The sequence below is a fragment of the Camellia sinensis genome, chromosome 8 (genome assembly GCF_055761805.1).
Source record: "Camellia sinensis isolate YWXY chromosome 8, ASM5576180v1, whole genome shotgun sequence".
Taxonomy (NCBI): Eukaryota; Viridiplantae; Streptophyta; class Magnoliopsida; order Ericales; family Theaceae; genus Camellia; species Camellia sinensis.
Window position 1 is genome coordinate 108226477 of NC_138968.1, and position 72089 is coordinate 108298565.

General features: G+C 41.2%; 2 pseudogenes; both read right to left on the reverse strand.

Moving 5' to 3' along the window:
• Nucleotides 1-32927: 32927 nt before the first annotated feature.
• On the reverse strand, nt 32928-33955 carry LOC145797957 (G-type lectin S-receptor-like serine/threonine-protein kinase SD2-5 pseudogene; annotated as a pseudogene).
• Nucleotides 33956-41915: 7960 nt separating this feature from the next.
• LOC145797958 (pentatricopeptide repeat-containing protein At2g41080 pseudogene) lies at nt 41916-43904 on the reverse strand (annotated as a pseudogene).
• Between the last annotated feature and the right edge of the window lie 28185 nt (nt 43905-72089).

Consider the following 72089-nt stretch of genomic DNA (forward strand, 5'->3'; position numbering starts at 1 on the left):
TCGGTTTTGAAAAGTGCTTTGGATTTGCTACTCGCAAGTAGGCTAAAATACGGATTTCAACGAGTTTTTTCAACTCAAACAATCCAACCTCCACCCACGGGCATTCAAACAGTTTATCACATAAGCATCTAGCCACATGGTAAACATACTGTCATGGTAGCATTCACACGCATGCGACATGCTAAAGCATTAGAATACTCACATAGTACTCCATGCCAAAACAAAGAACTCGTTAGCAAACATGCATGATCCAAGTCCATGTTAAGTGCCTAATGCATCGCATACAAAATGTCGCTAGAATAGGCTCGGCTATCCTAAACATGGCATGTGAAAATGCACAACTATCACATATTCAGTTTTTGAATTCGAAGTACAAATGCAGTTAGCGTGATGTACCGAGCCTAATGTATGCAATACAAATGCATGAATGCACGCATGCATAGCATAAGGTATGCTAAATTAAACGTGCCCTAATACTAACCATCAAAGCAGGTAAGTAAAAGGGAAGAAAGAAGTGGGGATTGGAAGACATACACACCACTCACACACACTTATTACAAATTTGCCCTCGCTCGGAGGGACCAAATAAATATTACAAATTAATTAACTACGCAAGCTAATTAATATTACAAATTGCCTAATTTAATTAACAAATTAAATAAGCTAAGAAAAGCAGTAAACCGTCTCGGGAAATGCGCCGCCATGCATAGGCTGCCTCTGCTTTCCTTCCTTCACTCCTCTGGAGGTTGTCAAAACCTCGGGACTGCTCCCTTGGACAGAGAGGATCACCACCGGCTAGATGGAATTGCCACCGGCAATGAAATGTGGCCACCGGCACAAAATGAAGCTGTCGGCAGAGAAATTGTTGCCGGTCGGCACTTGACACTGCCGGTCGGCAGAGTGTGCCTGCAGAACCTGCAATTGACAGCAACAGAGGGCAAGGCAAAGCATGGCAGCACAATTCAAGGCATATATGCACCAATCATGTCCCTTATCATGGTAATGACTCAAAGGGGCATGTGTCTCGATTCTCGGACCACCAATCACGCATTTCCACGCATGATGGCCCAAAGAACCAAGTATGCAACTTTGATTTCAAATGCATGCAAACCAATCAAACAAACTAGGCCCAATTCCTATCACCAATTCAAGGAACAAGGCATGCATGCAAGATGCAATGCAACCTAGGCATACAAGTTAAGGATGCAACATGGCATGGCAACAAACTTATGCAAGCATGCAAACAAACACGAAGCAATGCTAACCAATGCTAAGGTGGTCTAAAGCATGAATTAGGCAGCCCTAAATGGTCCTAAAACAGTGACCAAAATGCCCAAAAATGGAGGCTAAACACACATGCACACATACACATGTTAAGGCCAACACTTAGGGACCAATTGAACAACCCTAAAACACATTTGAAGGGGGGATGACATGGGCAATTAATATGTAACATAAGCTCTGAAAATGCATGTTAGGATGGTGCCAAACCAAGCAACAAAATCAAGTCAAACATGCAACAAATAGTCCAAGTGTTCAAAGCAAACCAATGGGGCATTTAACTACACTTAGCAAGACCAAACATGGCATGGACTAAATGACTAAAAACAGAATTTTAGTACATAAAATGAGGCCCCAAAGACCACTTAGATGGCGTCTAAATGGCTCAAATTCAAAGGCATGCACAAGTGCCAAAACATGGAGTATGCAACACATGCTTTCAAAGCATTAAATAGGCATGCAAGGCAGTCAAGCAAGCATGAAAATGGGACTGAAATAGCATGTAGGGTGGTCCCAAATCACCAAAACAATGCAAAGATGCCATGTTATACATTCACATGCTCAAGGCCAACAAGCCTAAATACAAAGTGGCTATATCAAGCATGCCAAAATCAACCCAAACACTTATGGATAGACCTAAAACATGTCAAGATAAGCACAAAATCTTCACAAATGTAAGCCTAAAACATGCTAGAAACAAAGGCACACAACCTAAGACATGTTAAGGCATAACAAGGCATTACATGGCAACTATGCTAAGCATGCATGGAGTACAAAAACCAAGCAAAAACAGAGGCATAACATGACATATTAAGCATAAAAAGCAGCCAAGTCATGGTCAATACACACTCTAACATGGTGCTCCCTCAAGAGGCCAAAACATGCCCTTTTCAAGGACAACAAGGAGAGGGGGTAGCCCTCTCCTTCTAGGGACTTCAAGGAACCATCTCCACCACTGAAATCCCTCAAGATTTCAGTGGTGAAGAGGCCCAAATACCAAAGTCCCGAAACTAGCACAAAATGGCTCAAAATGAGGCCTTTCAAGGCCTAAGAGGGGTCAACCACCCCCAAACCATAAAACACCCTTAATAAACAATAAAGAGGGTCTAAAAACAGAACTTTTTTGTATTATATACCAAGCTCAAAAACGAATTTAAGGTAGGTAAAAATAAGGTGCAAAAATGGGGTAAAAAGGGGGGAAGTTCTTACCCATGAAGCCTTCTTCAACAATGGTGCTCCAATGGCCCTCTTTTGCTTGAATCCAACACCAAAACTTCAAAATCAGTCCCTTAGAAACTCAAAAGCAAGACAAGGGTGAAACACTAGGTGTTTGTGTGCAATAGTATGACACAAAACACCTAGAGCACAAAAGAGAGGGAAAGAGAGATAGGATGTGTATGCAACTCAAACCCTAAAACCAGAGCTTAACAATGGCTGTCTAAGCTCTCAAAATATCTTAAGTGTCTCACCCTCTCAGCCAAGAGAGAGGCCCCTTCCTATATAGAAGCTTTTGTCTTGTAAAGCTTACAAGACAAGCTTCATAAGAGGGAGATCCCTCCATACACGTGTATGGAGGGATGCAAAAGGTAAGACAGCTGTCTTAAAATATCTACAAAAGCAGATGCACAGTAATCGGCCGGCCAAAAATGCCATCTTGGCCAAAAGGAGTGCCGGCCGGCACGAAGTAGTGCTGGCCGGCAACAAATAGTGCCGGCCGGCAATATACATTGCCGGTGGCAGCAAAAACCAGCCGGTGGCCTCTAGCCACTACCGGTGGTGGGTGGGGATGGTCTACAAGCCCTACCCTGCCTCTCAAAGGCAAGATGCAAGTGTTTGGTGTGAAACTAGACACTAAACAGTCAAGTTCGGAGATCCTGAGGCAAGGTGCACGAGCCGAGGCCTCCGGGAACTCCAAACGAACACAAACATGGATAATCACCGAGTGTTCAAACGGTGACGTCCAAGTCTTGAGGATGGTCAAAAATGGGGTGTCTACAGTTGCCCCTCTTTGACAGAACTCGAAAGTCATAACAATGACGGGAGTGAATGTCAAAGCCCAGAGACGACCCATTTTTGACAAGGCCGAAGACTCAGACAAACATGCAAGACAAACAAGATATGCGCCCGAAGGCAGGGGCAAAATGCAAGACAATGCACAGAGCCGGACATAACTTATGATCATGCAAAGAAAGCTGTAACGAAGCAAACATGCGACAGTTTTAAGCAAGCATACACCAAACTACACTACAATGCAGAAAGGATGTAAGAGAATTATGCAATTCTCAATACGTCTCACTCGGGAGATACAATACCTGTGCGGCTCGTCTGGTTGCACCAGCCTCAAATGAACCATACATACAATATCGTGCCTGAAAAGAAAACAAACTTAACAGGTACAATATCGTTAGCAACATGCAAAGTAGTATACTCGAAATGCGTGACAGCGCAAAGCAAGCGGGGAGCATAACAATGCTGTGGAAATACAAACATGTAAGTGGAGCATGCGGTCTATGCCGGCAACAAAATTGATCATAAGCATGCGGTCTACGCAGGTAATGAAATCAACAAACATGCGGTCTACGCAAGCAATACATGCGGTCTACGCAAGTAAAGAAATTAATACGGGTTCTACCCAAACAAAACATGCGGTCTACGCAGGTAATGAAATAATGCGGTCTACGCAAGCAAAACATGCGGTCTACGCAAGTAATGGATTTGAACAATGATGCGGTCTACGCAAGCAATACATGCGGTCTACGCAGGTAAAGAAATTAATAAAGATGCGGTCTACGCAATCAAAACATGCGGTCTACGCAGGTAATGAAATTAATAAAGATGCGGTCTACGCAATCAAAACATGCGGTCTACGCAGGTAATGAAATCAATAAGGATGCGGTCTACGCAATCAAAACATGCGGTCTATGCAGGTAATGAATTTAATAAAGATGCGGTCTACGCAGGTAATGAAATTAATAAAGATGCGGTCTACGCAATCAAAACATGTGGTCTACGCAGGTAGTGAAATTAAATAAGGATGCGGTCTACGCAGTCAAAACATGCGGTCTACGCAAGTAATGGAATTGAACAATTATGCGTTCTACGCAAGCAATACATGCGGTCTACGCAGGTAAAGAAATTGAACAATAAATATGCGGTCTACGCGAGTAATGAAATTGAACAATTATGCGGTCTACGCAAGCAATACATGCGGTCTACGCAGGTCTACGCAAGCAATACATGCGGTCTACGCAGGTAAAGAAATTGAACAATAAATATGCGGTCTATGCAAGTAATGAAATTGAACAATTATGCGGTCTACGCAAGCAATACATGCGGTCTACGCAGGTAAAGAAATTGAACAATAAATATGCAGTCTACGCAAGTAATGAAATTGAACAATTATGCGGTCTACGCAAGCAATACATGCGGTCTACGCAGGTAAAGAAATTGAACAATAAATATGCGGTCTACGCAAGTAATGAAATTGAACAATTATGCGGTCTACGCAAGCAATACATGCGGTCTACACAGGTAAAGAAATTGAACAATAAATATGCGGTCTACGCAAGTAATGAAATTGAACAATTATGCGGTCTACGCAAGCAATACATGCGGTCTACGCAGGTAAAGAAATTGAACAATAAATATGCGGTCTACGCAAGTAATGAAATTGAACAATTATGCGGTCTACGCAAGCAATACATGCGGTCTACGCAGGTAAAGAAATTGAACAATAAACATGCGGTCTACGCAAGTAAAGAAATGATTACAAACATGCGGTCTACGCAGGTAATGTAATTAACATGCGGTCTACGCAAGTAAAGAAATGATTACAAACATGCGGTCCACGCAGGTAATGTAATTAATATGAGGTCTACGCAGGTAAAGAAATGATTACAAATATGCGGTCTACGCAGGTAATGTAATTTATATGCGGTCTACGCAAGTAAAGAAATGATTACAAACATGCGGTCTACGCAGGTAATGTAATTAACATGCGGTCTACGCAAGTAAAGAAATGATTACAAACATGCGGTCTACGCAGGTAATATAATTAATATGCGGTCTACGCAGGTAAAGAAATGATTACAAACATGCGGTCTACGCAGGTAATGTAATTAACATGCGGTCTACGCAAGTAAAGAAATGATTACAAACATGCGGTCTACGCAGGTAATGTAATTAATATGCACAAAACCACGCAACGGAATGCAATGCACAAAACAACGCGACGGTTTGAAATGCACAAAACAGTGCGATGATTTGAAATGCACAAAACAGTGCGACGGTTCGAAATGCACAAAACAGTGCGACGGTTTGAAATGCACAAAACAGTGCGACGATTCGAAATGCACAAAACAGCGCGACGATTCGAAATGCACAAAACAGTGCGACGGTTTGAAATGCACAAAATAGTGCGACGATTCGAAATGCACAAAACAGTGCGACGGCTCGAAATGCACAAAACAGTGCGACGGTTTGAAATGCACAAAACAGTGCGATTGATATGCGATACACATGGGGCAACTTTTGGATCTTGTAAAAAGTCAAAAGGATACGAAAAGGATACACCTTGTATGAATTGGAGTGCCGCGCACAGAAGACACGACCAGAGGTCAAAACGGAGGCCGGTTGAGCATCGGAGATGCACTTTCTTGCACTTTCTTGAGCTATGAAGACCAAAAACTTCTCATATGGCCTAAACAAGGTTGTGGGAACACCACCGGCCGGAAGAGGAGGCCACCGGCTGGCCACCGGCTGCAGAAGAAGTCCATCGGCACAAAATACTGCCGGCCGGCACAAAATATTGCCGACCGGCAAACAATTCCTGAGTCGGGGCAGTTTCGGCAATTCACTTTGGGTGTTTTAAAATAGGGCTTCAAACCCTATTTCCTCACTTCCCCCCCCGCCGAAAACTCTCACTCTCTCTCTCTAGAGTGTTTTTCTTTCATTTTTCGCCCGTTTCTTTGCGTTCTACGCCCGTTTCGTCGTCGGATTCGCGATTTTCTTCGCGTTTCGGACATTTTCAACCGATCACATTTTTGTTTCGGTGCCTCGTTTGGCGTTCCCGCCTTTTCGGGGTTTGTTCCCCTCATTTTCCTTTTCATTCCCGTGCCTTTTCACATTCCGGCCTTTCCGGCCATTTCCGACCCTCTCGGGAGTTGACTTTCCGGTTGACTCTTCGTATTCCGGCCCGGTTTCCCTTCCTTCGGCCATTTTCACATCATTCCCGACATGGCTGACGACATTCCACGTGGCGGGACTCCTCCAGACCACGAGATGGATCCCGGGGTCGAGCTTCTACCGTTGGGCGAGCACCCGTTCGACCCGGCGACCTACCGACCGGCGATCCATGTTCTGTCCCCCGACGGCCTGCGTCAGTTCCGGAGCTTCGAGAGGCACGTGGCGCCTGAGCTACTACTGTGCGAGCCTACCTCCCACCTTTCCTTCAGCGTTTCTGAGGTAACTCTCTTTCTTCTGCTTTACTTTCCGCAATGTAGGATACAAAACTGTTATAGTTAGTTGTACTCTTTAACTGCTTGAATCTGATATACCGTAGACTGTAGTTGACTGTAAACATACATACAACTGACATCTGTCTGAGATTGGCACATGCACACACACTGCACTAGTCGTGAATCACTTAAACACACTGCACTCACTGTATTTCACTGCATACACACTGGCACCCAGTATTTGTCTGAATCTGTTAAATTTGCACACATGCTATATCTGTTCTGAAACACCCAAACATGCTGACACATTACACGTATTATTTCACTGTAAGCACACCAGCACCCGGTATTCGTCTGAATCTGTCCAACTTGCACACATGCTTTATCTACTTTTTAAAAACTGTATTTTGAATGTTGTCTTGCAATTGTTATTTTCTGTTTGCAGGGGGATTCCCATACCATCCGCGGGTATGGGAATACTGGCGCACGGGAGTGGTACGATGAGCTCCCTGACGCGGTCCGACGCATCGTGGATCGAGCGGGTTTCGGCGCCTTCTGCCGAGGACTCTCCAGGATCTCCACATGCAGACCTCTCCTTGCCGCTCTGGCGGAGAGACGGTGGGACACCATCGATTCGTTTCACTTTTCCGCTGCAGGGGACATGACGATGACCCCTTACGACTTCTCGATGCTCACAGGCATCGGGGTAGGGGGTGATCCGATCCCCTTTGATATAGCGATGGATGAGTGGACCGCCGCTCAGGTTTATCTGTTGGGGGAGGCTCCACCTCTTGCTCGTCCAGGCTTCGTGCGGTACTCCTGGTTCGAGGTACAGTTTCGGGTTCAGCCCGTGTTGGAGGAGGAGGCGCAGATGACCCAGGAGGACGTGGAGAGGTATGCTCGCGGCTTCCTCATGTTCCTGTTCGGGACTACCATCTTCGCCGACCGGGCGAACACCGTGCCTCTCTGTCTTCTCAGCGCACTGGTGGACGTCCGGGACATTTTGCACTACGACTAGGGTGGCGCCGCTCTGGCCACTCTCTACGGGTACATGAGCTCGGCTTCGCGCGGCAGCGGCTAGCTCCTTGGTGGCTACTGGCGAGCTTGGGAGGTACATTTCTTCTCCACTTTTCATTTCTGTCTGATATTTTCTGTACTCTATACACTGCACACATTGTAGTCTGCTCTATACTTGCTGTATATTGTACACACGGTACACACATACTCTGCTTTATACTGACTGTACATTGCTCACACTGTACACTCTGCACAATACACTGCACAACACACGTCTCTGCCATTTCTGCTTTATTTTGTATTATGCTTTATCTGATAATCATACTGACATCTGTTTTGCAGTTGTGGGTTTACGCCTACTTTCCTAGGCTTGCCCCCGTACCAGTCACAGAGACTCCTTTGGTCGTCCCCTTCTCACAGCGCTTTGACGGGAGGTGCACCCGGCGACCACGAGAGACTTTCGGCTTTTTCCGCCGATACTTTGACACCATTACCCCGGCCGAGGTATGTTTTACTTGTAGTCAATTCAAGCTTCGCTTTTTCGCTGCATTTTTCAAAAACAGTAGATAACAAACTGTATGGCACTTTCAGATCACTTGGCGGCCGTGGGCTCCATTGCCGGCGGCGATACGGGATCGGTTTGCTGGTGCGGAGGAGACTTTGCGTTTCCGGATCCTACTAGAGGGCCCAGTCTGTCGGGCTTGGTACCTGGGGGAGCGTTTTCTATGCTAGACCCTAGGGTTACCTGAGCAGATAGTCCCGGTTCACCCTTCTGCGGATATGAGGGAGACCGAGGGGCTCACCAGCGAGCAGATGGACGACTACACCATTGGCTGGGAGGAGGCCGGCTTCCGAGGCACCGGCGACTACGGGGAGTATGTGCAGACATACCTGATGCGACCCCTGAGCGGTGGCCGTCGAGCAGAGGGGTCGAGGCCTGTGGCATCAGCGGCTGGGGCCGGAGTGGGAGTTGGAGTAGGGGCTGCGAGGAGGGCCCGAGTCCGTGGCAGGGGCGGAGCTCAGGGAGGACGGGGGGCTGGTTGGCCCGCCCTGCCTGCTGTACTGACTTTTCAGGGGCAGGGTGGGGCGACCTATCAGATCCCCTTCGCCCCTCCGCCAACTGATCACGAGTTTGTCGGTGTCCCCGACTTACCTCCGGTATGTATTACTGCACTTCGTACAGTCATTTCATTTCAGTTTATTTGATATTCCTCAGAATACTAATGCATCTGACACTTTTGCAGGCTTCTTCTGAGTACACCCGTCAGTCGTTGGCGATGAATGCCTCGATGATGGGGATGCTTCAGCGGATATTTGACCTCCTAGCCCTTTACAGCATACCGGTATGTTCTTCTGACATTGGCCTCAAACCATTCATACACTGCTTCACATAATCTGATGCACGGCACAACACCTGATACACTGATCTCACAGCACATGACACACTGCATACACTGCATTCTGTACCTTACTCTGCATTCTGGACTGATAGACTACTCACGGCATCCACACACTGTACTCATACATCGCATTTTGCATTGATAAACTGCTCACGGTATTCTCACACTGTACTCATACACTGCATTCTGCACTGATAAACTGCTCACGGCATACTGATGCATTTTCCTTTTTTTATGTACTTTTTCAGCCTCCTTTCCAGATTCCCATTGCAGGAGGTGCTTCAGCTGGACCTTCCGTCCCTGCTCGGGGGAGAGATGAGGAGGGCAGGATATTTCCCCGTACCAGGAGAGGGCGTACTCATGTCGGGAGTAGCTCGCGAGCTCCAGTCCCGGACGATGATGATGACGAGGAGTCAGAGGCGGAGGCAGAGGCGGAGTCCGAGTCATCGGAGGAGGAGACCAGTTGCAAAAGGTAAGACAGCTGTCTTAAAATATCTGCAAAAGCAGATGCACAGTAATCAGCCGGCCAGCAAAAACCAACCGGTGGCGTCTAGCCACTGCCGGTGGTGGGTGGGAATGGTCTACAAGCCCTACCCTGCCTCTCAAAGGCAAGATGCAAGTGTTTGGTGTGAAACCAGACACTAAACAGTCAAGTTCGGAGATCCTGAGGCAAGGTGCACGAGCCGAGGCCTCCGGGAACTCCAAACGAACACAAACATGGATAATCACCGAGTGTTCAAACGGTGACGTCCAAGTGTTGAGGACGGTCAAAAATGGGGTGTCTACAATCGCGCAAAACATTTTTTGAAATCTTTTAAGAAAGCGACTAATCGTTTGTGCTAAAAACGGTGTGGGACCAATCTGGATCAAGCCAAGATCCTTCTCAGTACTCACATGAACAAACATGATTTCATTCGTTAAGGGCTTAGCATGCTTTTTTATCTCTCAATTGATCAAATTTTTACAAATCCCGAGGAATTCTTTCCTCTTCGTTTTTATCACAGTGTTTCGAAAAAGGTTTTGGAAAACTTAGGTCGATGCAATGAATTCAAGGCACAGAAAAGACACAGCTTCTAGTCAAATACTGCCATCCCATTTAGAATTTCTAGCACAACTGGCACACGGCAGAAGCAAACGCAAGAGTGTGAAAATCACTGCTGTTCCATTCAGATCTATTGGCGTAACTGGCTCCAAGGCAGAAACAGACTCAAGAGAAATCAAAAAAAAAAACACAAAACAAGCAAGTGATGTCCGAGATAACACCCCCGAAATCACCCGACTCTAACAAAACAGGACTGACTCGACACAACAAGACAGACCCGACTGACTCAGTATGAAAAGACTGACTCTAAACAAAGAGACAGACTCAAAACAAAACAACGGAACTGACTCAATACCCAAGCTAGAACGTACAAAACCCAGCATTCACAAATGCTCAAAACAGTGCATGCTATACGCCACATCCGGAGTAAACTGAGCGCCGCCCGCAGGTGGTTCATCCCTCGATCACATCATATTATCCCCCACAAGTTCACTGATCAAGTGCCGATAGACTTTGTAGGACCCGGTGCGGGGATGACCCTGTTGTCAATCAAATTTTGTATCTCGTGGCGAAGACGGACGCAACTGTCAGTGTCATGACCGGTTTGTTAATGAAAAGCACAGTACTTGGTCGAGTCATGCTTTGGAGGGAGAGGATCGGGTAGAGGCCGTTGTTCCAACGGTTTCAGATGTCCTTTCCTGAGTAGGACCCCTAAAGCTTTAGACAAAGGCATAAAGAGTGGGGTGAAAACCCTCTTGCCTCGGGGTAGATAGTCCGAAGTTCGGGGGTTTGAAGTGGATGCTTCAACAAAGGGGGTGGCTGCTCTTGGTGTGGTGGTGGCGACCATGCCCACGTCTGAAGTCTTAGCAGCTGCATCACCGCTGGTGGTCGCACTTGAATTTCGGGAAAACGCCCTCCTAGGCTGCTCCTTCTCCTGGTCAATGAGGTCCTGCTTCATAGCGTCCTCGATCTGTACTCCCATCTCATGCAAATCTGAAAAGGTAGGGATGGGGAGCATGATCATTTTCTGCATTAGTTTGGGCTGGAGGTTGCGTACAACCATCCGTATTTGATCCTTATCTGTTGGCCTAATAGTCATCATTGAGGCCTTAGCCCTCCAGCGGGCCACAAATTCTGAGAAGCTCTCCTTTGGCTCTTGGCGGGTGACTTCAAGATCACGAGTTGTGACCTCAATCTGTGCGTTGTAGGAGTATTGATCACTGAAGGCCTCAGCCATCTCTTCCCAATTCTGTTTCACTGAGTTCTCTAATTTTGCATACCAGATTGCGGCTATCCCAGACAGGGTCCGGCCAAACAATGATAGCTTCTGTAATCTGGTGAGGTCCATCGTCCTTAGTATGTCTGAAAACAGTCTCAGGTGCACCATGGGGTCCCCGGACCCATCGAAACCGTCAATATGCGGCATTTTGAAACTGTCAGACAGCGTCACAGCCGAGTCTGTATACCCGTCTTCAATGTCAGGAATGAAGTGGGCCCCCTGAGACTTCTTGAACAATTTCTCAAGCTTGCTCACTTTCAATGCTGTGGGGTTTGTCTCGATATCAAAGAGGGGGTCTGGTAGGTTAGTGGGTGTTTTAGATAGCTGGGGTAGAACTGGGGGCGGAGCTGGCCCTGTCGGAATGTCCGTATCTTCCTGGACATTAGCTGTCTCCCCGAGTGTTGGAACTCTTGGTGGGGGAGGAGCCTGGTGTGAAGTACATACTCCAGTTTGCTGCTCTAACCTGGCAATTGTCTCTACCTGTTGGGCTATGACCACAACCTGTTGCTTGGCGAATTCTGCTTGACGGACAATGTCTTGCTGTATGGCTTTCATACTATCCTGGAGTTGGCGCACCATCTCTTTCAGACTCGACATATTGTTCCGATCTAACTGAGCAACCGATATACCTTCCTAAGGTAAAAACAGATATCTCAACCCAACTGCGCACAGGTGAGATGGATAATGACTGCTGATCCGAAGACTGATGATCAGTGCCTGACTGGCCTTTTTACCCTGTCTCTGGCAAAGGAGCACTGATTGCCCTTGAACTGAATCTCTGACCTAACAAAGTCTATTAGCACAAGTTCGATGAACCTCGGGGAATATCGGAGCCTTCTGAAGCTATGGTTCCAGGACTACCTAGCAAAAGAGAGAACAGACAGCACCTCAACCTGATTTCACCAAAACAGATATGCGCACTAGGATGACTGTGCCCTCTACTGAATTCTGCCCCAAAATTTTGCCTGTAAACTGATACCCTTAGGTAAAACTGATTCCCCAAATACTGATAGTGATGCCCGCAGGCCTGATGCCCAAACTTGCAAACTGATACATGCATTCCCTGTAGAGGCCAACTCTAAAGCACCTAACAGATAAGTGAGAGCCAAAAGCACCCCTATGGAGGGGTAGGGTTTCCCTGTCCTATTTTGTCAGGAGCTAGGGTTTCACTACGCACGCAGCGGTTTCAAACAACCTATAATCGGGTAAGCAACCTGTCCTAGCTTGGAATGGTCACTATGGTTTCTGAATATGCACTAGGTCGAATGGTCGAAAAGGGTGCCCCGGAAAAATCGGGGTTTGTGTTCCCATACTGTTAGAGCCCACAACCGGTCAGCCTTATGGCATGCTTTGACAAAGTCAAGCCTCCGGCAAACCGTTCAGGAATGGCAGATGGCAAACACGGAGTCCTAGGTGCACCAATGCACATGCAATGCAAAGAAACACATAAATGAAATCAAAACAGGATATCACGAGTTCGAGTCAAGCTCTCTAAAATCCCCAGCAGAGTCGCCAGAAATTGTAGACGCGCCCGCATGAGGCCCTCGTGCTACAGTTCGGACTCAATTTGTGTCACGGTTCTTAATCTGAACCAAAGAGTCCAAATCCGGCAAATCGTTTTGAGAAAACAGATTTTTAGAAAAGAAGTGCCAAACATGGACTGCTTTGCCAGATACAGTGTCGCCACCTAAATATTTTTTAAGGGGGAGATTTAGGAAACCCTGACTTGGTGCCAAAGGTCACGTGCCCGTCATCACCAAAGTTGCCTCGGCTCGGGAGCTAGGGTACGATTGGGGAAGGTCAGCTATGAGCACCCCCTCTTGCCCGATCCGAAGATCGGCCTCCACTAACCGTGATATCAGTTTTTGAAAACATTATGTGTTCTTATCCCGATTATTAGCCTAGAATTACTATGTTTTGCGCACAGCACAAAAGTATAGACTAGATCGCCCAATTTGGAAATAAGCATTGCATATTCGTTTGTTTTGAAAAATGTTTTGGAATTTGCTACTCGCAAGTAGGTTGAAACACGGATTTCAATGAGCTATTCCAACTCAGACAATCCAACCTTCACCCACAGGCATTCAAGCAGTTATATCACATATGCAGCTAGCCTAATGGTAATCATGTTATCATGGCAACACTCACACGCATGCAAGGATGCTAAAGCAAAAGAACTTACAGAGTACTCCAAGCCAAAACAGAAACTAGTTAGTAATCATATGCATGATCCTAGTTCATGTTAAGATGGCTAATGCAACACATGCAAAATGCAACTAAGATAGGCTCGGCTAATCTACAATGACATGTGAAATGCTACAACTAACACGTATTCAATTTGAAATTAAAATACAAATGCAGTTAGAGTGATGCGCCGAGCCCGATGCATGTAAGACAAATGTGTGGATGCACGCATGCATAACATAAGGTATGCTAATTTAAATATGTCCTAGTCTACCATCATAAGCGGGTAAATAAAAGGGAGAAAGAAGTGGGGGTTGGAAGACATGCACACACGCACCCACACTTATTACACAATTGCCCTCACTCGGAGGGTCCAAATAAATATTACAGTCCGAATAAATAATACTAAATTAATTATTACAAAATTTCTAATCTAATTAACAAATTAAATACAAAGAGAAGATGGCCGCAGCCCCTGCCTCGAGATGCGTGAATGATGCATGCTCGGATTTATCTTGCCCCGAAAGCCCGTACTATACCACTGCTGCCTCTGTTTATACTGCCCTGCTTCTCTGAAAACTGCCAAAATCCTGGGACAGGTTCCCTGAACCCTGTAGGACACCATCGGCTGAAGGGGATACCCACCGGCCATGGAACTTATCCATCGGCTGGGGTTTCATATTTTCGGCCACCAATCCATGGCCAGTCGGCACTCTACAGTGCCGGTCGGCAAAAACTCCCTGCAGAAACTGGTTTTTGACAGCAACAAGGACAGACAATGTATGACATGGAATTTCAAGCAAATGCGTGGGCACACTCCCTATCATGCAAGGGACTCAAGGGAGCATGATCGTCGACCCTCGGGCCATCAATCATGCATTTTGATGCGTGATGGCCTAAGGAGCCAAGGTTGCAATTCAATGAAAATGTATGCAACATATAAATGAATACCAAAACCCTATCATGCCAAAGTCAAGGGCCTCGGTGACCGAGAGTTGAGACGCGTTACATCACTTGTAGTATGAACACTTCTCCCCCTTCACACTTGGTTTGACACCCCAAACCAAGCAATGCAATGCATGTTATGCAAACATGGCTCGAAAATGCAACGTATCACAAAAATCCAAAGCATGCCAAATGTAATGCAACATATCATGGCAAGCATGTAATGTTCCTAACATGCAATGCTACAATGAAACTCATCATGCAATGCTAATATGGTACAATGCAAGCATGCGATTAGAGGCAACAACTCATGAATACAACCATGTCCGAGAAGGGACTTAGACTGAAATGGGAGGCCTTAAACACCCCCCAAACCAGTGGCCAAAAGTGACTCAAGTGATGGACAAAATGCACTACAAGCATGCAGGTCAAAAGGGGCCCAAGGCTAAGGCATAACAACAGGGCACTCCACTACCACTAACCCAAACAAGCATGGCATGAACTATACAACCCAAAAGCAGAATTTTAGCATGCAAAATAGCTCCAAAACCTGTTGGTATGGCAGCCCTAAAATGACCCAAACACATAGGCATACACAATGCACATGTCAAGGCATGAAAACACAACACATCAAGGCATTGAAAGAGACACAAAGGACAATGTAAGACCACATTATATGGACTGGAATATGATCTCAACTAATGCCAAATGATGATAATAGGCCAAGCTAGGCATGTTAATGATCCATACACTCAAGGCTCATGATCCAAAATGCAAAGAAACTATATCAAGCATGCTAAACAAGACCAAACCAGTGGCCAACAGACCTCATGCATGACAAAATATGGTCAAGAACTTCACAAAGTGAAGCCAAAATATGAGAGCATGGTAGTCAAAAGTCATGATGCATTTCTAGGCACAACCAAGGGAATACAAAGCAAGTATGTTAAGCATGCAAAGGGCCACCAATCCGACCAAAAACAGAGATAACATGTGACCTAAATAGCACCAAAAACATCTGATATGGAGCCAAAAACAACCAAGCATATATGCTACCCTTATGAGCCCAAAACATGCACAAATGAGACACAAAGGGAGAGGGGTGTCCCTTCCCTATACAAGACTTCAAACCATCTTCTTCACCACTGAAAATTCACTGGATTTCAGTGGTGAGAAGGCTAATACAACAAAGCAAATAAGGCTTTAAAGAAAAAGACACCAAAAGGGACCAAAAGAGACCTAAGAGGGGGATTTCGACCCCCAATGCCAAAACACCTTTAATGAAAGTTCTTAAGCATGAAAATATAAGACTTTTTTTAGTTATACACAAAGCTCAAATCAATATGAAAGGTAGGTCAAAAGCCAATGCAAGATTGGGAAAAATAAAGCAAGAAACTCACCCTTGAAGAACACTTCAAGAACAGTTGGTCCAGCCACTCTTTTCTAACCAAAATCAGTCCAAAACCTTAAGAATCAACCCTCAATGTCTCTCAAACTCGAAGCAAGCTGTGGTAGTATGTGTCTTAGTGCAAAACTAAGGTAAAAATGCACTTTTAGGCCACAAAACACACACAAGGGAGGAGAGAGAGTAAAATATAGAGAGAGATGGTGTATATATCAGATATATATATATATGTATAAGCTCTGGTTTTTCTTTCAAAACCACCAACCCTTGACAATGGGAGAAGAGGGGTCCTTATATAGGCAAAGGGAAATGGTTTAAGCTTCTCAAAGAAGCTAAGTGAAAGGGGCAAAGGGGGCAAAGGAGTCAAGGCTTCTTGAGGAAGCTAGGACAGCTGGCCAAGCTTCCTCAAGAAGCTTGGCCAAAGGGTTCAACCTTCTAGAAGGAAAAGGGGTGCAAAGGCTCAAAACAACCACTTCACGCACGGGGAGGAGTGTTGGTGCATTCCAGCTGGCACAGCTGGCATGCACCAAGTCTGAAAGGTGCAAAAGGGTCACACCGGCCAGCAAAAAAAGGTCACCGGCCAAAACAAAGTGCCGGTCAGCAAAATATAGTGCCGACTGGCCATTGGTTTTAAGAAACCACTACCGGTGGCACCAATAAACAGCCGGCGATGTGAGGGGACAGCCGGTGGGGTGTGAGAATGGCCAACAAGCCATTCCCTACCCTTGAAGGCAAAAACACAAGTGTTTGGTGCAAACCCAGACACCAAACAGTCGAGTCAAGAGATCCTGAGGCAAGGCGTGCAACCGAGACCTCCGGGAACTCAAGACGAACACAATCATGGATGATCACCGAGTGTTCCAACGGTGACGTCCAAGTCTTGAGGCCGGTCAAAAATGGGGTGTCTACAGCTGGCAATGGTATTTGGATTTTGATCTACCTCACGATTTGGATCTCAGATGAGAGAGAGAGAAGAGGAAGAGAGTGAATGAAGGACTAGGGCTGGGCATGGCTGGGCTTAATGAATTTAGGAATTTAATTATATTGATCACAGTTTGGAAGAATATATATTGATCACACTTACTTGGAAGTGTGATTAAAAAATTATATATAATCACACTTATTTAAAAATGTAATTAAAAAAATTATATATAATCACACTTATTAGAAGGTGAGATTAAAAAACATATATATAATCACACTTATTAGAAGGTGAGATTAAAAAACATATATATAATCACATTTATTTGAAAGTGTGATTAAAAAAATTATATATAACCACACTTATCAGAAGGTGAGATTAAAAAACATATATATAATCACACTTATTAGAAGGTGAGATTAAAAAACATATATATAATCACATTTATTTGAAAGTGTGATTAAAAAAATTATATATAATCACACTTATCAAAAGGTGAGATTAAAAAACATATATATAATCACACTTATTAGAAGGTGAGATTAAAAAACATATATATAATCACACTTAATTAAAAAGTGTGATAAAAAAATAAATATTATCACACTTAAAATACTAATCTAATTTTTTTTTATCACACTTTCAATAAAAGTGATATATTTTCATTTGTCATAGTGTGATCTTTAATTGTTTTTGTAGTAGTGCCATCTTAGACGGTGGAGATCGAGTTTGGAGCATCTTGGATCTCTAGGGTTTCTCTCTTTTCTTCATCAATCATTAAGGTAGGGAAATCTCCTTGAGTTATATATATGTATATATATATATATACATATATTTATTTATGTTAGATTTGGGTGATTTAAGGTTTTTCATTTATGATATTGAAGGTTTAGTTGTGTCTCATCAATGCTAGGGTTATAAAAGTGGGATTGGTCTCTCTCTCTTCCTAAATTAACTCTTGAGGATTTTTCTTTAACTAACATAATAGGAGGGGTGTTGTCTTGAGAGAAAAACCCTTCCAAAAGAGAGGGAGATGTTTGTTTTGGTTTTTGATATAAAAACCCTAGGAATTTTGGCGGTTTTGAGAGATGTAAACATGTTTGCGGGCATCTTGTTGTTTCATAATTAGAGAGTGAACTTTCATCATATATTTAGCAAAAATGACAATTTACTTGGTATATGAGAAATGAAATACTATTTCAACCTTATTGTTAAACATTTGAAAGTGTATTGTTATGAAATAACAAATGATTGTGCACCTTGAATAGTGAGAATTGTAAACATTGGAGTTGATGTTTGAAAGGCATTACATGTAGCCTTGAAGGGGCTAACTTGTTGTGAATTGGGCATTATGAGAGATTGTTATTGCTTTAAATTGAAGGTATGGTTATTTGTGAAATATTATTGAGACGAAGAAATGAATAATGTAGTAAATTGATATTGTTGTAGAGATGTTTGAAATGGGAAAATGTTATGAGATATTATGTATTGCATCACGTTCTCATTCGATTTATTATCATTATCACACATCTTGAAATGAATTGGAAAACGTTTACTTTGAGAAAGATTATGTTGTAATGAGAATTATGGAAGTGTTAGGGGGTAAATACGTGGTAAGTCCGGATAGGGGGTGTAGTTGAACTTGATAAGTTGGCCTGAGTGTACATGGTGAAAGACCAAAAAACCGCGTGGATAGGTGTCAAGCCTTCCGATTAATACCGGTAAAAATGATAGTTTGGTAGTACTCGTAGAGTCTACTTGCAGACACTAGCCTATGGATTACCAGTGTCGTATTTACCGCCCCTTTGATTAATGAAATTGAAAGTTTGAAATTGATGAGATTGAAAAATGTTAATGAGAAGGATGGTAATTCTTTCAAGAAAGGCATGATATGAGATTATTTTGATAAAGGCATTGCATCGTATTTTGCACTTGCATTTATATTGGACGTCCTACATAAATGTATATACTTTGTTAGGAATTTCTCTACTCGGCTTTGTGCTCACCCCTATGGGATTTGGTGCAGGTAAAGATGTAGTGATCCCGCCGAACTGAGGGCGTGGATATTTTTGTGAAGAGTAATTAGCTCTTTCATTTTGTTGTAAATTTTGTAAAGCCAAGGGCTAAATGTGTATGGGTCCAAGAGACCATTTTGTGCAACCGGGCTATTGCCTTGGAAGATGTAAGCCCTTAAGGGCATTCTATTGTTGTGAGACTAGATGCTTCACATGCTATAGATTCACGTGTTCTTTTATTTTTGTTGAATGTATACCGCATGTGGAACTTTTGTATTAAACTCATTTATTAAATATGTGAAGATGGAAGGATTATTGTTATTGTTTAGTGAATGTTCATTAATGTGGATAGTTCATGTTGAATTATTTCGGGGCGTTACACGACATTATCGATTTGGTGTAATTTTTTACCTAAATACCAACCGTACCGAACCGATTACATCCCTAGTAATGATGTAGTAATATCAGATAAGTATGAAATAGAAGATGAAAAAAAGCGAGACAGAAGATATGTACTCCGTTAATTGTAGAGAATAAAGTTTGAGAAAAATAAATAAGATGGTAAAACGTTAGGGAAGAGAAGTGGTTGTTGCACTCACGGGGCACACTAGTTTGTTGTGCAGTCTTGTGTGGGTTTTTTTTTGAGATTATTTTAATGATTCAAATCGTTTAAATTGTAAGATTTTTCAAGTAAATTATTCATTAAAAAAAATAGATTAATCAGACATATATACCCGCATAACAACATCACATGTATTTAAAAAAATGGGTCAATTACCTAAAAGTTTTATTTATAAATGTTCTGGTAGCTCAAGTCCTATGTAAGATTTTTTTGAACTAATAAGTCCTATTTAATAAAACTGAAAATATTATTAATTTTTTTCAAGTTTTAAAAGTAACAGCATTATCAATTTTGCATAGTAATGTTCTGAATAATTGTTTCACTAATTGATATGAAAAAAACAGAGTATGAGATTAAACGTTTTTGTCATTCTACTTATTAGTTTGATTCAACTATCTAATAAAATTGAGAACTTTAACCGTTTTTTCTAGTTTTAAAACTGAGAAAATTATAAGTTTTTTTTTTATTTTTAAAGTTTTTTTTTCTCCAGTTTTGCACATCAATGTTCCATCATCACACTCCTTTACAAACACAAAATTTTCAATTTTGCTCAAAAAATAATTCAATTTTTTCAACCAAAAAAATATAATTTTTTTTTTGCACATAATTTTTTTTTAAAAATTTTTCAATTTGAAAGTTGATGTTTTAAAATCTTGAAAATCAAAATAAATGTCAAATCATCATATTATTTTCATAGATAATCATAAATAATGAACAATCATTGTTTAAAGGGTAATTCCGACTATTACAAATTTAATAGGACTTGAAGGACCAAAAAATCTTAATTAAGACTTAATGAAGTATAAGTTCATAAATTAGGACTTGTGTAGAGATTAAATTTAAATTTAACTTACAACAAAAAAGAAGAAAAAGCTAGTTTGCAAGTAAATTTAAATTATTTTTTTTTAAATATACTCAGGGTCTAATTGATATTTTTTTTGGAAGCAAAGTTTCAAATTAAATTTCGGTGACATATTAGCAACTTCCATTTGATTATACACGGTAGCTAACGGTGAGACTGAAATTAATATAAAATCAAATAGTTGAAGTATAAAATTATTATTAAAAAAACCTGGATTAAATTAAATTTTAAATGATAGTTTGGAGAGTAAAATAAAATTTCATCTGATTTTAAATTTAATAAAAAAAGGTTAAAGGTTATGTTTGGATTATGGATTTGAATAGAAATTTAAAAAGTAAAAGAAAAAAAGATTTAGATTGTGGGTGGAAATTGAATCGATAGTGTGAGTTTTAGAATGAATTTAAACTATAGATTGATGGCAAATGCATGATCGTGATCACGATCATGACTTTTTTTTTTGCAAGATTGACAGACTTCATTGCTGGGCTCTTGAATAAATGCAGTGAGAGAGGGGATTGATCGAGAAACCTTTAAGCCTAATAGAAAGAAATAAAAAATTAAAAAATTAAAAAAAAATTAAAAAGAAGGAAGAAGAAGAAGAAGAAGAAGAAGAAGAAGAAGAAGAAGAAGAAGAAGTGATTTAGAACATTGAAGACAACACTATTTCCCCAGATGAGTTTTAATATTAAGTTTCAACAATGTCATGGACTCTGTTTCAATTCGTACATGTTGTATTTGTTCTCATGGTGTGTTTGGATGGTTCAGGCTCTACTACTCGTTGTGTTTATGTAGCCAGGAGTGAGACAGATCGGCTAGCACTGCTCACATTCAAGGCTCAAATAACTGGTGATCCATTTGGAGCTCTGAATTTGTAGAATGAATTTGTCCACTTCTGTCAATGGGCTGGCCTAACATGTGGCCGTCGCCACAAGAGGGTGATTGTGAATATTGATAGGCTCCATTTCGCCTCACGTTGGAAATATGAGCTTCCATAGGGAACTGTGGTTGCGTAACAATAGCTTCACTCATCAAATCCCCCCGGAACTCGGCCATCTACGAAGACTGCGAATATTGAAACTAGGCAATAATTCAATCACTGGTGAAATTCCTGCCAATGTATCTGCTTGCTCTAACCTTGTTGCTCATGAATGTTATCGTAATAGGCTAGCCAGAAAATTCCTGTGGAGATTGGTTCTCTGTCTCTGCTCAAGCGACTAGGAGGCATGATATTGTTTCCCATCATACTTTAAACAGTAAAGTTTGTAGTTCTCTAAACTTGTTTTCTACAAAGAATTATTTGTAGAAGGTACATTACTATTTGTTTATATGATTCTAACCAAGCATCTTTACAATTGTATTTACTTTGTATTATACATGAATTATAGAGTATGGTACGGGAAATGAGGTGATGACATTCGAGATATTTATAGGAAAGAGACCTACTGATAACATGTTTAATAATCTGAGTCTCCATAACTTTGTTTATAGCGATCCCGGTATTCCCTGTTGTTGTTTAACTGTAATCTGGACTCAGTTCCGTAGATTCGTTGTTGTCTTATCCTCATTTCTATCCCTTACTCTTTGTTTTAGAGTTTTGGGTTGTGTTGGGCAAGTTGGGAATTTGTTGGTTGTGTTTTGAAGCTTTGAAATTTTTGCCCAGGTCTTGGTCTCTACGCTCGAGCGGCGATTTTACGCTCGAGCGGGTTTTTGTTGTTGCCTTTCCGCTCGAGCGGCAGTTGGGACGCTCGAGCGTGAATTTTCTTCTCTCAGCATTTTGGTCGTCTGCAGAAAATTCTGGAAGAGTGCATCTGGCGCTCGAGCGGATCTTTGGACGCTCGAGCGTGAACCTGTGTCTGTGCGCTCGAGCGGGGTGTTTTACGCTCGAGCGGACCAGTCTTTATATCAATCCGTGGAATCACCTTTTTGATCACTTTTTGATTTCCTTTCTCTCCCTTACTTTTTCAAAACCTCCATTGGAGAGCACCTCACTCTAAAATCGAACTTCTCTCTTAGGGCTGATCTACCTAGAGTGTTTTCCTCACCTTGAGCCTTTGTAAGAAGTGTGTTGATCGTCGAGGGCTTCGTTGTGATCCAAGAAATTTGGGATTTGGAGCACTTTGATTTCGGGTCATCTTCTCCAATCGAGTTCTCCATTTGAGGTAGGGATTCTCCTTGTTCTTTTTCAATACTTCGTCTATAGATAGACATGTGGTAATTTTTGTATTGCATGAAAATTGTATCATGTTGGGTTTTTGTATAAATTCATGGGGTTGAACTTTGGGTTAGTTGTTGGTTTTAGATCTATTATCATTAGATGAGTTTTGGGGCTAATTGGGTGTTAATTAGCATGTTGTTGTTGTAAGGAGAGGAAACCCTAATATTTATTTGGTTTAATAACACAATAGAGGGGTTTTGATCATTGGGTAAATACTTGGGTATATTGGGTTTTGAATGAAGCCATTGTTGTTTGTTGTAGTTGATTGAACCCTTTTTATCAATATTGAGAGAAGGGGAGGAACATCCTATTTTAGTGATTATGATTTAATTTGTATAATTAAATTGGAATGGCTTGGAGATGAATGTAGTAGACTAAAATGAGTTTTGGCATTATTGTCCTTGGATTTGATTTTGCGAAAAACAAAAGGAATAATACCGGTTTTGAAAAATAAAGAGAGTTGGTTTGTGAAATGGGAAAGGTACTTTGAAATGAGTATGAATGTTGGATTGTTGTATCTTATACTACTATGTTAGTATTAGTGATGAGTTGAAGATCTCATGATATTTGAGTCTGTTAATAGATGTTCAATATACATGCATCTGGAGGTTTTGTCCATGGTCATCGGTGGAGGATGACATGGTTGTGTTGAATTGTTGTGTATACATTACGCTTATGTGTTTATCTACCTTAACTCGTTGTTAGGTTCTTGTTGGTTATGTATATGAATTATACATGTTGGATATGCCTTGTTGCATGGTTGTTGTTGGCGTGATATGCCGCGCTTATAATCAGAGGTACCGTTACCTTCCAGCTAGCGCCTGGAGAACTGTATGCGCTGAGAATATAAGGTACCACACCCTTCCAGCTAGCGCCTGGTAAACTGGTATGTTGTTGTGAAGAGGTGTATCTTTGGCTTACTACGCACATAGCTAGTAGAGCGAAGTTAGTTCTGGTTATTTCAGTATATCTTTGGCTTACTATGCGCATAGCTAGTAGAGCAAAGTTTGTTGTTGATATTTCAGTATGTTTGGAAACATCATAGATTGTGTTGATTATGGTTTTGGCAAGCTGAGTTGCCTCATTGGTTTATCTTATGCATGTCGGTGAGTTGTTATCTTCTGTTATAACAGTGCATGATAGATTTGATTGTATCGGGAAGAAGCCAAAATGTCATCTTTGGTATTTTGGAAAGTGTGAAGGAAAACAGATTTTCTTTAAAGAAATTATAAATTTTGAGAAGGGGTATCTGTGTATGTTGGGAGAATGGAAGAGAGTAGTGGACTTAGTGAATTAAATTCCTAAGGTATTGTTAATGTTATGAAAGAATGGGAATGTGAATTAATGAAAGGAATAAGGAAAGGTGAATTGCTTATAGCGTTGAATGAAACGGTTGTTTTCAAGAAAAGCTTATATTTATATATTTTGTATAAACTGTCACATTATTATTCTAGTATGAGAATGAGTGTTCATGATCATAGCTATCTGTAAGTTGTTATTGCTGAGGATCATGTTGAGTTCCCTACTGGACTATATGTTCATCCCACGTTGTTAAATCTTTTCAGGTATTAAGCAGGTTGAGCTGCAAGATTTGGATCTACTTATTTTCTGGCCACGGGGCCTCAGTTATGTTGCCGGAATGCCATTGTTGTAAAAGGGTTACACCCTTCTTCCTGTACCTTAAGTGATGTAAGCCCAAGGGCAATTTATTGAGTATGTTCATGTAATATTTACTTTGCATACGAATGAGAGTATTGTGAATCACTTCTACGGATTGATTGTATGAGTTTATTTCAGTATGTTATCCTTGAAATTGAATTAAGTTAATGAACTTGGTAATGACTTCGAGTAATAAAAAGTGGGGCGTGACATTGTTACGATGGTTTTACCTGAACAAGTAACAAGCATTGTTGATCCAACACTATTTCAACGAAGAGAAATTGGGGAGGCAAGCTCAAGCACCAACAATACTCGGAATCAGAGCTTTGCTAGCAATCAAAAAAAAAAAAAAAAAAATCAAGTGTGCTTGATGTCAATACTTAGTATTGGAATTGCTTGTTTACAAGAACTACCAAGAGATCAACCAGCCATTAATCATGTTGTTACTCAGTTGAATGTGATCAAGAACAATTTTCTTGGAACTGATGGGTTCATGGAGGAAGAAGAGCTAGAATTGCAGTGTGATCATGAGTAGGTATGACCCTATCACTTTCTTATTAACTGAAGAATATACCTACATAGTACTGAAATTGTCATAATTCTACACTAGGCCAACAAACTTTAGTTTGTCTTGTAACTTTCATAAGGTCATAGATCTACCATACTTCACCTAGATTATCACATTCTCCAACATTGACATTTTGAAGGTGATAAAAAATCAACTATGGCTGGTTTCTATCAAGCATGATGGTTTTCATTATCAAATGCAAATTCATTTTTTGCTTTGGTTTTTTCTTTTCTTTCCCTCAAACTAGGATTCTTGAGTAAATGAACTTAGCTATGTTAACGGTAGGAGCAAGTAGCATCAATTCAATTACTTCTCCACACAGACCTCTATAGCTATTAATAAGCCAACTAGATTCACACTACAAATACATTTAAGAATAATACAGTCAACCTCCATTGCCAAAATTTTATTCCAAGTTAGACGAACCTCAGTTCTCATGACTTTAGAGACTTGCAAACCCTAAATGTTCTGAAACAACTATGGTGGTTAGTGAACTTCGGCTATATATATTTTTATAATGGAATTAATGGAGATGTAATTTCAAGTTTTTAAATCTCCACATGGCTAGGGTTAAAAAATATACCAACTGATGGAGTTTTGTGCAACTACTCTGCTTAAATCCCTAGCAAAGCCTTAGAGGCTTATCTGTTCCTAAGGAGAGCAACATTGTAAACATTGCACTAGCTTCCCAAGAAGTAACATTTTGTTGCATATATTATTGGGTATATCCATTCCATGAATTTTGCAAGTAATTACGCTCAAAACATGACACATTTTTTTCCTTTGTTTTTTGATCTTATGAGCATTTGGTTTACAATAGCACATTTAGATACATTTATTCAATAAGGTACCAAAAAAAATGATTTTCAAGTGCTTCAGCTTCTGATTTGTGTCTTCTTTTAATTGTTTATCATGTCTCATCTTACTCTTTTGACATTTTAATTAGTTTTTCTCTTCTCCTAGGTACTTAAGGTCTGATTGGTCTTGCAAATCTTTGTCGACTCAACAACTATGTGATATTATTTTTCCTCCCTCTTTTATATTTTTAGTTTGTCTCAAGCATACATGCAACTGATGCAGAATATAAAAAACTCAAGAAAGAATAAATTCAAAGAACTGGCAATATTTAGAAATTGATATGCTTTAAAAGAAAAACCAATAGGAACCATTCATAATTATGTTTCTAATATTATTTTAGAGTCTTATTTTATGATTGTTTTATATTTTCTAGGATTTTTAAATCAAGGGTATTTTGGTAATTTTATATTTGCTGATATGGGTTGTAGGGCTCGCCAATGAGTTGTCTTAGGTCAAGTTAATTAATTAGATTTTATTTATATTTCTTATTTGGTCGTAAATCGGTTTTGAAAGTCAGATATTGTTGTAGTTTCTTTTTTTGGTTCTAGTTGGCTTAGAAAGTCTCCCAGTTCTATATAAAGTCATGTAATGCTTATAATTTAGGGTTTATTACACTCTATACCACTCAACTATCGTTAATTTATCTACTTAGTCCCTAAACTATCAATTGAGTCTATTAAGTCTCTAAAATATTGTCACGCCTCAGTTTTTATTACTCGGAACGATTACCAGATTCATTAAGTTAATTCAATTTCAGAGATAACATGCGAAAAACTCTTTACATCAACGAGTAAGAATAAATAAAATTCTCTCATTCGAATATAAAATGAATGCAACAGGAATGTATCTAATGAATTGCCCGAAGGCTTACATCTTAAAAAGGTGAAAGAGGGTTTAACCCTTTTACATCAATGGCATTCTGCCCACAAATAAAAGGCCCCATGGCCAATAGGTAAAGAAGATCCATGACCATGTAACACTTCTCGATATTCACCTGAAAAAGGATTAGCAACGTGGGATGAACATAAGGTCCAATAGGGACAATAACAACTTACAGATAGTTATGATAATGAATGCTTAGTCTCATACTGTATAAATAACGTTATGGTTTATACAGAAATATATGCATATAAGTACTTTTCTCAAAATCGTTCATTTCATTCCATAACGTAAGCAATTCACCTTTTCACCAAAATTTATATGACAATAATAAATTTCTGAAGGAAAGAATTGCACCAAAACCTTGTTACGCTTTATCCCACTTTCCAAACTTACACCTGATTTGACTTTTCAAAACATGTTCACAAGTATCCGATATCCTTCACGTTTCTTACAATCTCAATATTGTATTTACGTCCGTTTCCAACACATTCGTATCTATGCATGTATACCTTTCATACAAAGGAAACAACAAGGAATCAACGACTATTTACTCAGTAAATGAGGCAACTCAGCCTTCTAGAAACATAACAGTCACTACCCACAATGAAATGCCAATTTACCAGACACCAACTAGAAGGTAATGGTACCTCTACCAATTCTCCAGGCGCCAGTTGGAAGGTAATGGTACCTCTCATTCTCAGCGCAAAACAGATTTTCCAACCATCACTTTATATAACAAGTATAATTATCTCAAGTGCACTACAAACACATAATCATTTCAACACCACAATGTCATCCTCCACCGATGACCAATGACAAAACCTCTAAACAATTTATGGTAAATACATGTAATACAATCATCCAATTTTTTCGAGGCATTAAGTCCAACAACACAACAATGTTTTCAACTCTTACTAAGGTTCCTTCTTAATTTGCAAGGAGTTATAATTACCTCTACCTTTTCAAGGTCAATCTCCATAATTCCCAATTCACAATATACCAATTATATATATTTATATATAAAAATAAATGAGACTCGTTTCCTTCATTTAACCAAAAACTCAATCCATGGATAACAAGGTCATAATCTGCTCAATTTCAACTCAACAAAGGTATTACCCAACGTTTCTAATCTCATGATTAACTCCCTTTTTAGCAATTACAAGCTACCAATTTGTTATACTCCACCATGAACAACCCTGTTCACAACATGATGATTTCACAACTTCAACCCCTTTTTATCTATTAGGCATTTTTACAAAAATTAGGGCTTTACCTCTCTCTAAACATGAACGTATTAACCACTCCCCAATTTAACCCAACAAAAATCCATTTCACAAAATTTCAATCTCAACTACCAATTCTTAGATCCTCTATCATGATTTTTGAAAAATCCATAACAACATGGTTTTTATGCAATAAAAGCTTACCACATGTTTATCTATAGAAGAGGTATTGAAAAAGATCAAAGAAACCCCTACCTTAAAGAGAGAAGAGGAGAAAAGCCCAAAAATCAACTTTGCCGAAATTCTATCTCCACCGGTCAAGATGAAGCCCTCGATGTGCTCATCATTTTGGCAAGAGGAACTAGTACCAAACTCTCAATGGATTCTTGGGATCAAAAGAAATTGTAAACTTTTGAGGGTTTGGGTAGAGAGAGATGAGAGAAAAAGAGAGATTGTACAGAAAGAGAGACACAGTCAGAAAATGAAATGAAAAGGAGTAAAAGATCAAAACATAGCTGAAATGCATGAAAACCAAGACAGATCACGCGTCTGGCCGCACGTGTGAAGCAGCCTCCCGCTCTTACCCCCACACGTGCATTCTCTCCGGCACCTTCACTTCTGCACCTGCCTTTTATGCAGTCTACCACACAGCTCTCTCCTATTTCCCCGCATGTGTGGCCTCATCTCCCGCACGTGCAGCCTTGGTCTTCTAGCCCAGAAAATCTTTGGCTCCACTCCAGACACTCCAAACCCGACCTCGCACCTTCCGAAACAAGAGAAAACTCGGAATTGAAACAAACAAGAACGAAAATTTTGAGGAGGAGTTTTCAAAAGTAACGAGCCTAACCATTGACAGAACCACACTTTAAAACTTGACATTTTAATGAAAGTAAATCCAACATAACTCAAGAGAACAAGGCAACTACGTACCGGTCATCAGAAATATATAGATTAAAGTTTATTTAGTTCCTAAACTATCAATTGAATCTAGTAATTCTTTAAATTATTTAAATTAAACCTATTTAGTCCCTGAAAATGGTAAAATAAAATAAAATATAAGCTCATAAGTGTTATAAATTTGTAAAAGACCCTATCTAATTAAAATTTTATTTCAAAAAAACCTTTAATTTTTATTCCGTCTTTAAAAAGTAGGTGTGAGCTTTTGTGGTGAATTTCCTTTATAAGGGTAAAGGTAATTATCTATAGTATTTTTTTACTTATATTGTAAAATGACTACGTGTGCTTACCTTTATCTAGTATTATATGTCAGAAATAATTTCTAATTGATTGTTTTTAAGTTTTTCGCTAAGTTTTTTTTATATAATTTAATTAATATTTTTTTTCTATTATTATTTGTAACAAAATGTTATTATTTAAACTTAAGAAGCACGGATATGGACACGCTGACACGTTAATTTTCAAAAAATATAGGACACAACACGTGGGGGACACACAAGAAATATATAATTTTATATATTTATTATATGTTATATATATAAATATATCATTCAGAGATAATAAAAAATGCAATATGATACTAATTCCTATAAATTTATATGATTTTTGTTTTATTATTGTATCTCAAGTTGTTTTGTTCAACCTTATAATTAGTTTCACATGTGTCTAATCGATAGGCATGCATGTTTAAGTGATCGACACGTGTGTCCTCCAAGTGTCCAAAGAGTGTCCGAGTTTTTAAAAATATTTAAAAAATAGGAGACGTTTTGAAGAGTGTCGGACACGTGTCCTAAGAGTGTCCAAAGAGTATTGGTGTTCGACACGGACACGTCACCTTTTTAGAAGTGTCCGTGCTTCTTAGATTTAAACTATCTAATTCTACTTTTTTAGTATATCTAATACTCATATAATTTTATTGGCAATATTGAGAAATCAGACTCTAATACTAATTTAAACAAACAACGAAATAAAACACTTTTTAAAGACAATAAAAATTTTAAATTTTTTTGTAACAAAATTTTAATTAGTTAGGCCCCATTTGGACTTAAAGCTTGGTTTAGTTTGGTTTGGTTTAAAATTTTAATTAGTTAGGATCTCTTACAAATTTATAATACTTACGGGCATATATTTTAATTTTATAATTCTTTCAGGGACTAAATAGGTTTAAATTAAATATTTTAGGGATTTAATAGATTTAATCGATAGTTTAGAGACTAATTAGATTTTGATTCATATACGTTAGGGATTTAGTAGACTCAATAAATAGTTTGGGACTAAATTGACAATTTGACAATAGTTCAGGGATAGAAAGTGTACTAAATCCTATAATTTAATAGAGTTAATATTTTAGAGAATTTTAAAAGCTTTTGAAGCTTCTTCATGGATTATGTGATGCAATCAAACCTTAGGTGTCATGCTTAAGGATTTTAGGAGTTATTCCTAAACCTATCTTCTTCATTCTCTTCCTTTTTTTTTCTTTTTTCTTTTTTTTCCCCAATTTACTATTTTCATATTACTATTCACAGCCTTCTAAAAGTGTGCTTTTCAACCTCAAAACCCCATCCAATCACCCCCAAATCAATCCTAATCCCTTTATCTACCTTGTGACGCCCTCAAATTAAACCCATAATAAATAATATTAACATGTATTGACAAAAAGAAACAAATATTCTTCCATTCATCAGAGTATTCTTAAAAGAAGACATTACATGTAATAACGACAGTAAATGCCCTACGGGCTTACATCTTTCCAAGCCAACACTTGGACACAAAAGAAATGAGTACTAACTCAACTACAGATTAAGCCCTTGGCTTAAATTTACATGTAATATCAAAATGACAAAAATAACTAAAAAGAGTCTTCAACTCCAAATCCTCCCAAGCTAAGTCCTTGGAGGTAGCATATCACCTGGACCTGAAAATAATGTTTCCATATAGGGTGAGCCACAGCCCAGCAGAGATATACTAAACCATATATAAGCATTGACTAAAGCAATAGCATTCAATAGATGGTTACTCTTATAATTCAATTACATCACAATACAGTTTCAAGACCACTATGTCCATGATACGTTTCACTTTCCATTATTTACCCAATTTTCCATTTTATACAAACATGGCTCAGAACCTGGCCAAACAATATAATGAGACTAGATCTCATATTAAAATTACTTCCAATATCAACAATTAAATGAGGCTAAGGCTCATAATAAAACACTTCCATAAATCGATAAGTACACATATTTGCTGTACTAAAATACTTCCATACATCAATAAGTACACATATTTGCCGTACTAATGGAGTCCATTCCCTTTCTCCTCCCAAACAGGTTTGAGAGTCCATCCCCTATCGTCCCTCAAAACATGGAGTACATCCCCTATCTCCTCCCAAGCAATATGCATATACAATGTATTTAACACTTGTCATATACAATATTCAATCAATACACGTATGTGCTGTATTAATTCAACTGTCATATTCAATGGCCCGTTCAATGTGATTAGTTTCCGTTTTCCCTAATCCACGTGCAATGTCTACAACAATCACGACTATCCTCCACCAATAGCCCAAAACAGTTATTTCTAAACAGAAAATAAATGCACTAAACGGATATAATATCAACATTTATATAAGTGGGTGATAAATTAATCCAACCACACCATTCAATCAACAATTTCCCAATTTCATGGATTTCAACTAAAACCCATATTTTTCCCAAATTAATTATATCAATTAATTTACTACAACAATTCGGGCATTTTCCCCCTTTCATCAAAATCAACCCTAAGGTTCAATTTTCTCTATTTGACACTATCTATGCCATTTTTCAAGTCTTACTAACACATGGAGTTTAATATATGGAAAACCCCCCTTTCGCTTAAATTACAAATCAAATCCTAACTTTTTCCAAAATCACCCAACAACGCCAAAATATCAAAATGACCAAAACTTATGTCAAAACCTATAAGATGGAGTAGGTATCCCTACCTCGAAGTGAGGAACTCAAACGGAGATGATGACCAAAGACCAACGTGCTCCAAATCCCAAGTTTCTCAAATTAAAACGAAGCCCTTAACCCACTCTATCTTTTTAATAAAGGACTAAGGTTAGATACTCACCCTAGGTAGATCAATTCTTAGAGAGAAGACAAGTTTAGAGAGAGAGAGTCGGCTCAAGGGTTTCAAAAGAAAAGATGATGAAAAAAAATGATGTTTAACCCGCTGCTGCCTACTGATATATAACAAGCCATTAGGACCTTATAGTTACACCAAAAATAATGACCATGAAACAAGAAAATGGTTACACCAAAATAATGACCATTAACTAAGAAAATGGTTACACCAAAATAATGACCATTAACCAAGTTCATGAATTCTATTTAACCTCCATTTATGACCAAGAGGTTACCAAAGTAATGAAACCTCATAAATAAATATAAGATATTAAGGATTGGTCGCTATATACCTATGAGCCTTCAATTTAACCCTTAAAATCCTAAATTACTCATTGTTTAGGCCATCAAATAACCTCTACTTCCAAAATCCAACGTTGTCTCTACTCGTCCTACATCTGCAACTTTTCTCATTTAAATGTACTTTAAGAAGGTTCAGATGGTCCAAACAAGTTGTAGTTGTAGAACTTATAATCTTCATTGTGTTTGTTTTGAGAAATAAGAGTGTGGGACTGGATTATATATCCTAGTCAATACTAAATTTTCACGTTTAGATATAAAAGTGGACTTTTGGATTAACAGACCTCCCAAACTGTATATCCTCCATTTGAGAATAATTGAGTCCCTCGAGGACAGTGGGATACGAAAATGGGGGATTGACGGGAGTCTAGATTTAGTGGTTAAAATATCAAAATATCCTCAAACTATAGTCATTACACCATGCAATCCATGCCTAGTGATTTCAAATAAGCATGGGATATGATATGATTATATTAATCGCTTCTTAATCCAGGAGCATTCCAGACATGGGATAGAACATATAATCCTAAAGGATTGGTAATCAAAGAACATTTAATCATGGACTAATAGTACCATGTAATCTAGTCTAACTTGTCCAAATAATCAAAATTCAGAACTGAGTTACATAAGTTACTTGGTTACCTCAATTTCTGCTTTCATCAAGGATTACAAAGAACTGAAGCTGGTGGTGCCGTGGAAGCATGCTTGTTGACTGTCGAAGAAGATGTCGTTGCATATGTAAAGTTGTAGTTGATGTTTGTATCCACCTCTGTCAATCCCTGTAAAACCTTAACCACAATAGACATGGAAGGCCTTCTTGACTGATCATTCTGCAAACACCAAGCCCCAATCTTTATCATCCTGACCACCTTCTCGGCATGATATTGTTTGACTTCTTCATCCATGTTTTCTACCATATAGTTGATACTCAACCTTCTCCCGCAACACTTAAAGCAGATGTTTTCTAGATTCTGATTGTGTGCTATCAAAGTTTCTCCGGCCACTAACTACCTCAAGAAGAATAATTCCAAAGCTATAAATACCAGCTTTGATGGTGACTTTTGCTTGTCGCCACTCTAGAGCAATATATCCAGGAGTTCCTCTCATTGTGGTCAGAACATGGCTTTCGTCTCTGCTTATCAACTTGGATAACCCAAAATCAAAGATTTTTGGCATTAAAATCTTCATCCAAGAGCATGTTTTATGGCTTTATATTGAGGTGAATTATTCTCTGCCGGCATTCTTCATGCGGGTAAGCCAGCCCTTTGGCTATGTGAAGTATAATCTTCTTTCGAGCTTGCCAATTGAGGCAAGGTCTCTGGTTATTCCAAAAAATCTAGCTATCCAAAGAGCCATTAGTCATATACTTGTATACCAAAAGCCTGCAAGCTTTTTCCGCAAAAAACCCAATCAACCTCACAAGATTAGCATGGTGTATGTGTCCAAGTGTCTCAACTTTAGCAAAGAATTCCTTCATCCCTTGGCCCAATTTATCTGAACTCTTCACTGCAATCTGAGTGCCATCTTTCAACATCCCATTGAGCATAGTTCCAAATGCTCCACCTCCCAATCTTTCCTTAAAATCTTCTGTTGCAACACATAGCTATTTATCTGAAAACCTCACTAGACTTCCTGGAACTTGCTTCATACAGTCCTCCCCATCCTCTGAGCAGCTTGGGCGTAGCATCACAAAGCATGTAACAATTGTAACAACAAAAGTTAAAAGGGCACCAGCACACGACAATGCTATTATTGCTTTTAAATTTCTTCGATTTCTTGAAAGTGAAGCACGTTGAGAAGTATCAGGCACAGTGCCTTTACTTGTCTGTTTGCTGCCTTATAGGGAATTTGGACCTTGACAAATGTTGCAGATGCAAAACTGTGGTTTAGGATTTGCGCTTCTCTAACTGTCAATACTGTGGATGGGATATAACAACACCCGTTTGAAACATTATTGTTGCACCTCAAAAAGACTGCACCACAGGAACAATTTAGCAGATAGATCTCTTTGCATCTCTCTATGTCACTGATATTTGGAAATGCAGCATCTTCGTCGATCAGGTTGAAGTAGCATACATTTCTAACTTCAATAAGATGGTGCTTTTGGTTAACAAGAGGTGGGCAAGACAAGGAAGTAATACTAGAGCAACCCATATAGGGTATTTGAAGCTGAGTTTGGTGTTGATGTTTTCCATTTTGGCTGTGTGTCTGCTCAAAATATCGAACCCAATCCATGCCTATGGGACAATTACATTGGCCTTGTTTGCATAAGCCATATTCACCACAGTGGCGAGGATGTTGACATTTACCTAAATCGTGGGTAATCATATCAACAATCTCCCTTCACCCATTGGCATTACTGTGATGGAATATCTTCAAATGCCCATCACTACCTAGTTTTATATATGTAGTGCTTACAGTGGAGGGAAAATTGATGGGATTTACTTTAAACATTGATTGAGATGTACCAATATTCACAAGGAAACCTCCTTGTTGAAGCTCTGCATAGTATGAGCCTCTGCTAGTTGTTGAGGTTTGAACTGGAACCAACTGATAACACATTTGTGGTTGACCCTTGCCTCTTATGTATGTAGCAAAATCGGTAGCCAATTTCAATGTGGCAAAGTACAAACCACGAGCCCATAAGTTTGATGAACTTGAAATGAGTTTTTGATCCTCAAATTACCGCTGCCCAACAAGTAATGTATTCGTGGGGTAATCAAAAGACTGCCAAATAATTGCTCATTTGTTGTTGAATAGAACCAAATTTCCCCATTCCGTCATGTTCCTTCCCACCACGGACTTGCCTAATGCATTGGTTGACCATACGTGGTCTACATCCGAATTTCGTAGTACCAATTCTCCATCTACTGTAAGTTGTAGAGTTGCGTCTTCTTTCACAGGATGGCCTACATTTGCTGACCAACCTACACTGTGATTTCCTCCACCAACAATGGCAACTGAGTGCAAGTAATAGGTGCAATTACCGAAGTAGTAGAATCCACAAACAAACTCAACACTTCCCCTTCTTGAGAAAATTGCTCTCACGATTGTTGAGTTGTCTTCACTGACAAGACTCTTACCATTAGAATCATTATTGTACCAAATTGAGGAAAAACTTGAATTGAGGTAGAACATGGGACCAAATGATGGAGGTAAGGAAGAAGATCCTGCCGCCTCAGCAGAAGTTTGGGCCATATTTTGAGCTAAACACACACTGAAAACAAATGAGCAGAACAAAAATATGATTATTTTAGCCATGATCTCTGATGAATTACTTTTATCGCTCTCTTGTTGCTAGCTTTATAAAGAGTTACCAAAGTAAACTTGGGGGTGGGAGAACAAAAGTCATCACAAGTCAAGTCTTACAAAAGGAGGTGGAGCAATTTTATACAGGTTATGTGGGCCATGTGAACGTCAATGTGTATCATAACTTCCAGGTAAATGAGAATGCTTGCACACAGAGGTATATATGTATACATGTATGTAATGATGGATAGAATAAGTCTATGTACACCGAATTAAACCACAAAAAAATAAAAAAATAATACACAATGGGCCTTACCTCTGGAGAAAATAATGAGGGTAAGGATACCTCTGATAGGCCCGACCGTGGTAAAGTGTACATTCTTGGTACTTTTATATGGTTTAATTCCATGTACGTAGTGATATTTGTATTTTTGGAACAAATTCTTAGTTTCTCACCCACCATTTGTCCATTATGGAAAAAAAATAATACTAAAATAAAAATTAAATTAAATAGAAATTAAATAACACTCAGTTTAATGAATATGTAAGTCTTTAGAATTGAAACAATTCAAAAAAATTCTGTTTTTAAATAAGAGAAGTTAAAATATGATTTACTTCCCAATTTTTCAACTAATACACGTTTTCTTAATTTTGAATTTTGTTAATATACAAAATCTAAACAATCAGTTTAAAAGATAAATTTAAAGGTAAGACAAGTAGTTTAGGATAGGGGATGGTGAGACCTTTTCTTCCCCACAAGACAAGTATTAGATTCACCACTAAATGTAAATTGGTGAAGCATCTGAGTGTATTTTGTTAATTTTTAGAAGAGAAAAAGTTATGGTATAAGTGGTTTCTTATACCCTTTTATATTAAATCATAAACATAAGTTAAGGCCAAAATAAAGGCCCATTACAGCAAATAAAGAAATTGAACAAGAATAAAATAGGAAATATCCTAACACATTCTAACACTCCCCCTCAAGCTGGTGCGAAGATATCTCTCATGCCCAGCTTGTCGAGAATGTCATGAAATGGTTTAATCCCTAATCCTTTGGTAAGAACATCAGCCAATTGATCCCCAGACCACACGAAAGGCGTACATATAGTGCCACTAGTAAGCTTTTCCTTGATAAAATGCCGATCAATCTCCACATGCTTGGTCCGATCATGCTGCACCGGATTGTGGCCTATATTAATGGCAGCCTTATTGTCATAGTATAGCCTCATAGAATTTATTTGATGAATCTCCAAATCCTACAATAATAATCTAATCCATAAAAGCTCACACACACCTTGAGTCATAGCTCTGAATTCGGCCTCTGCACTAGACCGCACAATAACATTTTGTTTCTTGCTTCTCCAAGTAACTAGATTTTCTCCAACAAAGGTACAATAGCCAGAGGTGGATCTTCTGTCAGTTACTGAGCCAGCCCAATCAGCATCTATATATTCCTCCACACTGAGATGATCATGCTTTGAGAAATAAAGACCCTTTCCCAGAGAAGATTTCAAGTACCTCAGAATCTGCATAACTGCCTCTAAGTGAGTTGCACGTGGAGCATGCATAAATTGACTAACCATACTCACTGCAATAGCAATATCAGGCCGCAAATGGGTTAAGTAAATAAGCTTACTCACTAGTCTCTGGTATCTCCCCCTGTCTACCGGCTCGCCTCCTTGATCCTCACTAAGCTTTAGTCCGGGCTCTAGTGGTGTATCACATGCTTTATTTCCAAGCATTCCTGTTTCTTTTAGCAAATCAAGCACATACTTTCGTTGACATATGAAGATACCATCTTTGGACTGAGCAACCTCAATGCTTAGAAAGTACTTCAAGTTGCCTAAGTCTTTGATTCCAAACTCATTAGCCAAACACATTAGCCAAATACTCCTTTAACCGAGGAACCTCCTCAACATCATCCCCTATGAGTACAATATCATCCACATAGACAATGAGGGCTGTCATTTTACCATGTGAAGAGTGTTTCACAAACAAAGTACGATCAGCTTGACTCTATTTGAAACCATATTTCAGCATGGCCTGAGTAAACCTCTCAAACCAAGCCCTAGGAGACTGCTTAAGGCCATAAAGTGACTTGCGTAACCGGCACACCTTTCTTGTGGTTTTAACATCCTTAAAGCCTGGGGGAATGTCTATGTACACTTCTTCTGCCATATCTCCATGGAGGAAAGCATTTTTAACATCAAATTAATGGAGCGGCCAGTCGAGATTAGAGGCAAGAGAGAAAAGGACTCTGACAGAATTCATTTTAGCAACCAGTGCAAATGTCTCCTGGTAGTCTACTTCATAAGTTTGAGTAAAACCCTTAGCCACCAATCTAGCCTTGTAACGTTCAATTGAACCATCAGCTTTGCACTTTACAGTGTACACCACTTACATCCAACATGCCATTTGCCCTTAGGTAACACAGCCAATTCCCAAGTGCCATTTTTAGCAAGCGTTCTCATCTCCTTCATCATGGCATGCTTCCACTCAGGAGTAGAAAAAGCATCCTGAAAATTGGAAGGAAGGCTTACAGAAGAAACTTTAGACAAAAAAACTTTATAGGAAGAAGACAGATAAGTGTAGGAGACAAAATGAGAAATAGGATGCTGAGTACAAGACCTAACCCCCTTCCTTTTATCAATGGGAACATCTACATCAGAAAAAATTGAGTTACCTGGAGGTTCACCAGAAGGAGAGGATTCTGGACACTCATCAGAAGAAGAAGATAGCAGTGGAGAATCCTCCAAAGGTTTTGGGAGGAATGGAGAAGGCAGCAGAAGATTGGAAGTCGAACAAAACCTGAAGAGGATTTTGTTTATGAAGAACCTGGGTAGGAAGACGATTGATGAGGAAGGCAGCAGTGAGAACCGCTTCCCCCCAATAGGATCGAGGAACGTGGATTTCAAAGGATAAACAATGCGCAATATCAAGAAGATGCCGGTTTTTATGCTCGGCAACACCATTTTGTTGAGAGGTATTGGTACAAGAAGTTTGATGAATAATACCATGAGTGGAAAAATAGTTGGCAAGGCTAGAATCAATGTATTCTCCCCCATTATCAGAACCCAGAATTTTGACAACTACAACTAAGTGCAAAGCATTTTATGAAAATTTTGAAACACAGAAAACACCTCACATTTGTCCTTCATAAGATACACCCAGGTGGTCCTAGAATAATCATCAATAAAGGTGACAAACCATCTTTGACCCTTTAAAGACACAAAGCGAGAGGGACCCTATACATCAGAATGAATCAAAGAAAAAGGAACTAAACTTTTATTAATAGAAGGAGCAAAAGAAATTATGTGTTGTTTGCCAAGTTGACATGGCTCACAATGAAACTCAGAAACATTATTTTTCAAAAAAAAAAAAAAAAAAAACAGAGGGAAAAAGATGCTTAAGTAACAAAAAATATGGATGCCCAAGACGACGGTGCCACAACCAGATGTCTTCCTTAGTAGATGAAAACTGAATGGATGAATGAGCCAGCTTATCAGCTTGATCCAAGATATAGAGACCATTCTCGTGTCTACCACTGCCAATCATCTTCCTCGTGATAAGGTCCTGAAACAGACAATGATTAGGAAAAAAGGTCACACTACAATTTAAGTCCCGAGTAATATGACTCAAAGACAAAAGATTAACACTAAAATTGGAAACATGTAGGGCAGAAGATAAATGAAGAAAAGTAGTGGCATAAATTAAACCTTTCCCAGACACAGAAGAAATAGTACCATTAGCAATGTGAACTTTATCCTACCTTGAAGAAGGGGTATACGCGGAGAACAAATAAGAAGAACCAGACATGTGGTCGGAAGCACCAGAATCGATAATCCAAGGTAACATTTGATGATAGAGGAAAGCACTTGCAGAAGAAGCTAAGTTACCTGACTGGGCAATATTACCTGAAGATGAACCAGAGGCCCGACGGTCTAGCAAGTGGCGATGAGCAACCTTCAACTCAGAAGTAGAAAACCCCGAGATATCAACAGATGGAGCAACTGGAGCTATGGACTGTGGCTCAACCGTATCAGAATGATGGGCTCGGGCATTGGGCCCACGGCCTCAAGACTGTTCGGAGCGACCCCCTCAAGAACCAGAACGGTCTTCACGACCCCCAGATGGTTGCCCATGCAACTTCCAACAAGTCTCATGGGTGTGGCAAGGGCGATGACAAAAATCACAAAAGAGAGTATCCTTCTCAGAAGGAGGATAAGAACCACAATCCCTATCTCGAGAGGGGGAAGAAACTAGGGCAGATCGATCAGAAGAGGCAGTTGGAAGCATAACAGAACGACGACTCTCCTTATTCTGCACATAAGCAAACGCTTCTTGGAGAGAAGGAAACGTATCCATACCAAGCACACGGCTCCAAACAGGATCAAACTCCATATTCAAACCTTCCAAAAACTTGAAGGCCCGCACGTGTTTAACAAATTTCTAGTAACCAGCAGAATCCGTGGAACAGAAAGGCTTGTAGTCCTGAAGATGATCAAGTCGCTTTCACCCATTGCTAGGGAAAGTAAAATACTAGAGAATAGTCATCTCACCCTGAACGGGCCGGTCAATAGAGCGTTGCAACTCAAAAGTCTGTGAGAAATTACCTTTGTGGGAATACGTAGCAGCCACAGCCTCCCAACTATCCTGTGTTGTGTCCATAGAAAAGTATCCCTCACCGATCTCCGGAACCATAGAGTGTATCAACCAACCCATGATAAGAGAATTGGTAATCTCGCACTGATCATAACCTGTATCGGTGATACTGGGAGCCTGAACACGCCCATCAACATATCCCATCTTCCCTTTGCTTTTCAAAAATATAGTCAAATTTTGCGACCACGCTAGATAGTTCTGACCATTAAAGAGAGAGGTGGTGATTTTTCTAGCCAGGGTGGAGAGAATCGGTCATAAAAGTAGTCAAAACAGGACTCGCGCCTTGTGTAGCAGGCTGTGAAGTAGTAGACTCACTAGTCAATTCTGCCATAAAGACGGCGCGACGGAACCCTTACAAACATATCCAGAGTGAATCACAAACCCGAAAGATGAGAGAATATAATAATGAATTTAAAAATAAATTTAGGAGAACATTTTTTTTTCCTTTTTTTTTTTGGTGTAGAAGATGGTCAAAGAGAGATTAAGAAGAGGAGTAACATATTACGAAGACAGAGAGAGAGAGAGAGAGAGAGAGAGAGATGAAGACGAAAGAGTTACATGTAGAGACCGAGAGAGAGATGTCGATGAAGACAGACCACAGGGCTCTAAGCCAGCCGACAGACCAGGGTTGGAGCAGGAAGGCTTTGACGACGATAAGCCCTTCGACTGGAGTTGTGAAGCCTTGGAGATTAAGTCCTAGGGGTTGCGCTTGTGCCTTCGACTGGAGTTGTGACTCCGATTGGGGCAGTCGGAACCCTAGGTGCCTTCGACTGGGACTGTTAGAACCCTAGGTGCCTTCGTCTGGGGCTATCGGGCTGAGGTGGTGGTGCTGTGTTGATGCTGTGGTGGTACGGCTAGGGTTTTTTTTTTCTTCTCTAGAGCTACTCTAATACCATGTTAATTTTTAGAAGAGAAAAAGTTAGGGTATGAGTGGTTTCTCATACCCTTTTATATTAAATCATAAACATAAGTTAAGGCCTAAATAAAGGCCCATTATAGCAAATAAAGAGACTGAACAAGAATAAAATAGCAAACATCCTAACACATTCTAACATATTTAAGATAGAATTTTCAAAACCAATTTAGTCCTTGATTTTCTATTTTCTATTGCTGTTAAGAATTTTGACTGATCCCAATGTTTAATGAAAATTTGAATCTCAAAACTTCTATCAGATTTTAACGCTTAACCGTCCTTGAAATTTTTAGACTTCGGCTCTAAAGAATGAGAATCAACCATATGGCCAATGATAATTCCAAGTCTATTACTCTTACTTTTGGCCGAGCACTAATGGTCAACAAAAGCTATCAATAGTACGTGTCATGTGGACCATATAACAAGAGAGAAAATACAATACAAACTAATAAATTTTACAAACTTTTAAATCTTACAAACTTTTCTTACTGCCATGGCAATGTATCATGCAATCATGAAACTTTGTTAATTGAATGGCTCAAAAGGCCACTCACTAGTACATTTTTAAGTAAAGTTTCCGAATCACACCACACCTTTGGCACAATGGAATGTTGTTGATGCAACTAAAATAATTATTCTGTTATTGTAAAACACTTGAAAAATACTAACAAAAAGTTTCCAACAAGTCTCTATAAAAACAAATTCATTTCTTTCCATATATGAGATGAGTTAAAATCATGTTACTTGAATAAATGAGAAAAATCCCATTGTTCAAAACATAAAACAAATAATTGATGCCATAAACTGCCAAAGCAGTGTAAAATCTCCCTACCAGTAATCAGCACAAGAACATTTCCCATCTTTGAAATGGTGAAACCTACTAGCATCTCGTACAATAATTTCTCAGTTTTCTATGTCCGATATGTACTTGATAGCAACATGGCAATCACTACAGACACGTAAATTCTTCATCACCCGGATTGGAACACCGTTCGGGTTGTTTGTTCATCAGAGCAAAAGTAATTGCCAACTTTTCACTATGGTGTGCCAAGTTGTGTTCCTTCTCCTCAGCATCTATGTCATGTAAAACAGAGTCGGTGTCAGGCACGTAACCCTGCAGTTTCATTTCCAAAGTCAGTTCTTTCAAGTAGATATCAATCTCCATTGATTGTGGATGGGATTTGTCTCCCATACAAAACTGGTGAACTTGGTTCTTCACCTCAAACCAGCTGATACCTAGCTCCTTCTTCACCCTCCTATCTCTCATCACTTTCCTCACTTCTGAAATATCCTGCCATCTTTTAGCAGAGGCTTGAATATTCAACAACAGCACATAAGGAGCCGAATCCTGAGGATCAAGCCTAAGAACTTCTTCAGCAATCCTTTTAGCAATATCTGCGTTTTTATGGATTTTACAGGAAGATAATAAAGTCTTCCATATAATAGCATCTTTCTTTACAGGCATAGTTCTTATAAAACCTTTTGCCTCCTCCAAACAGCCAAACCACCCAAGCAGATCAACCACACATGTATAATTTTCTAGCCGAGGCTCCAATCCATACTTTTCTATCATCAAATTAATGAATTGAAGTCCTTTATCCTTCAATCCACAATGATTACAAGCATAAAGCAAGCTTAAAATAGTAACGTCATTTGCATCCAACCCTACTTGATCCATCCAATTAAACAGCTCGATGGCTTTCTATCCCTTCCCATGGAACCCATATGTAACAATCATTGAACTCCACAAGACCACATCGACTTCTTCCCTTTCCAAGAAAGCTTTTACAGATTCATCCAAACACGCACAACTAGAGTACATACTAATCAGTGAACTAATAACATCAACAATAGTACTTGCACCAGTTTTTATTGCCTCCGCATGAATCTGTTGGCCTTGTCCAAGTGTTGCTAACTCCGAACATGAACTGATAACACTCACAAACGTAATCTTGTCAAGCTTAAAACCTGCCATTTTCATCATATTATACTGATCCAAAGCACCCTCAGAGAACCCATTTTGAGCTCTACCCACAACAAGCGTGTTGCAAGCAACCACATTGTGAATTGGCATTGCTTTGATCACTTTCTCTCCTTCTCCCAAACTTCCAGACTTCATGTACATATGAGCCAAAGAACTCCTAACAACCAAATTGAACTCAAACCCAGATTTCACCACATACCCATGAACCTGCCTGCCCGCATTCAAATCCTTCAAACCCGCACAACCTCGAAGAACACTACCCAGAGTGAACACATCCAACACAAACCCCAAACCATGCATTTGGGAAAACAAACTCAACCCCTCCTCGTTAAACTCAAACTGGGTCATACCCACAACCATCGCATTCCACGTTGCAACATTTCGTTCTGGCATTTCATCAAACCACTGACGTGCACTCTCTAAATCACCATTCTGAATGAACCCACCAATCAAAATGTTGCAAGACATGATGTTCTTCCTGGGCATTACGTCGAACAGTGTAACGGCAGTTGAAAGTTCTCTGATTTTGGCATAGGCGTTGAGTAGGTGGTTGGAGACGAACTTTTCTGAGGAAGACCCAGATGTGATGATCAGAGAATGGAGGTGTTTGAGGAGTGAGAGAGGTTGGGTTTGGATGCATTGTTGGAGGAGGTAAGAGAAGAGAGATGGGTCGGACCAAATCTCTGATGTGAATGATTCAAATGCTTTTTTGAGGCTGCCTTTGGAGCAGAGGTTGGTGAATTCGTCTGGAGTTTTGGAGGTGTTTGTGGAGAGAAAGCGAAGAGGGGTAGGAGTGAGAGGCGTAACACATGACTTTGACAGACCCATACATTTGGGTTGGCTTGGCTTAATGACCGTGTAATAAAACTGAAGTTCTGTTCTTAGTATTTGGAGTCATTTAGATTCATTATATTTTGACAAAAAAAATATTTATTTAAATCATTTTGATTAAGCCGATGCCAAAAAATCTAGACTATTTTTTAGGTCAATAAATAACTTTTCATTAATTTTTGTAAAAAAAAAATCATAAATTAAAAGATTTCATTCTTGTACATAACGTCTTCAAAATCATGAAAAATTACTAATAAATTAAAAAATATTGACGATTTTTTAGATGTCTAGAATAGTAAAAATGGATGAATAATTTGAAACGAATAAAGTAATCAACTAGATTCAAAACACTAGTTTAGTTTTATCAATTACGTAATTTTGTAGAGAAATGTATATAATTTGCATGGTAACTTAGTAAATTGGGACATTTTGAGTTTTGATCTTTGTTAATTGTCGTTACTTGAATGATATACTTATGACTAAGTGATTTGCAATTATTTAAATTTAAGGGCAAACATCACTTTACTCCTCTATGGTTTAGGCCATGTGCGGATTACTCCCTTGACTTGCGAATATCATCACACAACTCCCCTGTGGTTGATGGAGTAATGTGCACCGTTAGCTTTTCTGTGTATTCTAACCGACTGTGTAGTGCACGCAAGTGTGGTGCAAGTGGGCATGAACTGATGATGTTCCCACATGATGAAAAGACCAAAATGCCCCTAGGGATAAACATAAAACCTTACCCAAAAAGATTGCTTTTATATTGCCTCCTTACTTTGTATGTTGAGTTGTAGGCTAGCCTACCCAGCAAAAATGTCATCTTCAAACATTGGAGGTGGAGAAGGACAAATGTTCAGGTTCATGAGCACAAAATGTCGTTGCGGGAGAAAAGCAACCATTAGAATCGTGGAGTCCGAGAAGCCTTCAAAAGGTAGGTTGTACTATGCTTGTGAAAATCCGGGTTTGGGGGGTTTTGATTTATGGGCTTGGTGAACCCAGTTGGATATGCTCCCATGTATAGAAGAGATGAGATTGATGATGAGAAGCCAAGAGTTGAGGAAGGTGTGCAGTTTAATAGAAAACTGATGAAGTTGGAGATGAAGATAGAGGCACTGGCCATGATGATGAAGACATCTATGGTGGTTTTGCTTGTGTGTTTCATCTCCACCATGTTAATGTTCAGTATGAAATGAATTTGTAAGAATTTGTAAGGTGCTTTATGTACTTGATGTATGTTTGAAAACAATGAAATTACGTTTATGAAATTTGTGATTTTTGTATGTTCTTTTTTACCGCAACACGGAAATGCATTGAAAATTATGCCAACACAAACGCTACTGACTTTAATTGGAAAAAAATCAACAAATTCTTAATATTTTTTACTGCATTCCAATGCAAAATATACATCCAACATTTCCAACACAAACAAACTAATTGTATACTTGAAGCAATGGTAACCTTACTGAGTTGATTTACAAAACAACAGGCCTAAATACCAACCCATTTACAGAAATAATGGAACAAAAACCATAACTCTAAATACAAAAACTGAGATTGACAATGGAACAAAAATGACAAAAAAAAAAACTGAGATTGACAATGCTATTCAATACCAATCCATTTACAGAAGTATGCTGCAATTGAAAACCATTCTCAAAAACCATAACTCTAAATGTGTGTCTATCTTTCCTTAGCTTAAATATAAACACAACACATCCCACAGTATTGTTTCATTACAAAAACATAAATAATAACAGGTAATCCTATAGTCTACTTTGACCCAGTTGCCAATTCTTTTTCCAGTCTCCTTACTTTGATTCTCTTTAGTACAGAAGTTATTGAAACAACATAGCATTCACTCTAATTCTTCCAACATTGACTGCAGATGTAGATGCATTAATTGGTCATCTACCCCTCCCACCAACTGTGATTTCAGGTCCTTTGCCAAGACCACTTGATGCCTTTCTATCCTGGGTTGGTAATTTTGTAGGCTGCAACAACCATTTCAATTAACAAACTGAAAAGTTACAAAATAAAAAAGTTGGCTAAGTATATAACAAACTGAGTTACCTGAGTGGAAGACCCAGTACTCCTCCTCTTCAATATAATAGAAGCAATACTCATTGGTGGCTGAGATGCTTCTTGGCCTCCTCTTCTAGTTTGGCTGTTACTGGACATCTGAGGCAAAAAAATTTCCAGTTAGGAACAAATTGGGCAAACTGCTATTACTTTCCTACTTGAAGTTACAAGTCAACATTAAAAGTTGGTTATCTCATTTGATGGGATTTTGGTTATTGGAGTAGGAGTAGGAGTTGATGCAGGTTGAGATGATTTCCCACTAGTACATCTTTGTTGCAACAAACAAATTAAGTATACAACTGTCACGACCCCATTCCTCCCCTAGTAGAATGGTACCATGATGGCCAGTAATCCGAGATTACCAAAGGCCAACTTACAAAGTTTCACACAATCAGAGTGTATATATGAGGCTTACATGTGCGGGAGCAATAAATTTAAATCTAAGTAGTCCATAAGAGCTATGCATAGATCTAATGAAATGACATACATCTTAATATGGTTTTATAACTTGAATACAAAACAACATAAAGTACATATTACATCTTGATCAAAAGGCTTCTCAAGCCCAAATATACAAAGACATGAATTACAACTAAGAAGCATAAACTCCAAGATGCTAGCAAAACATGAATCAAAACATCCTGTAAACAAAGCTTAGGCAACATCGCCTTCTTACTCGCCACCTACATATATATAAATGGGAGGGTCAGCATGGATACTCAGTGAATGATATAAGTAATAAAGGTTTGAATGAATGATATCCGAGATCTTTAGCAAAACAATACATATCATAGCCTGTACAAAATCAAGGGATGAACCAAGTTCATCTGTCAAAGTCTTCAAAGCTTCAAGGGATGCTTACTAGCATCAACATAATACAAGGGATGACATTCCTGACAAAACAAGGGAATAATCGACCCAGAATCGATTAGACAAACCCACCCATACAAGAATGTCGGTGGCAAGGGAGATATCTCAAACAAGGATACTAGTTGCGTTATAGTCCCCTAGCACTAAGGACTTTCCAAGAATGTCATCAAAACAAAGGTAATACTTGATACAAAAGCTAGTGGATAATCATTCATACTTGATCAAATACTTTTCCAAAACAAAACAAAGCAAAGCTTTTATTAAAACATTATAACGTAGCTCTATTAGAAATACCACTCACATAGCTCTTCGGGTGTAGGGATTAAGGCAAGAATCTAAGATGTACAATCATATAGCAAAGTCTACTGAATGCATTTCAAGAAGACAAGAAGGAATGCTCAAAGATGGTTGTGCAATGTATTCTTAAAACAAGCTTTACATGAATGAAAATGATCCCGGCATTTCTTTCCAAAAACCAAGTCAAGACAAAGCAAAACATGTGCTGGGAGTCAAAACACAGTTTTTCTTCTAGGGAAAACATGTTGTGTACCAACCAGGTCTCGGAATGGATGCACAGAGATGATCTAGGCTAAAATGGCCTAGCTGGGTGAACTTAGGGGGTCTTGGCCGAGGTCCCACACCTCTTGGCCGAGGTGTGGTCTCCTAGGTCTAGGTGCGTGGTGGTGTGCCTAGGTGTGCATACAATATAGGCTGAGGTGCAAGCGATCATGCAAGGTAGGCCAAGGTGAGATATGATGCTTGGCCTAGGTGTGAGGTCTAGGCAAGAGTGGGTCTCAATGACCACACTTAGGCAAATAAAGTCTGGAAATCTGGGTTTCTTCTTGAAGAACATGAAGAACATAAACATGAAGAACAAGAATGCTAAAGTCATAACTTCTTATTCAAAATCTGAGATTTCATATTATGAGTTCAAAAACATGGACTTGGGTACCCATACTTGGAGATTTCATGAAAACAAACACAAAAACATGGAACTTGTTACAAACTTTCGGATCAAAACATGGTTTTTCTTCAAGAACACAAGAACTTCACTTTCTCTTTCTGAAACAAACTTTAAATCAATGCATGGCTCATAAATCATGCTAGATCATGCAATGTGATCGAATCAACATAAAGAACAATAAGAGTAGATCAAGAATCTAACCTTAAAACACGAATCCAAAGGTTCAAACTCTAAGGATCAAGCTTGGAAATCTATTCTCACTCTAAGAACTTCTTCTTCCCTCTTCCTAGAGCTTCTCTATACAAGGCTAGGATATGACAAAATGATATGGGCTCTCAGCTACAATCTGACTTAACCCTCTACTGGGACACGTAGTATCACCGGATTGGGTCTCCTAAAAAAGGTGCCAGAATGAAAAGACAAGAGCATGACAAACAGGGTAAAACAAGTAAGGTGACATGGGCACTCTGACAAGACAATGATCTCGGATTAGGACATAGGCTTCGGGCAAGAAGGTTTTAATGATCTCGGCTAGGAAGGATAACTCTTGACCTAGGTGTGCCACACCTTGGCCAAGATGTGCCACACCTCGCCCTAGGTCATACCAATCCAGGAACAAGATCACTAGGTGCAAGGGTCAAAGATCTAGGATACCTAGATGATAACATCTTGGCCTAGGTGATGCACACCTTGGCCTAGATGATGACATCTCAACCAATATGCCTAGGTGACGGTGGAGGTCAACCAAGGTGGTTCCAAGATGGTCCTAGGTGTTGGCACTCAACGGTCCAGGTGTAAGAGGTTCAAAGGTGTGACCTAGGCTTGAGATTACTTAGGCTTGAGATAACAGGGAAGGAACAAAACATGTATATAACATTTAGGCAAAACAAGTCAACGTCTACAAATGCAAGCTTAACAAGACAAAATCATGCAAATGCACATGAACATGACTAAGACAAGAATGAGGGTTGTTATAACAACAAACAAATAACATGTGTACAATAAATGAATGCATCAGTATACACCAGCCTCCACCATTTTGGACTTAGGATGCAGTTTGTTCTTATATGACCTTTGATTGTGCCCTTTTTGCAGACACTTAGCACATGTCACATTGATGTTCTTCCTTGATGCCTTGTGTGGATTTCTTGCCTCATCTGCTTGTCTGTTTCTTAACTTTTTTGGTCTACCTGCTAATTTCTTTGCTTCTGATGGATTCAATTTCTGGCCACCTTCCTCATACTCATGCATGTTTGGAACTGGGTGAATGCAAAGGTATCCAAGTAGCTAGACTTGCTGTAATACTCATGCACATAGGCTTCTGGCTACTCATGATTGATTTGAATGGCACTAATAGCATGACTATAAGGCAAGCCAGACAAATCCTATCTCTTGCAACTGCATGTCTTAGTACTTTGGTCCACTATGCACCTCCTCTGAAAATGATCAACCTCAAATTCCAATTGTCCACACCAGGTTGCAAAGTAGTTCCTTGATTCCACCTTCAACTTCTAAAGTTTGTCATGAATATTGGGACAAATCTCACCACTGTATTTTGCCATTCCAGCCTTTTTAACTTGAATCTTTTACATCAATTTCCTTCTGATCCATTCAAACATGGAGATTATTAGTAACTCTCTAGCTTCTAGGATGTAAGAATTAAATGACTCACTCAAATTGTTCACAAGGATGTCACATTTGCTCTTTAGAGAAAAATTTGACCTTGCCCACAAAGCAGGGTCAGTCTCCCTTAACCACTCCACAGCCGTCTTCCTATTTCCAGTCTTAGGATCAGCTTCTTCAATCTTCTTTATCCAATAATTTAATTCATGCACATTTCCAGTTGATGTAGCTTTCCAGAATAGGTCTTTTAACACACAACCACTGTATTTTGTCTTGAAGTTACTATACATATGTCTCAGGCAGTATCTGTGATCTGTAGTAGGGTATAACTCTGCAAATGTTTCAACTAACCCCTTCTGTCGATCTGATATAAATGTCCACCCCATCTCCTCAACACTCCCAATATCACTCATCAATTCCTCAAGAAACCAAGACCAAGAGGCTTTACATTCTATCTCAACCAAAGCCACTGCAATAGGATACATGTTGTCATTTCCATCTCTCTCAATAGCACTACTGTAGACATCCCATTTTTGACCGACCTTAAGACTCAGACGTCATCGATTGAGCGCTCGGTGATTGTGCATGTTGTGCTCATTTCGAGTTTTCGAAGTTTTTGGCTGAGTGCCTTGCCTCCGGGCCTCTGAACTCTTTGTGCTTTGGCTCAGTTTGTGGACCAAACCCTATTTTCTCTTCCCTGGAGGGAGAGAGAGGTCTGTAGACCACCTTTTTGTGGTCATAGACCACTTTTCTCACTTGAAGACTAGTTTCTGGTTTCGGAGTCTTCAACCGCGCGCCTTGTCTCGGGATCGCTTAACATTCTCCGCTTGGCTTGGTTTTTGAACCATGCCTTGTTGACCTTTCCTAGAGGGACACTGTGGTCTAGGAGACCACTTTTCCCTCGTAGACCACCTTTGGTGCCCGTAGACTAGTTTTCGAGGCCTCCGGCTGCGCGCCTTGTCCCCCGGACTCTTGTCTTGCATCCTTTTTGGTTTGTTTTTGGTACAAACCTTGTTTTCCTTGTTTGGAGGGTGGAATGAAGGTGGGAGACCAGTTTCTCTCCCTAAAAATCACTTTTCTTACCCGCGCAGCCAGTTTTCTGGTCGGCCACCACATCATTAGCTTGCCTTCATTGTGCAGACCACCTCCCCCCCATGGCCGACCACTTTCTTTCCTGGCAGACCACTTGTGGTGGTCAGTCGCTTTCCATCACCTTTTTGGAGATCGTTTCTTGCCAGCTGTGACAGCTAGAAGGCACAGAAGTCATCCTCCATACACGTGTATGGAGGGATGGCTTAGAGCCTCAAGTGTGTTCAACAAGCTTCTTGCTTGATTTTCTATAAGATGGAGGCCTTCCCTCACTACTCCAGGTTCAGGAAAAAAGGGCTGAGAGTTATACATACATCTTTGTATCTATCTTGCACCTTCTCTTCATTTTTGTGCTTGAAAGTGCATTTTCATCACACTTTTGCATACAAACACACACTCAAACACCACCCTTTTGTTGTTGAGGTACCTTGAGGTTGGTTTTGGATTTTTTGGACTGGTTTTGATCCAGAATAGCTGCTGGAGTTGTTGCTCTAAAGTGGTTCTACAAGGGTGAGCTTCTAACCTCTTAGTCCCCTTGTTTTGTTTAAGCTTTTGGCCCTACTTGCATGTTGTTTTAGGCCTAACTCTCTACTACAAAAAGTTCTGATTTTGCATGCTTGTAATGTTTGTTTAAGGTTTCTTCTGTGTTGGGGGTGGTCCACCTCGCTCTTGTGCCTTGTTTGGCCTTGTTTTGTGCTTTCCTTTTAAGCTATTGGGACCACCTCCTTTTGGCCTTCTCACCACTAAAACTCAGAGGAATTTCAGTGGTGAAAATGGTGTTTTGAGGTCTCGAATAGGAGAGAGTCATCCCCTCTCCTTGTATCTTGGATGCTTACTTCATTTGCCTCATGTTTGAGCATGTTTGTTAAGCTTATGTTGGCTCCATCTTAGCATGTATTTGGGGTTATTTTGACATGGCATACCACTGTTTTGATTTGGTTTTGTCACCTCATGCATGCTTTATACACTTGTAGTGTAAATTTTGCAAACTAGCTTTGTGTGCTTCATGAAGTAGCATGTCTTTCTAGCATGTTTTGAGTCCATCTCAGTAGGTTTTTGGTGTTGTTTTAACATACCTTAGATTTTTTTTGGGTTGGTTTGATAGCCCCATGCATGCTCCATGCACTTGTAGTGCATTTCCATTCACTAGCCTAATGTGTATCATGCTTTTGATCATAGCATGGTTTTGGCTCAACTCTAAGAAGATTTTGTTCATGTTTTACCATGTTTAAGGTCTAATTTATGTTGATTTGGCCATGCATGCATTACTTTGTATAGCCATGGTTCAATCTAGCTCATTAGCTTTGTGTATTGAGTCTACTAGCATGCATTGCTTGGAGTATTTTCATGATTTGGCATTATTTCATATGTGATTTCAGTGCATGTTTCATGTTCATGCACTCACATTTGTCACTCTTTCAATGCTTTCAAGGGTTGGTCCTTTATGCCTTAAACATGAGTCATTGTGTATGCTTTCATGCCTAAGCTTGTGAGCTATCATTGAAGTATGTTTTGGGGTTATTTTGCCATGATATAACTCTAATTTTTGTTGGGGAAGCCATCTCATGCTTGGTCTTAGTAGGTGTAGTGTAATCCTCCCTTTTGGCCTTGCATACATCATGCCTCATGCCCTCCATGGTAGCTTATTTTGGCTTCCTTCCATACATGTTTTAGTACCATTTTGACATGCTCTAGGACTGTTTTGGGTTGCCTTAGCCATATGCTTCATGTTCTGCATAGCTGTAGTGCAAATACATATGCTAGCTTCAAGCTTTGAGTACCATAGCATGCTTCATTTGTGACATGTACATGATTTGTCATCATTTAACATGACATTTCAGAGCATATAGGACTGCCATGTTCCCATTTCTTTCACTCTCTGAGCGCCTCTAAGGGTTGTGTACTGTTGCCTTGTTTGTGGCTTAGTGTGCATGCATGCATGCCTAGGCATTTGAGCTCTCATCTCAGCATATTTTGGTCTTTGTTTTGACCTACTTGAGCTCTGTCCATGCTTGGTTCATGCATTTGTGCCATGTATTGCATGCCCCCCCCCCCTTTGTAGTCCTCTTTTCTAGCCTTATGCCTTAAGGACTCTAGTATGCTATACTTGTTTTGATTGGATGGTTTGGCATCAATTCTTACTTAATTTCAGAGCTTATAGTGTTGTTACACTTTCACATTTTTCACTCTTTGAGCACTCTTGAGAGTTGTGCTCTTAGGCCTAGTTGATGGGCCATTGCATGTGCATGCATTTACCTTGCATTTCATGCCGTCATTTTAGCATTATGGCCACTGATTTGGGCATGATTGATGTCTATCCCTTTTTAGTTTAAGTCCATTCAACATCATATTTGCATGCTTGACTTGCATTTTGTTTTGCATGCTTGTGGTTTGCATTGTTGATGCATACTTATGTTGCATTTCATTATGCTTGTATTGTTGTTTGCTTTGTGTTGAAATACTCATGTTGCCTTGCATTGTGTATGCATGCCATTAGCATTGATAGGTTTCTTATGTTGCATTGCATTGTGTATGCATGCCATTAGGTTGCTCATATTGCATTGCGTTGTGAATGCATGCATTACATTGTGTTTAGCATGCTTGAGTTGCATTACATGTTTGCCTGCTTGAGTTGCTTTGCATTTGTTTGGATTAGGTATTAGTCCAAACACGGGAAACGAGGGACGTTTCATACTTGAGGTGATGAAACGTGCCTCAATTCTTGGTCGCCGACCCTCTTGATTAAGCATGATAGAGGTTAAGGCTTTATGTGTTATTTTTGCATTTATTTACATTGAATTGTGCAATCTTGGCTTCTCGGCCATCATGCATCGAGATGCGTGATTGGTGGCCCAAGGGTCGAGAACTACACTCCCTTAAGCTCATGAAATGATAGGGAGGGTGGTTGTACACACATATCTTGAAAATACATTGCCATGCCCCTTCTTGTTCTCTGTTGCAGTAAACTGGAGAAGTACAACACAAACTGGTCGGCAGACCAGTAAAAGTGGCTGGCTGACCACTTTTTCTGGTCTACAGCAAAGATAGGTGGTCGGCAAGTGGTTGGCAACACCAATAACTAGTCAGCAGCCCTTTTGAGGGTCCCCAAGGTGAGTTAGAAGCTATCTGGAGCTTGGTGTAAGGTTCTGAGAACAATTGAAAACAGAGGCAAGTTGGGGCATCGTGATGGATTTCCGAACGAGGCAACCGAACATGCATGTGCTTCTCGCTCCGAGGCCCCTTCTGTTTACTGCTTTACTTAGCTAGCTAATGGTTTGGTTTTTGTACTTAATTAGTTAATGCGCTTAACTATTCAATTTGTGTTGTAATAACTAGTTAACTTGTTAGTTAATTAGCTTGTTTTGTAATAATTAGTTAACTAGGATTAGTTAATTAGTTGGCTTGTAATAATTAGTTTAATTAATTTAGATTAGCTAGTTAGCTTATTATTCGGACCCTTCGTCGAGAGGGCATAACTGTTGTAATAAGCGTGCGTGTATGTGATGCATGTCTTCCAACCTCCATTTCTTTCTCCCTTTTACTTAACCGCTTACGATGGTTAGTTTTAGGGCATATTTCAATTAGCATACTTATGTTTCGCATGCGTGCACCCATTCATCTGTATTGCATGCACCGGGCTCGGCGCATCATACTAACTTCATTGTATTTCAATACATTTTACTTGAATACGTGTTCAAAATAGTATGTTATCAAGTTGTATTCACATGACATGATTAGAATAGCCGAGCCTATTTTAGTTACATTTTTGCATGTATTGCATTAGCCATCTTAACATGAACTATGATCATGCATGATTTCTAACTAATTCACTGTTTTGGCTTGGAGTACACTGTGAGTGTTTACGCTTAGCATACTGCATGAGATGTGTATATTGACATGTTAGCATGCTTGCCATGAGGCTAACTGCTTAAGTGATTAACTGCTTGAATGCTTATGGGTGAAGGTTTGATTGCTTGAATTGGAACAATTCATCAAAATCATGTTTTCTAAGCCCACTTGAGGGTGGCAAAATCCACAACTTAGCTTACTTGCGAGTAGCACCTCTAAATCATTTTCTGTAGACACCCCATTTTTGACCGTCCTCAAGACTTAGACGTCACCATTTGAACACTCGGTGATTATCCATGTTTGTGTTCGTTTGGAGTTCCCGGAGGTCTCGGCTCACGCGCCTTGCCTCAGGATCTCCGAACTTGACCGTTTAGTGTCTGGTTTCACACCGAACACTTGCATCTTGCCTTTGAGAGGTAGGGTAGGGCTTGTAGACCATCCCCACCCACCACCGGCAGTGGCTAGAGGCCACCGGCTGGTTTTTGCTGCCACCGGCAATTTATATTGCCGGCCGGCACTATTTGTTGCCGGTTAGCACTTTTTAGTGCCGGCCGGCACTCTTTTTGGCCAAAGTGACATTTTTGGGCAGCCGACCACCGTTCATCCACTTTATGGAGATATTTTGTGCCAGCTGTGATAGCTGGCACCGACTCTTCCCCCCTCCATACACGTGTATAGAGGGATCTCCCTCTAGCCAAGCTTGTTGTATAAGCTTTGCAAGAGGGAGTCCTATAAGAGAGGGGCTTTCCTCTTGGATCTAGGTTAGAACTTTGGAACCAAAAACCAGAGCTTTGAGATATATATACACTTTATCTCTATATCTCCCTCTCTCCCCTCCTTTGTGTGTGTTTCCTTGGCCTAAAGGTGGTTTTTACCTTACTTTTGCACCATTACACACACTATTACACCTTATTCCGAGATTGAGGAACTTGGGGGGTTGATTCTTGAGTTTTTGGACTGGTTTTGATCAAAAGAAGAGGGCTAGACCATTTGTTCTTCAAGGGTTCTTCAAGGGTGAGCATCTTGCTTTTTATTCCCCAAACTTGCAATAGTTTTCTACCTATCTTGCTTGCTATTTTAGCTCTTGTGTATAACATGAAAAAGGCTTATATTTTCATGCTTTAGAACTTTCATTAAGGTCATTTTGTGGTTTGAGTGCAAACTCACCCTTCTAGGCCTTGTTTGGTCCATTTTGGTGCCTTTTTGGTAAGGCTTTGTTCACTTCAGTGTTTTGGTCCTTTGACCACTAAAAACCAGTTGATTTTCAGTGTTAAAAAAGGTGGTTTGAAGTCTTGCATAGGGGAGGGACACTCCTCTCCCTTCTTTGTTTTGTTTCCTTGCTTTTTGGCTTAAAAGGGTAACATGTGTGCTTGATCATTCTTGGCCTCATTTCAGAAGTTTTTTAGGTGTTTTAGGTCATGTGTAACCTCTGTTTTTGGCCGGATTTGTGCTTTCTTGTATGCTTGTAATACTTGCTTTGTATTGCTCCATTTTGCTTAGAAGTGCATCTCATGATTAGGCCATGATTCTTGCGTGTGTTGGCTTAGTTCCGTGAAGCTTTTAGTACTGTTTTTCCATGTTTAAAGTCTGTTGGTTATCCATTTGGTCATGCTTGACATGTTTGTTATGGGTGCTATGTATTTTGGCTTGAAAGCTTTGAGCATGTTGACCTCTAGCATGCATGGTTGTGATCACCCTCATGATTTAACATCATTTAGGACCACATTTTAGTCAAAGAATCATGTTTGTATGTGTGCATGCATGACCTCTTTTATGCCTTGAGGGTGTACCCTCTTATGCCTAGGAATGAGCCTTGGTGCATATACCTCTTGGGAGTCACCTTAGCTGCCATTTTAGGAGGGTTTGGAGTCCTATCTTGGTCTGCAAAATTCTGTTTTTTACTTGTTTTAATCATGCCATGAGAGGTCATGTTGGTGGGGGTAAGTTGTCTCCTTTTTGTGCCTTAACCTTGGGACCATAAGTTTGCTTGTTAACATGAGATGTTGCCCATCATTTTGAGCACTTTTTGGTGCCGTTTTGGGGTGGACTAAGGTGTGTCCCTTTATGGTTCAAGGCCCCATTGCATGCTTGTTTCATGTGTATTGCATGGTTGCTTCATTAAGCCTCGTAGCATGCTAATCCCATTCCCAAATTGGTCTATGTTTGCATCACATTTGCACCTTGCATGCTTGGCATTACACATTTGTCATGTTGGTTGCATAGTACTTGTTGTGCCTTGCATCTTGGTATCATGTTGCATGTTGAGCCATGTTTGCATAACATGCATTGCATTTACTTGGTTTGGGGTGTCAAACCAAGTGTGGGAATCAAGGAACATTCATACTTCAAGTGATGTAATGTGCCTCGATTCCCGGTCACTGGGGCCTTTGACTCCAACTTGATAAGGCTTCGGTTCTCATCTTGTTTGTTGCATGCATCTTTATATCAAATGGCAAATTTGATTCTTTGAGCCACCATGCACCATTGATGGCTCGGGGATCGAGGGGCATGCTTCCTTGAGTTCTAAGCATGATAGGAAGCATGACCATGCTCACATGTACCTGAAAACCCCATGGCATGCACTGTCTATTCTCTGTTTGCTGTCAAACTGTCTTCTGCAGGAAGTTTCTGCCGACTGGCAGAATTTAGTGCCGACCGGCAATCATTGAAGTGCCGATGAGTCCAAGAACAGCCGGTGGAAATGGTAGAGTGCCGGTGGGAATTCTGTCTGGCCGGTGGTGCTCTGCATAGTATAAGGAACCTGCTCCTGGACTTTGGAATTTTTCAGAGAGATAAGGCATTACAAACAGAGGTGGCAGGGGTACGGTACGGGTCTTTCGGGCGAGTCGAATTCCGAGCATGCATCATCTGTGCATCCCGAGGCGGAGGCTGTGGCCACCCTCTTCTTTCTTTTGCCATCTTTTCTTTTAATTAATTAGAAATTCTGTAATAATTTTATTTGTTTATTATTTGGGACTGTAATCTTTATTTGGGCCCTCCGAGTGAGGGCAAATCTGTAATAAGTGTGTATGGGTGGTGTGTATGTCTTCCAACCTCACTTCTTTCTTCCCTTTTATTTACCTGCTTACGATGGTAGATTAGGGCATGTCTAAATTCAGCATACCTTATACTATGCATGCGTGCATTCATACATTTGTACTACATGTATTAGGCTCGGTACATCACGCTAACTGCATTTGTACTTCAATTTACAAATCGAATATGTGATAATTGATCGCATTACATATGCCATGATTAGGTTAACCGAGCCTATCTAAATTGCATCTTGTATGTGTTGCATTAGGCAAATTAACATGAACTAGGACACGCACATTTTGCTAACTAGTTTACTGTTTTGGCACGGAGTACTAGGTAAGCTTTTATGCTTTAGCATATCGCATGCGTGTGAATGTTGGCATGATAGCATGATTACCATGAGGCTAGCTGCTTATGTGATATAACTGCTTGAATGCCTGTGGATGGAGGTTGAATTACCTAAATTGGAATAAATTAAAACTGTGAGTTTTTAAGCCCACTAGATAGTGGCAAAATCATCTTTTCCAAAAGCCCACTTAAGGGTGGCAAAATCCGCATTTTAGCCTACTTACGAGTAGCAAACCAATTTCAAAACAAACATGAAATGCTTTTGTTCCAATTTGGGCGATTTGGTCTATACTTGTTTTCTGCACACACAACATAGTAATTCTAGGCTAATAACCGGTTTAAGAACACATAACGCTTTCAAAATTGGATATCACGATTAGTAGAGGCCGGTCTTCAGACCGGGCGAGAGGGGGTGCTCATAGCTGACCTTCCCCGATCGTACCCAAGCTCCCGAGCCGAGACAACTCCGGTGATGACGGACATGTGGCCTTCGGCACCGAGTCAGGGTTTCCTAAATTTCTCCATTTTAAAAAATATTTAGGTGGCGACTCTGTATCTGGCAAAGCAGTCCATGTTTGGCACTACTTTTTTTAAAATCTGTTTCTCAAAACGATTTGCCAGATTTGGACTCTTTGGTTCAGATTAAGAACCGTGACACTTTGAGAGTCCGAGCTGTAGTAACCCCAAATGGACAGAACGGGACTTAACCCTCCCGGGGCGTTCGGGGGGACGTCTACAGTTTCTGGCGACTCCGCTGGGGATTTTTAGAGAGCTTGACTCGAACTCGTGATATCCTGTTTTGATTACACTTATGTGTTTCTTTACATTGCATGTGCATTGGTGCGCCTAGGAACACAGTGTTTGCCATCTGCCATTCCTGAACGGTTTGCCGGAGGCTTGTCTTGTCAAGGCATGTCCATAAGGCTGACCGGCTATGGGCTCTGACAGCATGGGAACGCAAACCCTGGTTTTACCAGGGCACCCTTTTGACCATTCGACCTAGTGCATATTCGGATCCATAGTGACCATTCCAAACTAGGACAGGTTGCTTACCCGATATTAGGTTGTTTGAAAACCGCTGTGTGCGTAGTGAAACCCTAGCTCCTGACAAAATAGGACAGGGAAACCTTACCCCAACATAGGGGTGTTTTGTTTTCTTTACTTGCTATGTGCTTTTAGAGTGTTTCTCTACAGGAACGCACATGTCAGTTTGCAAGTTTGAGTACCAAACCTGGGGACACCAGTATCAGTATCAGTTGTGAGAATCAGTTATCCGCGGGTATCGGTTCAGTTATCGAGAACAGTAATTTCTGGGAACAGTGATCAGTAGTAGGGTACAGTTGTGTGGTTACACCCGTGTTTGATCAGTTTGGGCTGAAATGCTGTCTGTTTTTCCTTTCAAGGTTCAGAGAGTTGCAGAATTGATACAGAATAGCCAGTGTCTCCCCTTGCTGAGGCAGGATTTATGGCGGCACAAAATTCAGAAGAAATTGTGGTCATGACGGCTGCACTGGAGCAGGGAACCGCTCCGCAGAGTGAGGCCGGCATCAATATGTCACATCCACCCAGATTGCCCGTTGTGCACCCGGTCTGGGCTCCCCAGTTATACCAGGCTCGTGAGCCAACTACCTTTGAATTGATGGGGATGATAGGCGATCTCCAAAGGTCTGTGGCAGACCTCGCCTATGGAATGTCGGCTTCACCTCCAGCGGCACCGTATGCCGGGAATTTTGTACCACAAGAACCCCCCGCTGTTGGGGCGGATTGTAATAGAGCTCAACCAGCCAGAGGTGGCTTCCGACTACAGCCGCGACATGTCTGCAACAACTGGGCCTCGCTCTGAAGTAGCAACCCAAACCCTTGACCTGGCTGAGGCCGGAGGAAAAGATAAAATGAAGGCAGATGCCGATCCTATCGAACAACTGTTGTGGGCAGTCGAGGCTCTGAAAGTCAGAGGAATGAACAAGCAACAAACATCTGCGATCGTAATCAAAGCTGTAGATGATGTTTTCCCCGCTTCAATCAAAGGCAGTTCAAGCGAGACAGAAAACCGGGATGGGCCCCGTCATGCCCAGACAATTCCTGTCATTCCCAACCCTGCACCGGGAAAGGTTCAAAAAGCCAAGGCAGTGCCAGCCGACCCTTTCGCTAGCGCATCTGGCAAGAATCCTCAAGCTTCAAAGTACCTGCCCCGAGGGCGCAGGGTCTTTCACGACCTCTACATGCCTTTGTCTAGGGCATTACTAATATTGGCGAAGAATGGGCATCTTAAACCTTTGGAGCCTCGGCCACTCCCAAAGAATCTCCCCGCCACCCATGACGCTACCTTGTACTGCGCGTACCACCAACAGTCCAGCCACAGTACCGATGGTTGTTTCCGCCTTCGTCATGAAGTGCAGGATTTGATTGATAACAAGGTTATCCTACCACCCACCTCAGCTAAGTCCGTTACCACCCAGTTGTTGGATTTCGAGGGCTCAGATACTGCGAGTATGTAAAGTGAACCGCCTGCGGGCGACATTTGGTATATTTTGGATGTAGCGTCTGGCACGCATTTTTGCGCATCGATGAAACCGAGTTTTGTAAATCCTGGCTTGAATATCGAGTCAGTCTTTTGTTTTGAGTCTGTCTCTTTGTCTTGAGTCAGTCTTTCTTGCTTAAGGGTCTGTCTTGTTGTATCGAGTCAGTCCCCGTTGTATATAATACCAGGTGATTCTGGGGTTGTTGCCTCGAACACCATTTTGTTTTGTAATTATTTGTTTTTTGTTTTGAGTCTGTTTTTGCCGAGGGGCCAGTTGCACCAACAAAGCCGAATGAAACAGCTGTTGCTATCTCAAACTTCATGCTTGCTTTCAGCATAAGTGCCAGAGAATTTGATTGGGCTGACAGTACATCTCGCCTGCTCTCCTGCGCGCCAAACTCATTGCATTAACCTAAGTTTTTCAAAAAAAAAAAACTTTTGAACACTGCGGTGATGAAAACGAAGAGGAAGGAATTCCTCGGGTTTTGCAAAACTTTGATCATTTCGAGAGAAAGAAAGGCGTGCTAAGTCTTTTATGAATGAAATCATGCTTGTCGGCGTGAGTACTGAGAAGGATCCTGGCCTGATCCAGATTGGTTCCACACTATCTTCGGCGCGAGCGATTTGTTGCTTTCTTAAAAATTTTCAAAAACAAATGTTTTACGCGGCCCTGCGAAGACCTGTGTGGAATCGCACTTGAGATTGCGCAGCCTAGGATCGCTCTCAGCCTCAAGATTCGACCTGTTGTCTTGAACCTCGAACTCATTCGGAACATTCAACAGTCAACCGTCAGAGGAGGCCCGTGTGGCCAGTTTTGAAGCAGCCCTCGAGCAAGAGGCACCAAAGCCGAATCAGAAGGAGTAGATCTCGCCGGAAGAAGCTCGTGGAGCAGCCATGATGAATTCTCCGCAAATCATTGCAGCAGCCGTTCTCCTAAACACAGAGAGGCTTCAATTTCAAAAACCATTTGGCATGGACTTGCTACACTTTTACCCTTTGAGAGGCTCGCTGGGTCGAAAACCCGGAAGGGCGACCCAGGCAAAAGTTAGAGCAAAAGAAAAATACAAAAAAAGCAAGCAAAAATACAAAAAGAAGAAAAGAAAAGAAATAGAAAAAAAAAAGAAAATTGAAAAAAAAGAAAGAAAGAAAAAAAAAACGAACGAAAGAGAAAAAAATAGAAAATGAAAAGAAGCTCGCGAGGTCGAAAACCCGCATTGGGCGCCTTGGCAAAAGTGAGAGCCTGCAAAGTGAAGGTTAAAATACCCGAGTGTACCTTAACCGGAACTACGTAAGGCTTGATTCCCATGTTTGGGATACGTAGGCAACTTCATCATGAAGTCCAGCCCCCAACGCTTTCATAGCGTCTCAGTCCATGCAATGGTTTCGATTTCATCTCAAAGTCCAGTTGCCAACGCCTTCCAAGGTGACTGTGTCCATATATTTGTTGTGACCGTCTTCGTCGTCGCTGTGTCCAAGAGCTCGACCACTGCCAATGAAGACTGTTTGCGGACTGCTGCGGCACCATCCAAACAAGGGGCAACTTTCCGTTGCCATGAGCCGTCGAAAGGCGCCATTCAAACTAGGGGCAACTTTCCGTTGCCTCCCGCCCCCTTCAAACCAGGGGCAATTTTCCATTGCCTTTGATCCGAGGTTGCGCATCTCAAAGAGTAAGTTCCATGCTCGTTGAGCATTGACTGTTTGCAAAATAGTTTTTGAAAATTTTTACTGAAGTTGATTATTTTCTCGAAAACTATTCCATTTTCCAAAACTGGACCATTGTCTTGAACCCAAAAAAGGAAAATTTTCAGTGCTTACAGCCTGACTTGCATGGTTTTCAAATCAAAAATCGAACAAGTACGTTAATCCGACTCTCATTTTGATCAAATTTGTTTTAGTAGAAAAACCAAAACGAAAAGAATGGTTAAAATGATGAACTAGGGGCACAGCTGAGTCAGGCGTTCTGTCTTTCCCCCGTCATCGACGTACTTGCCAGAAGGGCGCTCTACCCGCCGGAAGAAATAGCTGTGAGCTAACGATGCTGAGCATGAACCCACACCTTTCTTTTTATCCATCAATCACCCCGGGGAGGGATGAAAAATGAGAGAATGAAGAATAGAGAGGTGTAAGCTGAGAGAAAAGTGAGGAAAAGGGTTTTTGAGAGAAAAAAACGAGTTTGAGTGCCAGAGTGATGAGAGAATCACAAATCAGGAAGGGTGGGAAACAATACCCAGATTGAACTGACTCCTCGTGGTCCGAGGTCCCCCATCTTCGCTAACGCGTCTGTGTGTCGTGTCTTTTGTTTTGTTTACCTCAACCTTTGTTTTAGGTCTTTTTCGAGCGTGTCTCGTTGTGTTTAGGTTGTGTACCTGTACTCGAGTCCTTCCCGCTGTGTTCAGTTGTAGGCTCGATATCCCGGTTTGAAAAACCCTCATTTGATTTCAAAAATCCTTCACACTCGGAATGCTGTGCCATTCTCTACATCTGAGCATGTTTCAACCCTAGCTGGTTTCACCGCTGTAGGCCATCTTGTCAGATTGGGCTGTTCTGTTTAGTTTGCTGTGTGCAGAATGAACCAAATGCTGTGCTAAGGGCTGTATACAGATTAATCCCCAACAGAGCAAGGGTTGTGTGCCAAGAATCAGGCAGTGGGTTGCTTGGGTGTATTTTGCTGTTGGCTGTTTAGTTATCTGATTATTGCAGTACAAGTGTTCAATTTTCAGACAACCAATCAATTTCGTTTACATTGAGGTGTAACACGATGAGATGCGATGCAATGCATGAGATGTATAAATGTAAATACTTTTTCAGATAAAAAGTCCGTTTCATTTCATTATCTTTTCAAATGTACAAGTTTTGGAAACAAAAATCTGCCTACAGCAGTACATGGTAATCTAACTACCAACAAAAGGAAAAGTACAAGAAAGAAGAAAGATAACAGAAATCCGCATCTCTGTCGAGCACTCCAAGGGCTGTCAGTCCGTCCTGGTCCTCTTCCTGGACGAGGGTCCAAGAGCATCATCAGCGTCGTCGTCAGAGCCCGAGCTAGAACCGTCTCCGGTCTCCTCCTCCGATGACTCAGACTCCGCCTTTGCCTCCGCCTCTGACTCCTCGTCGTCATCATCATCCGGGACTGGAGCTCGCGAGCTGCTCCCGACATGAGTACGCCCTCCCCTGGCACGGGGAAATATCCTGCCCTCCTCATCTCTCCCCCGAGCAGGAACAGAAGGCCCAGCTGGAGCACCTCCCGCCATAGGAATCTGGAAAGGAGGCTGAAAAGGTACACAAAAGGAAAATGCATCAGAATGCCGTGAGCAGTTTAACAGTGCAGAATGCAGTGTATGAGTACAGTGAGAGAATGCCGTGAGCAGTTTGTCAATCCAGAATGCAGAGTACAGTGCAGAATGCAGTGTATGCAGTGTGTCAGATACTGTGAGATCAGTGTATCAGGTGTTGTGCCGTGCGTCAGATTATGAAGAGCAGTGTATGAATGGTCTGAGGCCAGTGTCAGAAAAACATACCGGTATGCTGTAGAGGGCTAGAAGGTCAAATGTCCGCTGAAGCATCCCCATCATCGAGGCATTCATCGCCAACGACTGACGGGTGTACTCAGAAGAAGCCTGCAAAAGTGTTAGATGCATCAATATTCTGTGGAATATCAAATAAACTGAAATGAAATGACTGTACGAAGTGCAGTAATACATACCGGAGGTAGGTCGGGGACGTCAATGAACTCGTGACCAGCCGGTGGAGGGGTGAAGGGGAGCTGATAGGTCGCCCCACCCTGCCCCTGGAAAGTCAGTACAGCGGGCAGGGCAGGCCAGCCAGTCCCCCGTCCTCCTTGAGCTCCGCCCCTGCCACGGACGCGGGCCATCCTCGCAGCCCCTACTCCAACTCCCGCTCCGGCCCCAGCCGCTGATGCCACAGGCCTGGCCCCCTCTGCTCGACGGCCACTCAGGGAGCGCATCAGATATGTCTGCACATACTCCCGGTAGTCACCGGTGCCTCGGAAGCCGGCCTCCTCCCAGCCAATGGTGTAGTCGTCCACCTGCTCGCGGGTGAGCCTCTCGGTCTCCCTCATATCCGCAGGAGGGTGAACCGGGACTATCTGCTCAGGTAATCCCAGGGTCTGGCGTAGAAAACGCTCCCCCAGGTACCAAGCCCGACAGACCGGGCCCTCAAGCAAGATCCAGAAACGCGAGGTCTCCTCCGCACCAGGGAACCGACCCCGCATCGCCGCCGGCAAGGAAGCCCACGGCCGCCATGTGATCTGAAAGTGACAGATAGTTTGTTACCTACTGTTTTGGAAATATACAGTGGAAAAGCGAAGCTTAAATGAACCGAAAGTAAAACATACCTCCGCGGGGGTGATAGTGTCGAAGTATCGGCGGAAGAAGCCGAATGTCTCCCGCGGCCGCCGGGTGCATCTCCCGTCAAAGCGACTCGAAAACGGGACGGCCGGAGGAGGCTCTGCAACTGGTACGGGTGCGAGCCTAGGAAAGTAGGCATAAACCCACAACTGCAAAACAGATGTCAGTATGACCATCAGATAAAGCAGAATGTACAGAATAAAGCAGAAAAGGCAGAGCCGTGTGTTGTGCAGTGTATTGTTTAGAGTGTACAGTGTGAGCAGTGTACAGTCAGTGTAGAGCAGAACGTATGTGTGTGCCGTGTGTACAGTATACAACAAGTGTAAAGCAGACTACAGTGTGTGCAGTATACAGAGTACAGAAAGTACGAGACAGAAATGAGAAAGCGGAGAAGAAATGTACCACCCAAGCCCTCCAATAGCCTCCAAGCAGCTGGCCGCTGCCACGTGAAGCCGAGCTCATGTACCCGTAGAGAGTGGACAGAGCCGCGCCGCCCCAGTCATAGTGTAAAATGTCCCGGACGTCCACCAGTGCGCTGAGAAGACAGAGAGGCACGGTGTTCGCCCGGTCGGCGAAGATCGTCGTCCTAAATAGGAACATGAGGAAGCCGCGAGCATACCTCTCCACGTCCTCCTGGGTCATCTGCGCCCCCTTCTCCAATACGGGCTGAACCCGAAACTGTACCTCGAACCAGGAGTACCGCACAAAACCTGGACGAGCTAGTGGTGGTGCCTCCCCCAACCGATAAACCTGAGCGGCGGTCCACTCATCCATCGCGATGTCGAAGGGGATCGGATCACCCCCTACCCCGATGCCTGTGAGCATCGAGAAGTCATAAGGGGTCATCGTCATGTCCCCTGCTGCAGAAAAATGGAAAGAATCGGTGGTGTCCCACCACCTCTCCGCCAGAGCGGCAAGGAGAGGTCTGCATGTGGAGAGCCTAGAGAGTCCTCGGCAGAAGGCGCCGAAACCCGCTCGATCCACGATGCGTCGGACCGCGTCAGGGAGCTCATCGTACCACTCCCGAGCGCCAGTATTCCCATACCCGCGAATGGTATGGGAACCCTCCCGTAAACAGAAAATAACAATTGCAAGACAACATTCAAAATGCAGTTTTGAAAAAGCAGATGAAGTATGTGTGCAAGTTTGTCGGATTCAGACAAATACCGGGTGCCGGTGTGCTTGCAGTGAACTACGACGTGTGATGTGTCAGCGTGTTTGGATGTTTCAGAACAGATATAGCATGCGTGCAAGTTTGACAGATTCAGACAAATACTGGGTGCCAGTGCGTATGCAGTGAAATACAGTGAGTGCAGTGTGTTTGAGTGATTCAGGGCTAGTGCAGTGCGTGTGCATGTGTCAGTCTCAAGCAGATATTCAGTTGTATGTATGTCTATAGTCAACTACGGCATATAGCATGTCAGATTCAAGCAGTTAAAGAATACAACTAACTATGACAGTTTTGTATCCTACATTGCGGAAAGTAAAGCAGAAGACAGAGAGTTACCTCAGAAGTGCCGAATGAAAGGTGGGAGGTAGGCTCGCGTAGTAGTAGCTCAGGCGCCACATGCCTCTCGAAGCACCGGAACTGACGCAGGCCGTCGGGGGGCAGAACATGGATCGTCGGTCGGTAGGTCACCGGGTCGAACAGGCGCTCGCCCAACGGTAGGAGCTCGACCACGGGATCCATCTCGTGGTCCGGGGGAGTCCCGCCACGTGGAATGTCGTCCGCCATGTCAGGAATGATGTGAAAATGGCCGGAGGAAGGAAAACCGGACCGGAATGCGAAGAGTCAACTGAAAAGTCAACTCCTGAGAGGGTTGGAAATGGCCGGGAAGGCCGGAATGTGAAAAGGCACAGGAATGAAGAGGAAAGTGAGGGGAACAAACCCCGAAAAGGCGGGAAAACGAGGCACCGAAACGAAAATGTGATCGGTTGAAAATGTCCGAAACGCGAAGAAAATCGCGAATTCGACGACGAAACGGGCGTAGAACGCGAAGAAACGGGCGAAAAATGAGAGAGAAACACTCTAGAGAGAGAGAGTGAGGGATTTCGGCGGTGGAGAAGTGAGGAAATAGGGCTTGAAGCCCTATTTTATAACACCCGAAGTGAAAAGTCGAAACTGCCCCGAATCAGCAACTGTTTGCCGGTCGGCAATGTTTTGTGCCGGCCGGCACTTTTTTGTGCCGATGGAGTTATTTTGCAGCCGGTGGCCAGCCGGTGGCCTCCCCTTCCGGCCGGTGGTGTTCCCACAACCTTGTTCAGGCCATATGTGTAGTGTGTGGTCTTCATAGCTCAAGAAAGTGCAAGAAGGTGCATCTCCGATGCTCAACCGGCCTCCGTTTTGACCTCAGGTCGTGTCTTCTGTGCGTGGCACTCCGATTCGTACAAGGTGTATCCTTTTCGTATCCTTTTGACTTTTTACAAGATCCAAAAGTTGCCCCATGCGTATCGCAAACCATCGCACTGTTTTGTGCATTTCAAACCGTCGCACTGTTTTGTGCATTTCAAACCGTCGCACTGTTTTGTGCATTTCAAACCGTCGCACTGTTTTGTGCATTTCAAACCGTCGCACTGTTTTATGCATTTCAAACCATCGCACTGTTTTGTGCATTTCAAACCGTCGCGCTGTTTTGTGCATTGCATTCCGTTGCGCGGTTTGCGCATCTCATTTCTTTACTTGCGTAGACCACATGTTAATTACATTACCTGCGTAGACTGCATGTTTGTAATCATTTCTTTACTTGCGTAGACCGCATGTTTGTAATCATTTCTTTACTTGCGTAGACCGCATGTTAATTACATTACCTGCGTAGACCGCATGTTTGTAATCATTTCTTTACTTGCGTAGACCGCATGTTAATTACATTACCTGCGTAGACCGCATGTTTGTAATCATTTCTTTCCTTGCGTAGACCGCATATTTATTGTTCAATTTCTTTACCTGCGTAGACCGCATGTATTGCTTGCGTAGACCGCATAATTGTTCAAATTCTTTCCTTGCGTAGACCGCATATTTATTGTTCAATTTCTTTACCTGCGTAGACCGCATGATTGTTCAATTTCTTTCCTTGCGTAGACTGCATATTTAATGGTTCGATTTCATTACTTGCGTAGACCACATGTATTGCTTGCGTAGACCGCATCTTCTTTAATTTCAATACTTCCGTAGACCGCATGTTTTGATTGCGTAGACCGCATATCTAATCTCAATACCTGTGTAGACCGCATGTTTTGATTGCGTAGACCGCATCTTTATTTAATTTCAATACCTGCGTAGACCGCATGTATTGCTTGCGTAGACCGCATAATGGTTCGATTTCATTACTTGTGTAGACCGCATGTATTGCTTGCGTAGACCGCATCTTCTTTAATTTCAATACCTGCGTAGACCACATGTTTTGATTGTGTAGACCGCATATCTAATCTCAATACCTGCGTAGACCGCATGTTTTGATTGCGTAGACCGCATATCTAATTTCAATACCTGCGTAGACCGCATGTTTTGATTGCGTAGACCGCATCTTTATTTAATTTCATTACCTGCGTAGACCGCATGTTTTGATTGCGTAGACCGCATGATTTATCAATTTCATTACTTGCGTAGACCGCATGTTTTGCTCGCGTAGACCGCATGATTTATCAATTTCATTACTCGCGTAGACCGCATGCCCCACTTACATGTTTGTATTTCCACAGCATTGTTATGCTCCCCACTTGCTTTGCGCTGTCACGCATTTCGAGTACACTACTATTCTTGCATTGTCATGCATGTTGCTAACAATATTGTACCTGTTAAGTTTGTTTTCTTTTCAGGCACGATATTGTATGTACGGTTCATTTGAGGCTGGTGCAACCAGACGAGCCGCACAGGTATTGTATCCTCCGAGCGAGACGTATTGAGAATTGCATAATTCTCTTACATCCTTTCTGCATTGTAGTGTAGTTCGGTGTATGCTAGCTTAAAATTGTCGCATGTTTGCTTCATTACAGCTTTCTTTGCATGATCATAAGTTATGTCCGGCTCTGTGCATTGTCTTGCATTTTGCCCCTGCCTTCGAGCGCATACCTTGTTTGTCTTGCATGTTCGTCTGAGTCTTCGGCCTTGTCAAAAATGGGTTGTCTCTGGGCTTTGACATTCACTCCCGTCATTGTTATGACTTTCGAGTTCTGTCAAAGAGGGGCAACTATAGACACCCCATTTTTGACCGTCCTCAAGACTTAGACGTCACCATTTGAACACTCGGTGATTATCCATGTTTGTGTTCGTTTGGAGTTCCCGGAGGTCTCGGCTCGCGCGCCTTGCCTCAGGATCTCCGAACTTGACCGTTTAGTGTCTGGTTTCACACCGAACACTTGCATCTTGCCTTTGAGAGGCAGGGTAGGGCTTGTAGACCATCCCCACCCACCACCGGCAGTGGCTAGAGGCCACCGGCTGGTTTTTGCTGCCAACGGCAATTTATATTGCTGGCCGGCACTATTTGTTGCCGGTCAGCACTTTTTAGTGCCGACCGGCACTCTTTTTGGCCAAAGTGACATTTTTGGGCAGCCGACCACTGTTCATCCACTTTATGGAGATATTTTGTGCCAGCTGTGATAGCTGGCACCAACTCTTCCCCCCTCCATACGTGTATGGAGGGATCTCGCTCTAGCCAAGCTTGTTGTATAAGCTTTGCAAGAGGGAGTCCTATAAGAGAGGGGCTTTCCTCTTGGATCTAGGTTAGAACTTTGGAACCAAAAACCAGAGCTTTGAGATATAGATACACTTTATCTCTATATCTCCCTCTCTCCCCTCCTTTGTGTGTGTTTCCTTGGCCTAAAGGTGGTTTTTACCTTACTTTTGCACCATTACACACACTATTACACCTTATTCCGAGATTGAGGAACTTGGGGGGTTGATTCTTGAGTTTTTGGACTGGTTTTGATCAAAAGAAGAGGGCTAGACCATTTGTTCTTCAAGGGTTCTTCAAGGGTGAGCATCTTGCTTTTTATTCCCCAAACTTGCAATAGTTTTCTACCTATCTTGCTTGCTATTTTAGCTCTTGTGTATAACATGAAAAGGGCTTATATTTTCATGCTTTAGAACTTTCATTAAGGTCATTTTGTGGTTTGAGTGCAAACTCACCCTTCTAGGCCTTGTTTGGTCCATTTTGGTGCCTCTTTGGTAAGGCTTTGTTCACTTCAGTGTTTTGGTCCTTTGACCACTAAAAACCAGTTGATTTTCAGTGTTAAAAAAGGTGTTTTGAAGTCTTGCATAGGGGAGGGACACTCCTCTCCCTTATTTGTTTTGTTTCCTTGCTTTTTGGCTTAAAAGGGTAGCATGTGTGCTTGATCATTCTTGGCCTCATTTCAGAAGTTTTTTAGGTGTTTTAGGTCATGTGTAACCTCTATTTTTGGCCGGATTTGTGCCTCCTTGTATGCTTGTAATACTTGCTTTGTATTGCTCCATTTTGCTTAGAAGTGCATCTCATGATTAGGCCATGATTCTTGCGTGTGTTGGCTTAGTTCCGTGAAGCTTTTAGTATTGTTTTTCCATGTTTAAAGTCTGTTGGTTATCCATTTGGTCATGCTTGACATGTTTGTTATGGGTGCTATGTATTTTGGCTTGAAAGCTTTGAGCATGTTGACCTCTAGCATGCATGGTTGTGATCACCCTCATGATTTAACATCATTTAGGACCACATTTTAGTCCAAGAATCATGTTTGTATGTGTGCATGCATGACCTCTTTTATGCCTTGAGGGTGTACCCTCTTATGCCTAGGAATGAGCCTTGGTGCATAAACCTCTTGGGAGTCACCTTAGCTACCATTTTAGGAGGGTTTGGAGTCCTATCTTGGTCTGCAAAATTCTGTTTTTTACTTGTTTTAATCTTGCCATGAGAGGTCATGTTGGTGGGGGTAAGTTGTCTCCTTTTTGTGCCTTAACCTTGGGACCATAAGTTTGCTTGTTAACATGAGATGTTGCCCATCATTTTGAGCACTTTTTGGTGCCGTTTTGGGGTGGACTAAGGTGTGTCCCTTTATGGTTCAAGGCCCCATTGCATGCTTGTTTCATGTGTATTGCATGGTTGCTTCATTAAGCCTCGTAGCATGCTAATCCCATTCCCAAATTGGTCTATGTTTGCATCACATTTGCACCTTGCATGCTTGGCATTACACATTTGTCATGTTGGTTGCATAGTACTTGTTGTGCCTTGCATCTTGGTATCATGTTGCATGTTGAGCCATGTTTGCATAACATGCATTGCATTTACTTGGTTTGGGGAATAAAAACTATAACCAAGCATTTTCATCACATCAGCATCACTGTAAATTGTTTCAACCCAACATCTAAACTATAACCAAGCCATGTATAGTACATATCTATGTTTGCTCTTTTTCCACCAACCATGTAATGACTCGGATTTTAATTCACATTGGATTGATGTAAAGTGGTGTCCGTCACCTTAAAACTTGTATGGTTGACAGACTCTTGATATTGATGGGTTGGTAAGTGAACTTTAAATATTATAATTGAGGACCTTTGGGTGATGTTTGGAACCTTAATTGAAGCCTTAACAAGGTATTTAGGTAAGATTAGATAAAGAGCCCCAAGTTTGAGTTTGAGTTTTTCACTAACCTTCACTCTTTTGCCCTTTTCTCCTTCCATACTTTGAATTTGAATGTGAGGCTGGAACCATTGAAAAGCTTGTTTCCGGGGCTTCAATTTGGACATAAGAACGACCTAAAACGGAGTCCGAATGAGAGAGTTACACTTGTTTGAATTTTGAGTTTCTGTGCTGGAAGCATGCTCGCTCGAGCGAGACTTTCTTCGCTCGAGTGAATAGTGCGTTTTTTAGAAACCTAAGAGCTTCTTTTCCTCGCTCGAGCCAAGCTTCCTTCGCACGAGTGACCAGGTCGCTAACAGACATTATAAGGTGAATTTTTAGCCCAAAAATTGTATTTTTTTTCTCCCTCTCTTCTCCTTCCATCTTCCAAACCCGAAAACCTAACCTCCCAAACTCTTGATTTCTTTACTTTTTACCAAAGATTCATCCCAAATCTTCCAAGAAGGTTGAAGAAGAAGCAAGGATCAAGATTTTGACCGATTGTTTTGCAATTTCATTGAAGTTTGAGGATGGGTCTTCATCCATAGCTTCCAATCTTGAGGTAGGGGTCCTAGTTCTCCTTCAATACTTGCATTAATAGATAGATTTGTGGTATTTTGATTGTATAAATACAAAATCTTCATTTTTGAGCATATAGTGTTATATCATGGAATTTGGGGGTTTAGGGTTTGAAGTGTTGGGGTTCAATTGTTGGGTTAAGGTTATGGATTATGAACCTTAGGTGTATAATCAATGGAAAAATTGGAATAAAAAGTAATGGTTTAAGAAGTTTGAATTTTTCTTGAAAATCTTAATTTTTCTTGAAAACCCTAAGTTGATTCATGA